The sequence below is a fragment of the Papaver somniferum genome, chromosome 2 (assembly GCF_003573695.1).
Source record: "Papaver somniferum cultivar HN1 chromosome 2, ASM357369v1, whole genome shotgun sequence".
Classification (NCBI taxonomy): domain Eukaryota; kingdom Viridiplantae; phylum Streptophyta; class Magnoliopsida; order Ranunculales; family Papaveraceae; genus Papaver; species Papaver somniferum.
In genome coordinates this window covers 129,393,573-129,465,661 of record NC_039359.1, presented here as the reverse complement: position 1 = coordinate 129,465,661, position 72,089 = coordinate 129,393,573, and the positions used below count along the sequence as shown (strand labels likewise).

At 39.6% G+C, this 72,089-nt stretch overlaps 4 protein-coding genes across 4 annotated transcripts in view; all 4 read right to left on the bottom strand.

The window, feature by feature from the left end:
- Window positions 1–17,269: 17,269 nt before the first annotated feature.
- Window positions 17,270–19,768, bottom strand: LOC113349105 (protein NRT1/ PTR FAMILY 1.1-like). Its single transcript, XM_026593025.1, has 4 exons — window positions 19,456–19,768; window positions 19,139–19,356; window positions 18,380–18,921; window positions 17,270–18,293 (listed from the first exon to the last, which is right to left on the bottom strand). Exons 1-4 carry the CDS (start codon window positions 19,547–19,549, stop codon window positions 17,396–17,398), a joined length of 1,752 nt encoding a protein of 583 aa, XP_026448810.1. The 5' UTR covers window positions 19,550–19,768; the 3' UTR covers window positions 17,270–17,395.
- Window positions 19,769–33,091: 13,323 nt separating this feature from the next.
- On the bottom strand, window positions 33,092–35,968 carry LOC113351941. The gene is made up of 3 exons (XM_026595845.1): window positions 35,107–35,968; window positions 34,399–34,901; window positions 33,092–33,724 (listed from the first exon to the last, which is right to left on the bottom strand). The coding sequence occupies exons 1-3, from the start codon at window positions 35,966–35,968 to the stop codon at window positions 33,092–33,094; spliced, it is 1,998 nt and encodes a 665-aa protein (XP_026451630.1).
- Window positions 35,969–66,777: 30,809 nt separating this feature from the next.
- On the bottom strand, window positions 66,778–68,196 carry LOC113351940. The gene is made up of 4 exons (XM_026595844.1): window positions 67,948–68,196; window positions 67,524–67,847; window positions 67,169–67,390; window positions 66,778–67,086 (listed from the first exon to the last, which is right to left on the bottom strand). The coding sequence occupies exons 1-4, from the start codon at window positions 68,056–68,058 to the stop codon at window positions 66,778–66,780; spliced, it is 966 nt and encodes a 321-aa protein (XP_026451629.1). The 5' UTR covers window positions 68,059–68,196.
- A 2,412-nt stretch (window positions 68,197–70,608) lies between these two features.
- Window positions 70,609–72,089, bottom strand: part of LOC113349104 (probable inactive nicotinamidase At3g16190) — a 2,642-nt gene continuing 1,161 nt past the window's right edge. Inside the window, exon 5 of the mRNA XM_026593024.1 lies at window positions 70,609–70,873. Within this exon, the coding sequence (XP_026448809.1) occupies window positions 70,800–70,873 (74 nt within the window). The 3' untranslated portion in view covers window positions 70,609–70,799. The remainder of the gene's footprint in view (window positions 70,874–72,089) is intronic.

Below are 72,089 nucleotides of genomic sequence, written 5' to 3'. Positions count from 1 at the left end.
TTCTTTCTTTGCCTCCAACACTCTTTTCTTTTGTTCTTTCTTTCTTTTTAACCTCTCTTCGTAATTATGAACATCCTTCTCGCTGCAATCTCTCGCGTCCTTTAAATTTCCTTTTATTTCGCATATTCCTCCTGGCATTGGGAATCGAATTTCCTGATGAAAGGTTGACGCTACTCCTTTTATCCCATGCACCCAGGGCCTGCCTATTAGGGCATTATAAGGTGAATCTATATTTACTACGCAAAAAATAACTTTTGTCTCCATTTCTCCCGCGAATATCTTTACAACCAATTCGCCTTTTGGTATCGATGCGACTCCATTGAACCCATATATGTTGTAAGTAGATGGCATGAGGTCAGAATCTTTGTACCCCATGGTCTTGAATGCATGATAAAAAAGAATATCCACCGAACTCCCCGTATCCACCAAAATCCTGTCCATCTCCCATGTCTTCCTATCTTTAGTAGGATCATCCTCCCATCGCGAGCATTTGCCAAAAGTTTGGGTTATAACCAATGGATCCGTATGCGAAGTTCCTCCTTCGGGTGCGTTTAAAGCTGAAAAGGAGATCGCCCTCTTTTTCCATTCCTCCAATGGTCCTTTCTTTGCAACACTGAAGATTTCATTCCCCTCGAAATTTCTATTGTATACTCTCCTTAGCACGTTGCCATGAAAATTTTCGATGCTCTTCACATAATGGATTATGGATTTGCAGTTCAACCTTTGTGCTCCCCTTTCAATTTCGATGCGGTTTACTGGTGCTGCCCGTTCATTGATTATTTTCACGATTTGGTGGCAGGGGTGGTAATACCTGATTGTCCAAAAAGTGAGTTAGCTTTCCCTGGTCTATCAAACGAAGTATTATCCTTCAGATATTTCTGAAATTATTTGTATGGTTCCCATGAAAACGATGATATCTTCAAAACTCGTGACTTCTACTTCCCGGAGGTAGTTCCATCCCTAAATTTGCTGGGATGGGAATTTCTTCAGTTAACACAATCGCCTCCCATATCTTTTCTACAGTTGTTTGAGCCTGATAAGTTTCACATCTTCGAATACTGGTACATTTGGCTTTCGTTCTCCGAATCTCTAACCTTGGTTGCCTCTTCGCTGATCTCCTGTATTATTGCCTCATGGTTCATAGTTTCTTCGTCTTGGTTCTTCGTATCCTCTGGGATTTTGGTCGATCCATTATTGATCTCCACTTGATACAACTACTAGATTCGCAGGAATTACATTTGAAGGCTCCCCTTTTTCATACTTTGAATCGCTTTCTACTGCATGTGCCATTCGTGGTAAGAGACGTGAAGCTCCTTCTTTTGATGGGAATTGTGGTACTTCGCTAACTTCTCTTTGCTTTTATGCTAGAGATATATACTCTTCTTGGTACTCCCTCAATTCGTTCATTATTAATGAATTTCGAATTATGAATATTTGGGTGTACAAGAGATCAGTTGGGATTAATGCATTCACTAAATCCAGGATAAAATTATTCTCATCTACTCTTCCAGCGAGCTCGCTATATACGGTCCTCCATCTCGTCACAAGACTTCACAAACTCTCTCCAAGTCTTCGTTTCAGGTTGAACAAGGTCTCAATTCCTGGTCTCAGCATGTTATTACTTATATAAGTCGTTAGGAATATCCTCTGCAAATCTCTGAACGAAGAAAAAGATCTTTCCGGTAACCCATCGAACCAAGCCAGTGCCTCTCCTGTCAGACTCGCAGGAAAATACTTACACATCATCGCATCATTTCATCCCCAGTGCATCAACGAGAGAGTGTACTGTTAGAGCATAGATCGGTCGACCTCGCATGCGTTGCTATCTCAAGCATGTTTGTCAATGTTAGTGATCAAAACTATGAGTCTTAATTTCTAGCCTACATAGCTAAGTCTCGGACTAGGATAGAAAAGTGTAGTTGAGCTCAAGGACTTCATGGCGATTCATCATACAACGACGAAGATCTATACAAGGAACCGTGGAACTTCATAAACAAAAAGGATGTATAGACTTGAACTTATCTATCACTCAAAAGTCTCTCTATTCTATCTCCTACTTCTTATGAGACAAAAGTCGTATGCTATATAGACTAGATCATACACATTTGAAATTTCGAGCTGAGCATTCATTGGTTATCTTTTATCTCGAAATCGTGTGTTGGTAAAGCGTTTCGCTTTGATCAAGTTTATCTTCACCTAGTGACGAAAGTCATGAAAAGTTTCAATCACTTTGAGAATTGCTCTGACGTGAATCGGTCTGTGAATAACGGCTATATAACGTCCTCTGAGAATGTATCAATGATTGAAATGAGAGTTTAGATTACATAACCATGTATTCCTTGAACCAAAGTTTTCGAACTTTCTTGATCAAGAGAAATCGGGAGGATTGTGGAATTGGCCTGCCAAGTCCGCGAACTGTCGGAAGTTCTCGACCGAGAATTTCTGCTGGATTTTCCAAAACTCGTTTGTGTGCTAATTCCGCGAACTCAGTCCACGAACCCAGTCCGCGAAATGGCGGAAGTTCTCTTTCCGAGAATTGCTGTTGAGTTTGGAAAACTCAACCGATTAACTTAAGTCCGCGAACTTGTTTGTGAATTTAAGAGGTTATGATCTAAAGATGTGCTCTGAACATGAAACATTAAATTACTAAGGAATGCTTTATGCAAACCGTGGCTATAATATTCATGATACGATTCAATCGAGTCGAATGATCTTTGTTTCAATTGTGTCTTGTGTAGTTACATAAGATCTCATAGCAATTGAATAACTCTTTAAGTAGTTCATTTGAGTCAATTGAACTAGTTATGGTGAAGAAGAACAAGGTTAATATAAAATTCTCATATGGTTAACCTTTTGGGTTACTATGTTGAACCAACATACACGTACACATTTGGGCATGGTTTTCACAAACCTAGTAAACGTCTACCCAAGTGTGTGTGACAAGCTAAGTTTTCGATCTAACGGTTGAGAAATATTAGCTTGAATCTAAATCAGGTTTTCATCTAACGGTGAATAAGGATTGCTTTGTACTTAAGGAAAAACCCTGATTTGAAGGCTATATAAAGGAGACATCTAGCATTGTGAAAAACTAATCCCCACACGTCTGTGTGATACTAGTGCGCTCGCTAGAGTCGATTATCCTTTAACCTTTGGTTTTCTTCTCTAAAACCAGGTTAACGACTTAAAGACTTCATTGGGATTGTGAAGCCATACTGATACTACTTTTATCGTAGTTTTGTGATCTGATCTTGCATCTTCTATCATACGAGTACAATCGATTGATTGGCTTGAGATCGTGAGAGTTCTCCGATAGGCAAGATAAAGAAGTCAGAAACATCTTCGTCTCACTGTTTGTGATTCCTCGACAAACCGCATGCGTAGTCAGGAAGGATTGTAGAGAGGTGATTGATTAATCTAGGCTGTTCTTCGGGAATATATGACCGTATTATCAATTGGTTCCTATTCACCTTGATTTTATATCTTAAGACGGAACAAAACCTAGGTTTTATCTGTGGGAGACAGATTTATCCTTTGATAGACTTTTTTGTGTGAGACAGATCTCTTTATTATCAAGTATGTGATTTTGGGTTGCAGCAAATCTTGGTTGTGGGTGAGATCAGCTAAGGGAATCAAGTGCGTAGTATCCTGCTGGGATCAGAGGCGCAGGAGTACAACTGTACCTTGGATCGGTGGGAGACTGATTGGGGTTCAACTATAGTCCAGTCCGAAGTTAGCTTGGAGTAGGCTAGTGTCTGTAGCGGCTTAATACAGTGTGTATTCAATCTGGACTAGGTCCCGGGGTTTTTCTGCATTTGTGGTTTCCTCGTTAACAAAATTTCTGGTGTCTGTATTATTTCATTTTCCGCATTATATTATTTATCTTTATAATTGAAATAATACAGGTTGTGCGTTAAAGATCATCAATTGGAAATCCAACCTTTGGTTGTTGATTTATATTGATTGATCCTTGGACATTGGTCTTTGGTACCGTCCAAGTTATCTCTCTTTGATAAGGATTCGCAGATTTCCATTTGCTTGAGTAAAGATCAAATCGAGAGATTGAGATATAAACTCTTTGATATATCTTTTTATTGATTGGGTCTAACTGTCTAGTTGATTCTCATAAAAAGTATATCGGAGTTTGTCCATACAGATTGCTAAGCGAAATATTGGGTGGTGTTGTTAGACCCCCGCTATTTCAATTGGTATCAGAGTAGGCAAACACGTTAAAGACCTTATAAGTTTGTGTTTGTAGCGATCTGATTATGGACGAGTCTATCTCTAATAACTTACCAGTTCAGAAATTACCAGATGATTCTAAAAGCTTGGATTCACCTGAGAGAACTGTCACATCTAAGTCAATATCTAAACATTCCCTTGATGTAAAAACTGTTGATTGGGAAACTCTCCTAGAAGAACAGTTGGATGAACTTTCTGATGAAGGTGATTCAGATATTGATAGAGATGTTGATGAGGAAGTCTCAGAGTATGTTAAATTTTTGGATTCATGGAAATTGAGAAGATGTTACGCAGGTGTTTATTTTTCGAGTCATTCTTACGAATCGATCCTCAAGGATTCTGAGGAAAACCTACGTATGAAGTCACTTGAATGTGATAATCTTTCTCAAAAGTACTTTTTGTTGGAAAAGAAATTTGCAGAGTCTGAAGCAAGGTTTAACTCCCAGCAAACAAGTTTTGACGACAGAGAAAGCGCTCGAGAAAAATGCCTTGAGGCTGATTTAGCTGCTGTTCAATACTAGTTCAAGCAAATTAACCACTATGCTAGGAGAAAGTAAAGATCATCGTGATACACGAGGATTGGGCTATAAGGGAATAGATGCTCCAAGTACTAGCAAAGAGGTAAAATTTGTCAAGGCTAGTGATTATTTTCAACAAAAGGTTTCCACTGATGGCAAAAGTGAAATACCTTCTCCGGCAGTTAAGGTTCAAAAGAGAAAAGTATATCAACCTCCAAAACCAACACACATGAATCCGGGTAAGAACGTTCCTTATATTTGTCATTATTGTGGAAACAAAAGTCACCTGGAAAGGAGATGTCGTTTTCGTATAAGGAATAAAAAATTTCATGATATTCTTTTTTGGGTGTCAAAAGAAGTTGTTAAACCGGGATCGTATGTTAAGGCTAACATTCTTGACATTACGGGTTGTAAACGTCCAACCTTTAGGCAAAGGAATCAGTGCTGTGATAATCCTAGATTTGCCTATAAACGTCATACGAAGCCTTTTCACAATCGTAATGGTTATCAAAAGGATAACTTCGTAAAGACGAAGACAAGATCTGATGCTCCCAATTGGAGAAAGACTAACTTGCAAAAGAATAGTCAATCCAACTCTCTTCCGGAAAATCTTGAAGAGAGTAATGGGAAGAAGGTTTTGGTTGTTCCTAAACACACTCAAAAGTGGATACCAAAGAATGTCAATGATGGTTTGAGTGTGAAAAGGAATGATCTCCCAGAAAGTTCCATGACTATAGAGAAAGCAGTATCCATGATACTGGAACTTAAAGAGTTCTTTGGGAAGATGGATTTGGATGTGAAAGGTTCTAAAAGTGATCTTTTTCATGATAATCCAAAGGTCACTTGTGGTGAGCAAGACTTTGTTCACCCCAACGCAACTTGATTGTGTTGGAAGTGCATCCTCACCAAGGAATGCCCTGCTTTGTATACGGTGAGGGAAGCACAAGAATTGGGGCACAAAGATTATGTTCGGTAAGGCGGTAGAATTCGATTGGATTCATCTAAAAAGGTATGTCTATAAACTTGAGCAAGATTTGTACTTTTATTTGCTTAGAATACTTATAATAATCTTGCTTATCGTTCATTTCTACCTAACTTGATCTGTGTTTAAGGTTCTTAAATGTTTAGGTTTGAAAATAATTTTTCGGGATGTTTGGACTACATGGTACTCATACCAAGTATGCATAACAACATTCAAAATCAAAATCCAGGGGTTTAGTTAGCAAACCCGTATGCATACTTGACGTCGATATTCGGTAAACTTGTTTTGGTCGTAACTTCTTCGTCTGAACTCGGATTTACCTCATTCTTTTTGCATTCTATTCCTTATTGAATTCCCTTCAAAATGGAGATGAGAATTGTTGAATTTGGATGAGTTAATATTGGTATTTGTCCTGTATCTTGTTTTTTAGTGTTTTCTCCGTTTCGTTGCACTTGTTCTATTCTCTTGGACTTGGGCACTGGGATTCTTGGAGAAATCCTATTCTAAGCTATTTTGAGGCTGTTACAAGAATGATGTTGGTGAATCACAAAGAACGAAGTTCGAGAATGGGTAGTAGTTCACATTGCTATATATTCTTGAGTGTTCACAATCATCTCATGTGAACTATGGTGCATAGTCGTCAATGACTTTATATGTTCTTCTTTGTTAAGGAAATCTTTTTATACGCTTTTGGTAACCACTTTTGGTATAAATCCGTGCGAAAAAGATTGATTCTACCTTCTAAGGGCAAAGATTGTTATTGCAGTATTAATCTTTATGATTTTGTGATATTGCAATATTTTTATGGTATATGTATTGTTTGCGTCCGCGAACTTGAAGGTACCATATTGTGTCAAAAGTAAAGTCGTTCATAAATTGATATTCGTATTGATGAAAGGACGAATGGACTTTTGACAATTACAAAAGCTTTGCCTATGCAGTCATTTATTTGATGGAAAATAGGATGAAATCTTTTGTTTAACAAGGATAAAGTCTACTATGTCGTTATGCAAATAATGATGGAAAATAGAATAGATCCTTGTATGTCATCCACGGTATTGATCTTCATTGATCCATCTTGTTATGTTTTACCGTGAAGGATCCATTGAGTGTCTTATGTTGAGCACGATACAACTAAGTCGATTATACTTAGTGGCTTGTTGGTTGTTCCATAAGATTCTTTATGTCGAGCATTAGGAACTAAATTTATCAACCAGTTTGGTTATTTAGTTTGTACTCCATAAGTTTTATTTCTTATGTCGAGTACATGTACGGTTAAGGTTGTCATATTCTACGATGAACTTAGTCGGGGTTCCATAAGTTCTCTTATGTTGAGCCCAAAATAATTAAATTGATTACTACGGTGATTAGTTTGGTTGTTTGTATTCCAATTAGATTAATTATAGGTTCTCTTGTAATTAATCTAGTTGAGTTTTCATATATTCCACAAATTCTTGTGTTGAGTATATGAACGGCTATACTAATCATGTTCTATTGGTTAATGTAGTCGTATCTTCCGTAAGGTTTTCCTTATGTTAAGTATGCGAACGATTAAGTTAGTCATCTCCGTATGATTACCTTAGTCGTAGCTCTGTAAGTTTACTTATGTTGAGCATTTCAATTAAATTGATCACTTTTGTGGTTTGATTTAGTTGCGTTTTCAATTGAATTAATCATGGATTTACTTGTGATTAATTTGGTTGAGCTTTGGATATAGCAAATCATTCCTATGGTTTTTGGTGTCCAATTAAAAAATCCTTCTTTTCTTTCGAAATTAAGGTCGCTCTTGTTGTTCTTTCGGGAATGACATCAAATGGGGGAGAGTTCTTTTGAACTTGTGCTTAATGGTAATATCATGCGGGGTGTGCGGCTGTGGAATTTTATAGGGGTTATCTTGTATCTTAAAACTCCTTGATGAATGCATTTAGCTTCGGCTTTATGATTGCATCTAAATTAAGTTGGTATGTATTTTTCTTTTAGTCTATGAAATGTCTCTTGTGGAAATTTCATTATGATCCCGTTCTTGTACCTTTGCCAATTTTATTGACAAAAAGGGGGAGAAATAATGTAGTTCACACTACAAATACATATGGTTTTCGGATCATTGTGTAAGGGGGAGTGGTTTCCATGATCGAGATGGAGTATTGACTAAGGGGGAGTGATACTTATCACCGTAGTATTATTGTTAAAGTCGTGATACAATTGGACTTTGATATTACATAATAATACTATGACATTGTATAATAATGATCGAGAATCTCGATTTCTCTCATTGTTATAGCTACGGATCTTCAACAACGGTGATGCTAAACTTACAACCTTTGGGATCATTGGAGTACTTGGAAGGACGAATATTTCAGGGAACGTTGAAGATTAGAATATGGAATAGGAGCCACTAAAGTTTATCTTTTTGTATTCCATATGTATTAATAGTTTTGTCAGTAAAATTGACAAAGGGGGAGATTGTTAGAGCATAGATCGGTCGACCTCGCATGCGTTGCTATCTCAAGCATGTTTGTCAATATTAGTGATCAAAACTATGAGTCTTGATTTCTAGCCTACATAGCTAAGTCTCGGACTATGATAGAAAACTGTAGTTGAGCTCAAGGACTTCATGGCGATTCATCATACAACGATGAAGATCTATACAAGGAACCGTGGAACTTCATCAACAAAAAGGTGTGTGGAGACTTGAACTTATCTATCACTTAAAAGTCTATCTATTCTATCTCCTACTTCTTATGAGACAAAAGTCGTATGCTATATAGACTAGATCATACACATTTGACATTTCGAGCTGAGCATTCATTGCTTATCTTTTATCTCGAAATCGTGTGTTGGTAAAGCGTTTCACTTTGATCAATTTTATCTTCACCTAGTGACGAAAGTCATGAAAAGTTTCAATGACTTTGAGAATTGCTCTGACGTGAAGCGGTCTGTGAATAACGGATACATAGCGTCCTATGAGAATGTCTCAATGATTGAAATGAGAGTTTAGATTACATAACCATGTATTCCTTGAACCAAAGTTTTCGAACTTTGTTGATCAAGAGAAATCGGGAGGATTGTGGAATTGGCTTGCCAAGTCCGCTAACCCAGTCCGCAGACTCAGTCCGCGAACTGTCGGAAGTTCTCGACCGAGAATTTCTGCTGGATTTTCCAAAACTCGTTTGTGTGCTAAGTCCGCGAACTGGCGGAAGTTCTCTTTCCGAGAATTTCTGCTAAGTTTGGAAAACTCAGCCGATTAACTTAAGTCCACGAACTTGTTTGTGAACTTAAGAGGTTATGATCTAAAGATGTGCTCTGAACATGAAACATTAAATTACTAAGGAATGCTTTATGCAAACCGTGGCTATAATGTTCATGAGCCGATTCAATCGAATCGAATCATCTTTGTTTCAATTGTGTCTTGTGTAGTTACATAAGATCTCATATCAATTGAACAACTCTTTAACTAGTTCATTTGAGTCAATTGAACTAGTTATGGTGAAGAAGAACAAGGTTAATATAAAATTCTCTTATGGTTAACCTTTTGGGTTACTATGTTGAACCAACATACAAGTACACGTTTGGGCATGGTTTTCACAAACCCAGTAAACGTCTACCCAAGTGTGTGTGACAAGCTAAGTTTTCGATCTAACGGTTGAGAAATATTAGCTTGAATCTAAATCAGGTTTTCATCTAACGGTGAATAAGGATTTCTTTGTACCTAAGACAAAACCCTGATTTGAAGGCTATATAAAGGAGACATCTAGCATTGTGCAAAACTAATCCCCACACGTCTGTGTGATACTAGTGCACTCGCTAGAGTCGATTCTCCTTTAACCTTTGGTTTTCTTCTCTAAAACCAGGTTAACGACTTAAAGACTTCATTGGGATTGTGAAGCCAGACCGATACTACTTTTATCGTAGTTGTGTGATATGATCTTGCATCTTCTATCGTACGAGTACAATCGATTGATTGGCTTGAGATCGTGAGAGTTCTCCGATATGCAAGATAAATAAGTCACAAACATCTTCGTCTCACTGTTTGTGATTCCTCGACAAACCGCCTGTATAGTCAGGAAGGATTGTAGAGAGGTGATTGATTAATCTAGGTTGTTCTTATGGAATATAAGACCGGATTATCAATTGGTTCCTGTTCACCTTGATTTTATATCTTAAGACGGAACAAAACCTAGGGTTTATCTGTGGGAGATAAATTTATCCTTTGATAGACTTTTTTGTGTGAGACAGATCTGTTTATTATCAAGTCTGTGATTTTGGGTTGCAAACAACTCTTGGTTATGGGTGAGATCAGTTAAGAGAATCAAGTGCGTAGTATTCTGCTGGGATCAGAGACGTAGGAGTACAATTGTACCTTGGATCGGTGGGAGACTGATTGGGGTTCAACTATAGTCCAGTCCGAAGTTATCTTGGAGTAGGCTAGTGTCTATAGCGGCTTAATACAATGTGTATTCAATCTGGACTAGGTCCCGGGGTTTTTTTGCATTTGCGGTTTCCTCGTTAACAAAAATTTTGGTGTCTGTGTTATTTCATTTTCCGCATTATATTGTTTCTTTATAATTGAAATAATACAGGTTGTGCGTTTTGGAAATCCAACCTTTGGTTGTTGATTGATATTGATTGATACTTGGACATTGGTCTTTGGTAACGTCCAAGTTATCTCTCTTTGATAAAGACTCACAGATTTCCATTTGCTTGAGTAAAGATCAAATCGAGAGATTGAGATATAAACTCTTTGATATATCTTTTTATTGATTGAGTCTAACTGTCTAGTTGATTCTCATAAAAAGTATATTGGAGTTTGTCCATACAGATTGCTAAGCGAAATATTGGGTGGTGTTGTTAGACCCCCGCTTTTTCTTGTATTGCTTTAAGTGTTGTACTGCACTTTCTGATCCGCTTAATATGCTTCCAAAGTTTGGTAACGTACACCTCGCAGGGATCGTTGCTTGCAACACTTCGTAAGTAAATGGAGATTTATTGGCCTCTTATATTGCTTCCGCTAGTTGCACTCGTCCTCCTCTTCGCGAATTGTTTATCAGCGACCTCATGTCTCGCAATTCATTCAGAACTGCTTGATTTATATTTCCTCAGCCCTCTTCGCGTACATTTATTCTTTCTTCTTCGTGTCTCCTTTCATCTTCGCGTTTCCTCTTCTCCTCTCTTCTTCGTACAATCTTTCTTCTTCGCGTCTCCTTTCTTCTTCATATAATCTTTCCTATTCGCATCTACTTTCTTCTTCAAATCTTCATCTTTGATCTTCCCACCTAGTTTCTTCTAATGCTCTTCTCAACTCTCTTTCTTCAATGTTTTCTCTTCGGCGCCTCCTCCTTCGCTCTCTTCTTTCCTCATTTCTTCTTCCTTCATCTTCGTTATTTTCGAGTACATCGTCTCTCTGACGTAAATGCATCCTCGTTGATGAGCTTTTTCTCATCTTTGAGTCTGAATCTCCTGCTCGTGAGTCATTGAATGTTCTTTTTCATTAATGACGATTTTCCTGCATCAAAGTGGCGTTTTGTCTTACGAGTCTAGTTTGTTGCTCCACTAGATCTCTTTCTCTTTCCGTTTCTTGACGAAGTGTCTCCCTCAACTGCTCTAATGTCATGTTTTCATCATTGACATTTTCCTCCCTTTCCTCGCCAATTGGTTCCTCTCCTACAACAGTTTCGGTATCAGTAGTATGAACCGATCCTTCTCTAAAGTTGTTCCCGTTAGGCCGCCGTTCTGCCGTTGATCACACCACGTCTTCCTCCTGCAACTGATGTTTCTCCTCTCTCCATTCTTCCTCCTCTTCTTGCTTCTAGACGCTTGCTTCTCCTTGATGCTATTACGTGCTTTGCTCAATACATTACTCTTTCCATTAACCAATTTCAACTGATATTTATGAATCAACTCTTAACTCACCAAATCGTTTAAGATCTTTAGCTAATGAAATAAGGTTAACTCTGCTATGAACTTTAGGATAAATTTCCTTTTGAATCTTGATGAGATTTTCAAGATAGAACTTGAAGATTACTATATCTTTCAGATCTCAAACATGAACAAAACCTCTAAAATTTGTTGAATTATACTTTCATGAAGAACAACTCGTTAAAAATTTCAATAATAAAATTCAACAACAACCTCAACTATTTCTCAAGATCTCAGGTGAGAGTAAACTCTCAACCTAAGTTCCCTGTTTCTGGACGCCAAAATGTAACTACTAGAAATCCAGTAGTACACCCAGATGATCAAACTTACAATTCTAATACATAATTAAGCATACGAAATGGAAGTTCTTCTTTATAAGACAGATTAAGATGATGATGATGAAATTACAAGTATCAAAGCTCACAAGAACCCTAACTTACTTTCTCTCAGCATGACCTCTCCCAATCTAAATTATCCAACCCCCTCTACAATGATCTAAGGTCTCTATTTATAGGAAAAACTGAATAGTGGATTACAGCTCATTTTACTTCGCAGGTAATCACACAATTCACGTGATTCTGCTTTATACTTCGCCCAAGCCATTTTCAATTAAGTTGTCGATAACTTGGGTAGATTGTCGAGACAACTTTTCTATTTTCTTGTTCAACAATTCATCTTCATCTAGAACTATTACTCACTTCGCTTCATAGCTCTTTCTTCGTTAACTACTTCCTCGCCCAGTCATCTTTATCTCGCTCGTTGGCTATCCATCCTTATTATACATTTCGCAGATCTTTCTATTCATACTTCGCAGATCCAATATTCGTAAAAGTAACTCTGACATTTGATTTGACTTGTCACTGATATTCATCCCCGGGGTTAACAAGAGATCTTCCATTTAAGATTTCCTTGTCCATTTCTTGCAACCTCGTTTAAGCACGTGGCGAGTAGGTTTTCTGTACCTACATGGCCTCAAAGATATGCTTTGTTCAGGAATGATAAACTCGGCGAACCACATGATTTGCGAATCCAGTTTTGTGGATCTCTCTTTGTAGTTTTTGCTATGATTCTATTGTATCCATAGTGAATTACAATTTTGCAACCTATGACAGATAAAAGTTTCTCTTTCGGGCATAGAATGTAAATGAGTCCTAGATTTTTTTTCTCATTATTTTATGCTTCAGTAAAATACTATGAATTCGTATTAAGGGATTCACATGTATATTTTGTATATACGGTAGTTATAATATATCTCGTATGTTAGGAAAGATATTAGTTTAGTATAATTTTATCTCCATATTTGTAAAGCCGCATGAGGCCTATTTAGACACAGGTTTATCCTGCATTGTACTCAAGCTTTTCAGTAATACACAAAACCTTCAAATTCTTATCTTGTCGTTTCATGGCATCTGAGCCAGAATCGAAATATCCTAAATAATTGAAAATCAGAAGTTAATCACTCTTTTAGCGTCATGGATTGGGAAGAATCAACTTCTTATGGTAAACCTAAAATTGATTCAATTTTACAGGCGAAATCATCATACGCGTATAATTTCAAGGATGTACGTAATACAGTGAAACGAAATGGCGATGATTATGAACAAGATGAACAAGTTGTTGTTAATACCGCACTTATGAATATTGATGTGAATTCTAATGGAAGCTGTCTTTCATCACAAGATCGACTACAACTTTTTAATACTCTCACAGATGCACAGTGGGAAGCCGTTGTGAATATGCTTAATTCGTCGAATAAGGATGTGAATTCGTCGAATAAGTGGATACTTGATACAGTGGCTTCAAGGCATATGACAGGAAGGAAAGAGTTTTTGTGTAAAACATATCAAATAGGTTTTTCTTCCGTAAAACTTCCGAACGGGACATACACAATTGCTTCATGTGAATGCACTGTGGTGTTTGGAGATAATATGAGATTATATCGTGTTTTATATGTTCCTGATCTTCACTGTAACTTGATTTCGTTAGCATATTTAATTAAAGATCTGAAATGCATTGTCACTTTGACTGATAAGTTGTGTGTGATACATGACCGCACTACGAGGACGCTGATTGGTGTGGGAGAGGAATGAGACGGGGTTTATATCTTCCACAGTGGAGCGCAGATTATGGTAATCGAGTTACTACTGGTGAAGATTATAACTTATGGCATAGGCGTCTTGGTCATCCTTCTAATAAGATTATTTCTTTGCTTCCTGGTATGAACAAAGTTGATTGTCAGAAGTTTCTCAATGAACCGTGTGATACCTGTTTTAAGGCTAAACAAACTCGTGCTAGTTTCCCTATTAGTGAGAATAAAGCTAATGATATCTTCAGTTTAGTTCATTGTGATGTATGGGGTCCGTATCGTAATTCATCTTCTTGTGGTGCACATTATTTTCTTACGATCGTTGATGATTATTCTCGTTGTGTTTGGGTTTATTTGATGGCACACAAAACTGAGGTGGTGAAGAATTTTCAGAATTTTTGTGCTATGGCTAAGACACAATTTGATAGACAAGTTAAGCAGTTTCGTAGTGATAATGGTACGGAATTTCGTCCATTGATTCCATTCTTTTCTGAGCAAGGAATAGAATTTCAAACCTCATGTGTGGATACACCACAACAAAATGGGAGAGCGGAACGCAAACATCATCATATATTAAATGTGGGTCGTGCTTTGCGTTTTCAAGCAAATTTACCTCTTCGGTTTTGCGGTGAGTGCATTCTAACCGCTGCTTATATTATTAATCGCACGCCGACTCCCTTGCTTAATGGGAGAACTCCGTATGAAATGTTACATAGGAAGCCTCCTATATCTTATTCGAGTATTTGGATGTTTGTGCTATGCAAGTATTGTGCCTCGTGATTCGTGATAAGTTTAATCTATAAAATCGGAGATGTATTTTTGTTGGTTATCCTTATGAAAAAAAGGGTTGGAGGTTATTCGATTTGGAAACGAAACAATTTTTTATGTCTCGTGACGTAGTTTTCTTTGAAAACAAATTTCATTACGGTGAGGTTTGTTTAGATGATAATAATCAAGGGTGCCAAAATGAGTTGGATACAAGGTTGGACACCTCTGTAGAACAGACAGATTTTTTGTCTGACAGTACTGTTAATCCAGATGATATTTCAACTGAGAGGGAACTGAATGTGTCTGACAGTACAATTGATCCGGGTGTATCGGACACAGGTGGACATATATTGTCCGGCGGTGACACAACACTAGCATACACAAAAGAGAGAGTTCCGGGTGGTGACAAAACATCAACTGACACAGCAGCCAAAGAACAAAACAGCAACAGACTGCTGACAAAGAGACAGAATGTCAGTTCTCTTGGCAGACAATATTTGTCCACTAGTGACAGTAATCCACGAAGTCATGTTCAGAACCATTTGAGTGACGGAAGGCCAATAGTCACAAGAAAGTCTACTGCTCCAGGCAGTCATGTCTCGAGAAATGATAGAAGTCCAACAGTCACAGGGAGTGACATAACTCGACAAGGATTGTCAACAGATTTGAGAGATGTTTTTGTCTCATCTGAGGTCCTGCAAAATTCGGTTTCTACAGAATATGATGCAGATTTATCTCCGGCTACAAAAAGTGATGTCACTGATGATATTTCTGATAAGGCAGTTCGATGAAGTGCTCGGTCTCGGGTACCTAATACGCGGTTAAAGGATTATATATGCAATACTGTCAAAACAATAGACCCCGGCTCCTCCACTCCTCGCTCGTCCTCCTCAGGTACGCCTTATCCCATAACTAATTATGTCTCGTGTGATAATTTCTCTGCTAGCCACACTCAGTTTTTGTCGGCTATTACTGCTCTTAAGGAACCAACCAGCTATGCTGAAGCTGTGAAACTTCCATGTTGGCGCGTCGCTATGACTGAGGAAATTGGCGCTCTTGATAAAAATGGCACATTATCCATTACTGATCTTCCGCCAGGAAAAAAGGCTATTGGCTGTAAGTGGGTTTACAAAATTAAATATAATTCTGATGGAAGTGTCGAAAGGTATAAAGCTCTATTGGTTGTTCTTGGTAATAGACAGGTTTAAGGGGTTGATTACCATGAGACCTTTGCTCCCATAGCCAAGATGATTTCGGTTAGAACTTTTTTGGCAGTCGCAGTGGCTCAAGATTGGGAGTTGCACCAAATGGATATTCACAATGCATTTCTACATGGGGATCTTGATGAGGAAGTATATATGCAACTTCATCCTTGCTATTCGACTACTTCTTCGGGAAAAGTATGTCGTCTTCGTAAATCTTTGTATGGTCTTCGTCAAGCTCCACGTAATTGGTTTGCTAAGCTTGCAAGTGCTCTTAAGACTTTTGTATTTATACAATCTTATGCTGATTACTCTCTATTTACTCTACGACGAGGTGAGAATTCCATTAATGTACTTGTTTATGTTGATGATTTGATCATTGCTGGGAACAATTCCGCTGCTATTGCTACTTTTAAAGCATACTTAAGTCGGTGCTTTCATATGAAAGATTTAGGTCCTCTCAAGTATTTTCTGGGTATTGAAATGTCTCGAGGTACTGCTGGTCTATTTTTATCACAACGAAAATATACCTTGGATATACTTTCTGAGACTGGACTTCTTGGAGCCAAACCAGCTGCTTCACCTATTGATCAATATCATTGTTTGGCTCTAGATGATGGACCTTTGTATTCAGATTCATCTCAGTATCGTCGACTTATTGGACGTTTGATTTATTTGACCATTACACGTCCTGAATTGTGTTATTCGGTGCACGTATTGGCTCAGTTCATGCAATCTCCTCGAGTTGCACATTGGGAAGCTGCTCTTCGAGTTTTTCGTTATCTTAAGAGTCATCCGGGTCAAGGGATTTTTCTACGTAAGGACAGTGCTCTTCAACTTACTGCTTATTGTGACTCTGATTGGGCCTCCTGCCCTCTTAGTCGTCGTTCTCTTACCGGCTATTTTATATTTTTGGGAGGTTCACCTATATCTTGGAAGACAAAGAAGCAGCACACGGTGTCGCGTTCTTCCGCCGAGGCTGAGTACCGTTCTATGGCTCATACTTGTAGTGAGCTCACTTGGCTCAAGGCGTTATTGAAATCTCTTGGTGTGTCCCACTCCCAGCCTATGCGTCTTTATTGTGACAGTCAATCCGCGCTTCATATTGCTGCTAATCATGTTTTTCATGAGCGCACCAAACACATTGAGATTGATTGTCACTATGTACGTGATCACATTCAATCGGGTGCTATTGCCACTTCTCATATTCGCACAACCGCTCAACTTACAGATATCTTCACCAAAGCGCTTGGACGTCCTCAATTTGATCTTCTTCTTCGCAAGTTGGGCATTCGTGATCTCCATGCTCCAACTTGAGGGGGAGTATTAAGGGATTCACATGTATATTTTGTATATACGGTAGTTATAATATATCTCGTATGTTAGGAAAGATATTAGTTTAGTATAATTTTATCTCCATATTTGTAAAGCCGCATGAGGCTTATTTAGACACAGGTTTATCCTGCATTATACTCAAGCTTTTGAGTAATACACAAAACCTTCAAATTCTTATCTTGTCGTTTCAATTCGCATAAAGAATTAGTTTGCACATACTCCAGAAAACGAATAGTCTTCAGATCTTCTATATTTGGATATGAACGTGAATCTACTGCAACAACTCTAAGAAGAGAGGATCTGAGGGTCTTTCATACAAACTAAACAAATTCCAAAAGAAGAAAAATAGCTAGACATGAATGTTTTTCTCTTTCACCTCTTCCCCCTGATCACCTAAAACTCTAATTCCTTCTTCATTGTTGTCACTACCATAAGCCCAATTACAAACAAGAAAGTACAAGAAATTAACAAAACTCAAAACAGCAAGAACCCAATAATAATAATCATAATGGCCCTGATTTAAGTTACTTGAAAGCCAACTTTGATTTCCGCTTCCTTTACTTGCTTTATCCACCACCTTTACAATAAAACTCCCAATCAAGTTCCCAACAGCCATTCCAACTGAGAAAAGAGCCACAGCAATACTAGCCATACTTTTAGGAAATTGAGTATAGTAAAACTTGATTTGTGCTATAAAATTAAAAGCCTCAGCTACTCCGACCAAGCAATGTTGTGGCACTAACCAAAAAGCTGACATATCGACCGCGGCATGAGCAATTTTCAACAACCCATGTTCGATTGCTCTTTTGCGTCGAATACTTTCCACCACGGCCGAAACTATCATTGCTGCACATACAAGTAGTATTCCTATACCCATCCGTTGTTTATCGGTAAGTGAACCTTTTTGTTTTGTAACTTTTGATACTAGCAGAATAATGATTTTATCGCACACCACTAACCATATTGTGTAAGTTAGGATTGTGAAGACCATAAATGAGCCTGCTGGGAATTGGAAGCTTGAGGTTATATGCTTGTTCATGTTTTTTGCTTGAAGTACGAAAAACGAATTCTGGCCGACTACTACACTAACCATGATCCCGGTTGACCATATAGGAATTACTCTCATTAAGGATTTGAGGTCTTCAACCTGATCCACTGTGCATAAACTCCACGGTTTTCTAGCTGACCCATCTGGTTTCAAGTTTTCTTCGCCAGGATTTCTGATTATACAAGCTTTGTTCAGAAACCTACACACATGTTACCAGCCAACAAATTACACAAGCTTGGTATAAAATGATTATAAAGCAGGAATTCAGACTTTTTTTTTATGTACCTTAGATTGTTAGTTGGTGCGACCAATTTTGAACCTGTATGGTGATGGTACACGTAGCTGCATGCATGAATAGAATTCACTGGAGGAAAAACAAGATCCTTGTTCTTCCAAGATGCCACAAGGACTTGTGCGAACCCTATAAACAAACTCTTATTTGGCTTCACCTTGACATAATATGGATTACCCAAGACAAACAAGACAGTGGATAATAACATTAGCAGGACAACAATGCCGAAACCAAATTTCCATCCTTTATGATCTTGAATATAGACGATAAGGGTAACAGCAACCATGATTGAGACTCCAACAGATGCATAATACCAATTGAAGAAAGTTTGCAAAACTCCTTCATTTCCAGGGTTTTCTGGTTTGTGAAATTGATCAGCTCCAAATGCTATTGAACATGGTCTAATACCACCTGCCCCAATTGCCATGAACGCAAATGATGAAAATAGTAAAGCAAGTTGCGCTGGTGTGGCTTTTTCAGCTTCCCTAGGTGATGCTGATGGAACCATTGCTGTTAACCAGAGTAAAACCATCCCCTGTAAGTGGGAAGAATGTATGAGATTATGCTATAGTACCATAATACATAAATACGGTTTGAGAGCCAATTGGCAAGTGAGGGCATTTTCCCCAGTTGTCAATACCTGGCTATGCCTCTAATTTATGGATAATCGATTTGTAAAACTTTTCATGTTTGGTTTATAATTGGACTTGGAGAATTTAATTTGTGAAACAGGTGATAAATTTTTAACTTACAGTGAGGCTAGATAGTGATGCGAGAACAATGACCCTAAATTTACCCAAGTAAGAATCAGAAACCAAAGCTCCAACAATCGGCAAAAAATATGATGTGGCAGTCCATAAGAACAAAGCTTGAGCACCCATCACAACTTCCATATTAAAAGCTCCGGTCAAGTATAAAATCATATTCGCCGTCAGTCCATAAGTTGCAACCTTTTCAAATGCTTCATTTGCTATTGAAACAAAAAAAACCATTACACGTTCAAGAATTAGCCCCAAGCAAACACTTGCAAAATACACCATCATAATCAAAAACATCAAATAACGCATACCAATTATGAAGGGCATGGTTTTAAGACCGCCATGCTGCGATGATCTTGCCATGGGTTCATCCAGTCCTTCCTGGCTTGAATAAATTTTCTCCATTTGTAATGGGTTTTCTTCTTCCTCTTCCTTCTTTCGTCTCCTTGATTACATCAACAAGACATACTCAATGTAGTGGATGAAAGCATATTTTCACCTCCATATATTCACCATTGAATTGCCAATTAATGCTGACATGCTGTATATATGTGGTAATATGTCATAAATGTACCTGTTCACTATTGGTCGATTCCAAATACTTTTCATAACTTCCCTTTCTTGGAAAAAACTAAAAACGTGTCCAAAAAGAAAAAAAAATTACTCCATGTACCAATAAAAGATGTCCTAAATTATAATGGGGGTGACCTAAGATAATCAAGTAATGTGAGTGGTGGATATCACAATCAGAGAATAATATTTTTCTTCAAGTGTATATCCTTCTGTTTCCTTCAAGTGGGACAGAAATGTGACAGTTGCGTGTACAATTATTTTTGAGCACCAATGGTAGTTGTTTGTACCACGGCAGGTCCGCAGTGCATAATCTTTGGACACTAATGGGCGGTGTATAATCTTTGGGCACTGACGTTGTCTGTTTGAACAATTACTTGTCCATGGTTCGTAATCTTTGAGCACTAATGCTGCCTCTTTGTACCATAAGTGGATTGCCGTGCATAATATCTGAGCACTAATGCTGGTTGTTTGTACCATCTCTGGTCCAGCCTGTAGACAAAAGTGCTGACATGAATATTTGGCCAGATTTTAAAAGATACTATTCATTTTGGTTGTTTCACATCTTTGATTATCTTTTACTGATTTTACGATGAAAAGAACCACAGGAGTATATCAACCCTTAATTGGGGCCTTAGAAAATAATTAGTGGCCTCAGCCATTTTATTCCCACTCTAAAAAATTTATTTCCACCCCAAAATATAGTGAATATATTGTTTTACCCTTCACTAAACCTAAAATTCAAAATTCTATCAACCCTTAACTCTAAACCCCAACTCATTTTAATTTTTAAACCCAAAATTTTGTTAATCTCACTTAGTTTGATTTTAACTTTTTTCTTTCAAATTTCTTGTTTGCAATTTTTTTTCCTGAGACTAGCATGAAAAGTCGTTAGGTAGTGACGTTTTCAATAACGACTTTTTACGGTCGTTAAACTTTCAAAAACGACCCCACGAGTCGTTACTGTTTAAAAGTTGTTTCTTGACGACTCTAAACAGTCGTTAATGATTATAAAAGAGTCGTTATCTTCTTCTATGAGTCATTAATGGCGGAAATACATTAAAGAAGTTAACGACTCTTTTATAAGTATTAACGACAGTTTAGAGTCGTCAAGAAACAACTATTAAACAGTAACAACTCTTGGGGTCGTTTTTGAAAATTTAATGACTGTTAAGAGTAGTTATTGTAAAATGTCACTACCTAACGAGTTTTCATGGCTCAGAAAGAAAAAATAAATTATAAACAAGAAATTTGAAAAAAGAAAAAATTAAAATCAAATTAAGTGAGATTAACACTAATTAAGTAAAATTACCACTAATTAAATAAGGATAGATTAGCCATTACCTAAAATATTTGGATAAAAGGTATTGGAATTAGGTTTGGGTGACCTTTTTTTCTCTTCTAGTGTGAGGTCCCTAGTTAGTTTTCGCCTTTTCGGGAGCCCCAATTAAGCATTCGACTATATTTTCTTCATTAAAGGGGGAAATCTTCATGAGAATGTGGGGCCAACTATTTTATGGTATCAACAGTCTAGATGAAACCATATTCTTGAAAAAATTCCACAGGATATCCCCAGTTTTCCCTCGGTTGGTTTAGAATGACAGCCATTTTGCTCGAAAACATGACAATGTAAGAATACATGTCGCGCACTTTCCTTCTCCATTAAACAGAGGCCACAAGAGTCACTCGCCTGTATCTCCGCTTCACTAGTCATCTTCGGGAGCAATTCTATTTAGAACTGCTTGCCACATTAGGGAGTTTAACTTGATGGCAAGTTCGTAATTCCATTTAAAAAATTTAGTGGGAAGGTTTTTTTTTTTTTAAAAAAAAAAAATTTGACACATTGAGCAGGGGAGAAGGGCCCCTAACCCAACAAAAGAAAAAGGAAAACAAAAATTACACCACCCACAGACTAGACAAACCTAGCCTGCAACCCAAACCAAAATTACAGACGATAATAAGCCTTCTGACTGCTATCATCCAGAAAAATGCCAGCAAACTCAGTTCCCAATCTTTCCCAGTCAAGAATCTCAAAGGCAGAGGGAGGATACAACCCTGCTAACCAGTCTGCAGCTCTATTTGTTTTTCTATAAATATATTCAATCTTCAACCAATCAACTACCAATTTAGTGGGAAGTTGGTAATTACAGATAAATTTTCTAGGTAACAACCCACTAAGTTCTGCCATGCCAACTTGCATTGTCGAAGTTTTATTACTCAATAACAACTTGCACGGCCATTCACCAACACCTTTTGAGTAATTGTAAAATAGTTCTAAAGTAAAAAAATAATACTAGTAATTGTAAGACCCTCTTCAAGCTTGTGTAAAAAAACTAAAAAGAAGAGGTAAACCCAGTAAACGAACTCCAGTCCGAAAATCTTTTTGTTTACTATCTCTTTGCTTTCAAGAAAAATACTCCTGAAAAGGAGGCAATGGTATTTTCGGGCTTCAAAAGAAAGTAATTATGGGCTTTCACTGTATGAACTTTGTCTCGATTTTAAAGAACGATTTTTTGGGCACTAGCCCATTTTGGTGGGGGACTACTCAATTTATTTGGGGATAGATATTTGAAGTAAAATCCAGCCACCCCTTATCTTTATCTTTTGTTAATACAAAAAAAACTCTTTGTAATTAAATCATTGTTAGTGTAGTGTTATTGTAATGATTAATTAGAGATTAGTGAGTTATTAATATGATACTTATGTTAGAATCAGAATTATTGGGTGAGAAGAAGAAGAAGAAAAGATGAAGAAAAATAGGGTTGAACTCAAAAAATCTTATTTTGAGTTTTCTAAATATGATATGAGTGATTCATGTGATGATAACTCCTCCTCAGATTCAGAACCTCCCTCATCTCCTAGAGTATTTGTCAATACTTCTAACGATCCGGGTATGAGTTATTTGTTAGATGATGGATGTTTTTTTCCCCAAACTCAAGCTAACGACCCAAATGATGAATTTTATCAGCCACAACCAGAAGATGAAGATATGGGTACTCAGGTATGGCTCAAATTTGGTTAATGTAGCTTGAATTGTGCAAAAAATTGGTTAAAATGAAAATTTCAGTAAAAAATTTCGGCTAGGTCAAGGTGGTTCGGTTACCAAATATGCATTGCGATGTAACCGAACTCTTCTGTATGTGCAGTTTGGTTACTTGATGTAGCATACGCAGGTAGCCGGACTCCATTTTAATGGAGTTTTTTCCGAGTTCAGTTATCTTTTTCCAGAACTAATAGCTTAGAGTAGACAAATAATAGTTCGGTTTAGTCTAGTATACTATCGGGGTTGCCGAACTTAGAGTTCGGCTTAGTCATGTGAACTAACTATGTTGTCGAACTTCTAAGGACAAAACTTGTCATCAAATTTCGGCAAGCTCGCAAAATATTTCTAGTGACTAGATAACCGAACTCTGAGTTCGGTAAGGCCGATAATCTTTTTACATTGCCGAAATTTTAAGTGTTTCTTGTTTGTGGTTGTCATTGACATTGTGTTATTTCTCGTAGGTTGAATGTGATCCAATACCAATGGAAAATCAACCTTCCCCAGTTTATATTTTGTACGAGGACACATCTCATCACTACATGAATGACTTGGTATTCAAAGATCTGGCGGAGGCAAAGAGTTGGGCTAGATAACATGCACAAAAATACATGTGTGTATTAGTTTTGAATGGGAATGAAACAAAAACTCACTTTGAAATGGTTTGTGAGAGAAGCGGTGATCCCGACAAAAGCCAAAAGAGGAAGGGTTATGTTTATTAGGGAAAGACAAATATGAAGAACAAAACTTTCTCAAAGAATATTAATTGCACATTCAATCTATCATTTAACCATAACAAAGATTTGGATGTGTTGATGGGTAGAATGTGGGGAGAAGTAACTAGCCCTAATCACAGAAAGTACTCCCAAGGAGTGGATAGGTTTAGGAAAGTAGTGGGGAATTAATGATACCTTGAAAAATGTACCTTCTTTCCCTTTTATAATATCCCTCTTATAGATTAGTGCCCATAAGATTATCATATTACTAAACTACCATTTCCCTTTCCTTAAGTTAATACCAAACCCTAAAGGGCTTCCCCCTTTAGGCCAAAGCCCAACTGTCCATGTGTACTCTTGGGTAGACTAGGACTTCCCTATCTTAATGGGTTTGGACTAGTCCCCAAGCCTCTTTATCCTAAAAGGGAACCCTTAATGGGTTAAGGGGCCGCTAATTCTAAGATTGGTTATTTTCATTATCAACATTAGTCCCCTGACTGTTTGACCGGTGAGGGACCGTGTCAACAGTCACCAGGTGATGCTACGGTTGCAATAGGCGGTTATAGGCAGTCTTGATTCACGACTCTTGGTATGCTGCGGTTATCATTGGGGAGTTATAGGCGGTTGACGCTCACGACCTTTAGGATACGACGGTTACTAATCTGCTCAGTAACTGCTCCTTCTTTCACCCTCCTATAAATAGAAGAGATCTCGCCCCAGAATCCCATATTTTTCACTATCTTCTTTCCCCTCTCCTTGTCTCTCTGCTGCTTACCATGTCTAACGAATCACCTATCCGCGACTCGCCTCCCCGGCTCAAATCTTATACACTCGACGAGTTCAGGAACAATACCCGTCTCAAGGATGACATTCGACCGCCCACTGCGGATGATGGTATTTTTCTTTTCCCAGCCGATGATATTTGGGGTTACTCGCATGCTTAACCCTCATCCATTTCCTCCGCCCGGGTCAGAAGAATGGCTTATCCTCCCTCAGGCAGAATTTCCCCCTGCGCCTTCCTTTGAGGACTCGCCCCGCTTGGCGGTACATAGAGGAGATTATGTCTTTCCTACGATCCATTTACGTTCTTCCGCTGAATCTCATGCCGCTTGGGATACCTGGACCGACTACATTCGCTCCAATCTTGAGAACGCAAGGGTTATCCGCTCTCTAGGTATAGGAGCAGCTCTATAGGCCTTCAAGTTTAGATACGTCCGGCGGGACCACGATAGCATAAATCGCTTATGTGCACGCTGGGGATCGACCCTCATACGTTCATATTTTCCTGGGGAGAAGCGACCCCTATCCTCGAGGACGTGGTGGCGCTCACGGGTCTACCTGTCCATGGTGACGTAGTTTACGACAGTTGCTGCATCCACAAATCTTTAAACAATGATAACAGAGATCTCCGTGACTGTTTGCTTAAAGCCAAGGCGAATTCTATAACCTATCAGCTGCCTGAGGAGCTTAAGGATGAAGCTACGGACGATGATGGAGTCCCAATGGATAAATGTAAGGGTAAAGACGCCACGTCAGCTTCTAAAGGTTCTCCCGCAAATGTCTCATCTTCTTCGAAATTCATGGCGTCCGCAATAAAAGCTGATCGACCAGAGCCTTCTGCTACTAAAGAAGCTGATGATGTGAAAGAAGTGAAGAGCGACCAGAAGCCTAAATCCGGGCAACGTCGATCTTCCTGCTCGTGCTGGATCAAATAATGGGCTCCTCTGCAGTCTGGTCCCGGCAAAGGTGTTCCTCCTCTAGAAGGGGAAACAGATAGAGCGGAGCTAGCTGCCTTCCTCATCTTCTGGCTGTGCCACGACGTTTTCGAATACATTCCCCGGGACACCATCAAGAATGAACTGATCCCTATGGCCGTTGATTAAAGATTTTTTGCGGGTTGTTGTAATAATGAGGTTCAAACTCTCGGACTTGTGAAGGATAATTTTTTAAACTTAATAAAAAAGATAAATATATACAATAAAAATATTAACACTGGTGCGAGAAACTGGGACTAAAGATTCGGCCATTTTTCATTCTCAAATGGTTCAAAATTTAATTCTAGGCGATTATAGTTCAAAACAAAACAAATATTAACTCTAGTTTATTGCAAAGATAGATTTTATAAAATATTACTTGTATTTCTTAAGCATGGCATATCAAAAATCCCTAGGACTAAGCATACTCCATCAAATGAAATCACAAGTAATTAATTTAAAATCTTAATTCAATTAAAATTAGTGCAAAAAGTAAATAAAAGAATTAATGAAATTACCACGTGGATGAAATTCGACCTCCTCCGTCGTCCCAGTGTTGGGTTTAGCTCATCATGATAAAAACACGCTCAAAATATTTATTTATTGCTCAAAGGGTGTTTACAAGGATGAAAATGGAGATGAAATAATAAAACAGTGAATGTGCGACCCACAGAAAGCGTCCAAAGTAAACGACAAAGAAGAAGTGCTATTGTTACTGTAGCTCTAAGACCCACACCTACGACCCACGTCTGTGAGTCTATTTCAATGTTGAAAAATAACTGTTGTTGCAGGTCAGTTCTTCATGTTCTTCATCTTCATCACGAACAGCAGCAGCAGCAGAGAGAATTCGTGATTCTACCTCTGCAGCTTCCTCTCTTCTCCTCCCAACTCTCGACAACCCTCGCTAGGATACCTCAGCAACTATTTATAACCCAACAGCACCGAAATATCTCGCCATAACTTCATATAATCCTCCATTACTCGGCATTGATGAAGAAAATATTCTCGGATATATTTCTTCCAAATTTCCTTCTTCACGCGTCTGTTGGTTGTAAAACTTCCTAAGATATAGCAACAATCAAAGACAAGATATTCTCTAACTAATTGGCCACGTAAATTCCAAGTTAGAATCAAACAGAATCGATATTATCTTCTCTTCCATGTTTAGCTTTATCTTCATCCCACGGCTTTGCTGGCCCATTTTGCTCGATCAAATTGACCATACTAATCCTGTCTAGTGTATTCAGGCCCAGCGCAATCGTTTCTAGCGATTGAATCTCGCTGAAATCCCTCCAACAATCCGACCCAAAATCAACAGCGTGCATGTAAGTATTCCGGCCAAAACCAAATTCAAACAAAGAAGATGACCTCCCCCTATCCAGTTCAGGGGTGCGAATAGCAAGTGGTCACCCCTTATCAAGTGAGTGCCCCTTATCCAAAGCAGAGAGTCCGCATAACATGTGTCCTCCGGGTGCCAAAATCAACTTTTCGAGCCGAATTTTCCGAAAAACATTTTTATTCCCAAAAATGCCTACAAATACATAAAACACCAAAATTAGTACAAAATCGAGAGACAACAATATATAATATTGAGATCAAATTAGACACAAAAATGTGTCTATCAGCCGTGATGATGTCCCGCGACGTGTCGTTCCCGCTTGCTCCCATGTTCCTGGGTGGTTTGTACCACCATTTAGATTTGTTGGTAAGTGACATCCGTCACGTGGACGGATCCCATGAGGTTGAAACTTTCCTTCCTGCTAACTTCATTCAGGCATGGTCTTGGGAACGTTTCCCCAAGTATAGGCCCTCTCATCTGAATCCCCTCGCGCTTTCTCGGCAAGAAGAAGTTGTTCAAGAGGATGACTCCAAGCGCCTAGTGACAAAAGCCGAGTCTCATCCTCGGATGGCTCTTTACCACAAGAAGGGTTATTTTCCAAAGGAGAATCTCAAGGATTACATGGACAAGGGTGTGTACTTCAACCCTATCACTTATCAGACGGTCGCACTGGCTCTCTTCATTATACTTTTGCCATCCAGTCCCGGAGGAGGATATCTTCAGCGGAGATACCTTCGGATGAGGAGTTTGACATGATTGTTTCTATTTTACTTATATGTCTTCCCAGATTTTATGGTGGGAAGTTTTCTTCTGAGGCTTACAATACCATCTGTGTGGCAGGGCAGCTAGGGTTTGACCAAGGGGTTCCTTATGACCCTCCTCCTTCTTCAATAGAGGAGGATAAGGAGGTCCGGAAAAGCTTTGATTGCTTTGTCTTCAAAAGCGGTCTTCGGATGAGCGACCGTGCATGCTTTTTTTATTTCTACCAACCTCAGCTTCGCCGGCATGTAGGTGTTACCAACGAGTGCCTTGGCTATCGTAATAATGTTAATTGGAGTGTACTGAATCTACTCATCAAAGAGCCATTTCCCACTCCGGCTTTAACTAAGAAAGACCTCAAATAAATGCATGCATCAGGTCGCGTGAAGCTAAACGCTGAGGTTGCCAAGAAGTATAGGCTATTTTCCAGTAACAAGGGTCGTCCTCTTCGTCTGATAGTTACCAGATGGGACCCTCCTTCGGGCGCCCCGTCTTCTCAAGAAGATGGGAAGGGTACCGCTCTACCTCCATCCGACTCCAAGAAAAGAATGCGCATTCCATCATTGAAGCCTTTGCATATCCCTTCAGTTGCATCTCCTCCTGCTAAGGTATCTTCCTTCTCCTTTGGTTGTCACTTTAATATGGTTCCGCGTTTAGTTTCTTTTACTAGTTTGCCATATTCTTTTAGAACTCTCCGCCTATCGGCTGCAAACCTAGAGGTCTCTTTTTTGAAGAGTACATCAACCTGCCTTTTAACGAATGGAGGGACGATCGACTGGATAAGAAGATGAAGCGGGACGCCGGCGTGCTGCCTATTCCGTGGTTGCATTTCATACGCACTTCTAATGTCTCTCCTCCGTTTTCCACGCAGGCTCCCAAAGTGGGGTCGTCATCCGCGAGTACGTTCATCGAGCGTGTGGATTGGCATCTTGGTCGATCAGTTAGTCAAAGTGGTCCCGAGATACTCTTTCCTTGTATGATTCTTCACTCTACTCGTCCCCTAATCGTACAGACAATTAAAGATCCCAATCATCCTCTTCACACTCCCTCCGATATGTTAGATGCAAGGGATGAGTCTGAGTCGGATCGTTTTGTGCGTGACTATTCCCAGGAGGGTAGTGGTCTTCAAGGTGGCGCCCGAAATCAGAGCTCTTCCCCTTTTAAATCCTGTGAGTGTACTATATTCATAATTGTTAAGTTTCATATACCGATACGTACCGGTAATCATATTTATGTTATGATTATTAAATGCATTTGGTGATCTATATAAACATCTTCACTTCTTATACTTCTTGTCAAGATTATTTTATTTTCTTCCTTTCTCTTTCTTTTTATCAGGTCACTCGGAGCCGGCTGCGTCGAGTTCTTCTTCTTCTTCTCGCCAATCTATTCATTCTCCAGCTAATCATATTCTTTTCCCCACTCTGGTATATATATTCTACTTGAATTTCATTTCCTTACCATATCAGGATGTTTTTCTTATGATTTCTCCCTTTGTTTCTCCCCCTTTCCCCTTTTTTTAGAACATGGGAAAACGAGATGACGCTCATGGTAAAGGAAGCGGCTCGAACCAGCAGGTCAAAGGCAGCGAGTCCGGCAGTGCCAATGACAAGCGGCATAAATCTTCCAAGTCGACCCCTAAGGTTTCTCAAAGTGTGGATGCAGATGCTGAGTTTATGGCTGTTCCTGAGGATCCTCGGTTCAAATATCCCGGTACCATTTCCGCGGCGGAGGCTGGTGTGGACAACCGCTATGCGTTGGTACACGGATTTTGGGTCCCTTCGTCCAAAGCAGCTACCTATCGACGCATAGTGGAGAAGTTCGGCCACATGTGTGTTCATGAGGATATGCCCATCAATTCTTTGATCGTAGCTAAGGAGGATCTGCTCATCATAGCGGAGGGTCTTTCCCTGGAGGATGAAACTCCAATTGGTCCGGATATCTTGAGGAAGTGGGACGCTACCATCCAGACTTATCTAGTTCTTCGATTCCCCATTCAATGACTCAAGAATCTACTGGAACAGGCGAAGGCTAGTCACAACGCGCGGACCACGTTGCCTCGTGAGATCCAGGAATTGGAGCGGGAGCACAAGAAACTACTCGATGTTGCAAATGCTAAGAAGGAAGCTTATGATCAACTTATAGCGGACGTGGGTCGGGCTACCAAGGATCTGAAGATCGCTCGGGATGCTGCCGAGGAGGTTAATGGGCGCCTAACTAGGAAGAGGGACGACCTGGTTGCTCTGGATATTTTCTGATGATGATTTTTTGGACAATTTATTTGTTTTGTTTTGCTGGGACTGAGGATTTTATGGTTCGCTTTTATTTTGCAAGACATATTTTACTGTTTGGTTTAACTGTATTTATTATTATGGTTGGATGGTATTTAACATGGTATCACTATGCATTTCTATAAGTAGGGATGAGTGGAGTTGCTTTGACATCTTTCAAGTTTCTTTCTGTATTTCATTCACCCTATGGTTGCTAGTTATATATATTTTTCTTTTTGTAGCTGATGGATCATCGTCTTCACGGGTATACTTTGGCCTTATCCCCAGTGCCAATACTGGTTATCCCTTATGAAAAGGATCATGAGATGACTCGCTTGTTATTGGTAAAAGCTGAAGTGGAGGTACTTAGAGAGGTTAGGATGGTTAACAGAGTGGCTACGCGCGCGCGATTTAACGAGCAGTATGAGACTTATTCGATGGATCGGGGGTCACAGGCGTCCGGACACATAACTCTATCTGTACAACGTGCACTGGATGATGTTATAGTTGCGCGGAACAAAGCTGAGCGCTTATTTCAGGAAGCACTAATTATGACGACTGATATTGAGAAAAGAAAGCAATAGCTGATTGTCGCGCTTTCATCACTCAACAGGCGGGTCCGAATCTGCGTGGGTGTGTTTTGACTTTATGTGCCGTGTCTGCTCTTATTCGTCCTGCTGACATGAAAGCGGAGTTGGCACGTCTGTTGATTTTGAAGGATGAAGTCGGGATGCTACAAACTCATCGTCTGATCGCTATGGATAAGGCCCGCAAAGCTTATGACGAGCATAAAGAGACACTAAATATGGCTCAAAAAGCGTGTGCTTCTAGTGAAGTTATGTATAAGGTTCATCAAGTGTTGGAGGAGGTGCGTAGTGCTTATACCGATTCCACTACCCAGTATGGGGAAGCACAATTAATGATGCAAGACTTGGACGAAGACATTTCCTACTGCCGCTCGCTTATAGCTGGATCATCCTCATCTTCAAAAGTTCTCCTCCCGTTTTTTTTTTTAATATTCATTGCCTCGGATATTGTGTTGTCTTGATTATATATATGAGAGTTTGTTTTGATTAATCGCCGTAAATATTCCTTGAGTTTCTTTCTCCTTTTCTTTTATTTGTTTTGGGTTTATGGCTAATCGTGTGAGATTAGTTCTTGAAATGGAATGTCTAAACCGTCTTTTCCGGGTGATGTTCCTTGCTCGAGATACTTTCGAAATCGAAAACTCAAGTTGGCATGAACAACTATCTGTTGCGGATCATCTGGTGAGGAGGATTCAGAGTGAAGATGGTCTTCCTGATTTAACCCTTCTGGAGTATCATGGTTATTGCCGTAAGCAACGTATGATTACCCATTTCCGATGTGTTGAGGCGGATCGCAGTGTTAGATCCATTGAGATGGCCCTTACTGCAGTTCGCTTGGAGCTTGATATGTTACCATGATTATTTTTTTTAGTGGGAGTTATGACGGTAGCTGTAGTTCCTATAAATAAACTATTTGTGTTAGTATGGAATCTTCATTTTACACTCTGCTCATTGTCTATGCTATTATTTTCTGCATGGCTGAACATTTGCATGGTTATGTGCTATCTTTGGCTTCTGTGCCATCATTAGTATCCCCGTATAGGAGAGGATCCGAGCTAGATCGCTTGCGGCTCGTGAGAGCCGAAATAGAATTGATTAGGGAGAGAATTCCGGCGAGTCGTACAAAAGCGCGCGCTCAGTTTGACAAACAGTACAAGATATTTTTAGCAGCTCGGAAGACTCAAATGTCCGGGCCAGTTTCTTTCAGGATTCAGAGTGCATTGGATGATGCTGTCTCCGCTCGTCTTGAGGTTGATCAACTACTGCGAGAGATAAATCTTATGATCATAGATATTGATCAGGTAATCACGGATTATGATGTGTCCGCTTCTCATCTGCCAAGTCGACGTATGCATGGTTATTCCTTGTCTTTGTGCATGATACGCGCCTTGGTGCATCCTTCAGATAAATAGGTGGAATTGGCACGGTTGCTAGTCTTGAAGAGTGAATTGAGAGTTTTGCGGACTCATAGGTTGGTTGTGCAAGAAAATGCACGTAAAGCATTCGAGAAGCAGGATGAGACCTCCAACATGGCTCGCCAGAATAATGCGTCTGAGAGGATTTTGTATGAGGTAGATCAGGTGCTAGGATATTTGCAGGCAGCTTTAATTGTGACTACTATTCAATGTGAAGAAGCGCTTGTGATGATGTAAGATGTAAACAAGAAATCACACGTTGTCGCATGCTCATAACTGAATCAACTTAAAAGTTCTCCTCCCGTTTTTTTTTCTTTTGGTATATAGCCTAAGTATTCCAAGCAAAAGTTTTCCTCCCGTTTTTGTTTTAGCTATTATGGAAGAATCCGTTAGTACTTTATGTTTGTCTCTTAGGAAACAAAAAATGGAACTGTTGTAAGCTACCATTGCTGGTAATGCCCGACTCGTTCATGAATGTGAGGAATTATTTGGGGGTTAGCCAAATGTAGTATTTCCTTGTTATGGATCTTTATGTGGATCGACTGAGTGCTAGTCGGATCGATCCTTCAATAGAAAATGTGATGGCTGCGGATGAGGCTTCTGAGGCGTTTGCTAACGCTCGTGACCGGATGGAATGAAAAGAGGGCGACTTGGTTGTCGCTCGTGTCCAACTGAGGTGCGCGACTTCAGTTCTATCTTCAATTCTTTGACTTAGTGGATTCTGCCACAGAGTATATTGTTTTATCTGTTTTGTATGTCGTGTCGGATGCTTATAAACATTGCATTTGTGCTATTTTATGTGTATCGTATGCGCACGTAATTTCCTTTAAGAATATTATTTTTATAAAATATCTTATTACTTGGATTAGTCGCGATCTACACTTATGGCGTTCTTTATTGATCATGCACGGAAACTATCATTCTCCGGAGCTACTGACGTGCTTCGTCAGGCTAAGTATAGAATCTTAGTCCTTTCTTGGACTATTGGTGCACTTCATCTAATCCGTGCATAGAGCCTAGTCCTTTCTTGGACTATTGGTGCACTTCATTTAAGCCATGCACGGAGCCTAGCCCTTTCTTGGGCTATTGGTGCACTTCATTTAAGCCATGCACGGATCCTAGTCCTTTCTTGGACTATTGGTGCACTTCATCTAAGCCATGCACGGAGCCTAACCCTTTCTTGGACTATTGGTGCACTTCATCTAAGCCATGCACGGAGCCTAGCCCTTTCTTGGACTATTGGTGCACTTCATCTAAGCCATGAACGGAGCTTAGTACTTTCTCGGACTATTGGTTCACTTCATTTAAGCCATGCACGGAGCCTAGCCCTTTCTTGGACTATTGGTGCACTTCATCTAAGCCATGCACAAAGCTTAGTCCTTTCTTGGACTATTGGCGCGTCCTATCGGGTCGTACGCGAGAATTTAACGTGACTCAAAGTATAATATAAGATAATTGTTTTATTATTTCTCACCCATCCGGCGTACATTAATTTACTTAAGCGTAATAAGTTTTAAGCCATTTACTATTGATAGGAGTATCGATGCGTGATCCATTCATCCGCCTCAGATAATAATATCTGCTTTCTGCTGCTTCGCTAATCATAAATGGACCTTGCCAATTTGCAACAATTTTTCCAGCATTTTCATTACGCTGGACATGTGGTGCGATTTTCATCACTACGTCATTTACGCTGAAGACTCGTTCTTTTACTTTCTGGTTATAATATGTTGTCGTCCGTTGCCTATACTTATCCGAGAAACGTTCAGCCTTGTCTCGTCGTTCTTCTAAGGTATCCAGATGAGTAAAACGACTGACCTCATTCGGGGTAGTGAGGCTGGCCATAGCCATGCGTGCGGACGGTATTGCAATTTCTGCTGGCAGTATTGCATCTTCTCTGTACACCAGGGAATAAGGGGAGGCACCAGTTGAACTTCTCTTGGAAATGTGGTATGCCCAAAGTGCAAGGGGTAGCTTCTCATGCCAGCTCCTGTGATGATCATGCACTGTCCGACTTAGTATCCTTAACAGTGTTGTTTTGGTTGCTTCGGCCTTACTTTTCCCCTGAGGGTAATAGACAATCGAGGTGTGGAACTTGATCCCATATTGGTTCAACAAATACATGACAGTCTGATTAATAAAAGAGGTACCATTATCCGAGCGTATAATCATAGGTGCACCAAATCGACATATGATGTGTTCTTTGATAAATGCAGCGATCGTGGCGCCTGAGTTGTCTCAGAGCGGAATAGCTTCAACCCATTTGGTAGAGTATTCAGTCGCGGTGATGATATACTTGTGACGCACGGATGAAGTTGGGCGTATCGGCCCAATAAAATCAAGTCCCCATCTATGAAAAGGGCATGGGGTGACGACACTATGCAACAAGGTATGCAGGGCGTGGATTAACGATCCGTGGCTTTGACATTTCTGGCGCTTCTTCACATGCTCGGTTGTATCAAACTCCATTGTGGGCCAGTAATACCCCCATCGTGCAACTGTAGGAAGAGTTTTATCATACCTTGGTGCTCGGCATCGTGAGTCGTAGCCATAACTATCTCCGCCTCTTCTTGTGACAGACAACGTAGTATCTTATCCCCGAAACTCTTCCTATAGAGGATGCCTTCACTCATGAAAAATCGTCCGGATTTCCTTTGAATTTTTAATGCTTCTTGTCTATTTGGCGGTAGGCGCTCGTGCTGGATGAAGTCTATGTAAGGTTGTCTTCAGTCCTCTATCTCCGCATTACATATTTCCGTCTTCTGTGGGGGTTCTTGACAATCATTACATTTATCTTGTATTACCGCTGCTTGGAATGCCATATTTGGCCAGTATACACCCATCCTCTGTAGCCGTCGGTACAGCGGGATCCCTCTTGTATTTCCGCATGATTTTTCATGGACGCAATTCAGTATTTCCTGTGCTTCTGGCTTTCCCACACATCGTGATAAAGCGCCTCCGGATGTTCGAAAGTATGATGCTCCTCGGATTACAACAAATTGTTTCAATACTTTAACGGGCAGTAACTGATCGTCCGCTTCTCTAGTCAGATCTTCGATGTATGTTGTTCTCCAATCATCCTTTAATTCAAATGTTGCATCCTCTTTCCATGTGCTGTGTAGTGCCCTTCTTTTTACCACTATGCTGCCTTCGTCGGCTTCGTTTAACTGTAGCTTGGTCGCTAAGGTAGCCAACGCGTCCGCATGCTTATTGGTAGATATTCTATTATGCTCGATGACGGTGCTTCCTCTCCTCGCTATTAATTCCTGAGCTTCCGTTCGTATGGTGCCAAATGCGTCTCTTTTACCTGGAAATCATTCGATATTTGGTTTGTGACTAGCTTCGAGTCTCCCTTGATGTCGATTTCTTCTAGATTGAGTTCCTTGGCCATTCGTAACCCAAGAATCAATGCTTCATACTCTGCCACATTATTGCTACATTCAAAGTCTAGGTTAAAAGTGAATGATAACAATTCTTTATTGGGCGTGACGATCCGTCAAAAACCATTGTACATCGTTCTTCCTCCTGTACTTCCGCAACTTCTCCGGGTATTTCATCACTTATTTCCGTCATATCCATACTTGGGAACGCGTCCAATAAATCTTTGAATGTTTGCCCGCGTACTCCTTTCGACCGCTGGTATTTTAGCTCAAAATCGGACAGCTGTTGTAGCCAGTAGGCAGTTCTGCCGGATAACACTGGTTTTGTCGCCAGGTAAGCGATCGGGTTAGCTGTCTCCACCACTATGGTTTCATGAGCAAGAAGATACGATCGTAATTTTTGTGTGGCATAGATGAACACTAAACATGCTTGCTCCGCCTTTGAATATCGAAACTCTGCGTCTCTAAACCCTCTACTGATAAAGTGAATTGGGCACAGTTGGTCGTTGCCGAGGTTTTGAGCCAATAGTGAATTGTAGTAGAGGGGCTCGCCTTTGACGGGAGGTCGCAGGACCCACGCGCTGATTAAGAATTCTTTAAGCTTCTGAAAGGCCTGCTCTTGATCATCTCCCCACTGCAACTGCTTGTTCTTCTTCAATAGCGGTGTGAATGCACAAAACAGTTGCGCCAACCCTAGGATGAACCTTCGGACATAAGATACTCTACCAATAAAAGTCTGCAACTCTTTTACATTTGCGGGCGACCTCATAGTAGTTACCACTTCTACCTTATCCGGATCGATTTGTATCCCTTTGTCGGTAACAACAAACCCCTGAAATTTTCCGGAGGTGACTCCAAAGGCGCATAAGATACATCTGTTGAAGACATTCCTTAAGTGGTTGAGGTGATCTTTTCGTGCTCGAGATCTTACCACCACATCATCTATGTAAACTTCCATAATTTGATGCATCATGTCGTGGAAGATAGCCACCATTTCCCGTTGGTAGGTCGCACCCGCGTTTTTCAACCCGAACGACATTGCAATATAGTAGAAATTCCCGTATGGGGTCTGGAAAGCTGTTTTTTGTTCTGGGGTGTAGATGGTGGATTTTCGACAAAGGCTAAATTCGTAAACTCATAATTATACGAAGCTCTGATTGAGCAATCATACGTGAGTATCGAGACACGGGTCTCTCATCGAATTCTCAACAAAGAGTACTTTCTCTCAGAGTACAATGTAGATATGTAGTCTCACGACTGGACAACGACATATCTCATGAATACTGAATACTTTCAGTGATTATTTCTATATAGCATCACGAGATGGACGGTTCCTAGGCAGCTTGATCTGCTAGTATAGAGCGATAACGTCTTCAGGAACAAACAACGAGTTTACCCTGACTATATAAAGGATATGACTTACCGACAAGCTCATATCGGGATAATTAATGCTCCTAGACAGCTTGCTCTGCTAGTATAGAGGCACAAAGTTAATTATTCCTAATTGCTCTTATTCCATGGTCGAATCCACGACTGGTCCCCTGGAATGGCAATAACAATTGTTCTGATTCTATGATCGAATCCACGACTTGATCTCATAGAATAACAATAACTATATTATCTCATTACTCCGATTTCATGTCGTAATAGATAAATCTTAATTACTCTGATTCTATGGTCGAATCTACGATCCCACAGAATGGTAATGCTCACTTTATTATTCTGAATTCGTAGTCGAATCCTCAGCTGATCCTATGAATTAATAATAAACATTTTATTACTCAGTTTTGTGAATTATTCTCCACTGGATTCCACAATTAGTAATAAATAATCAACAACCGGGCGTCTGATCTACCTCTAAGTAAGCCCCGATTCAAATGGTGAAGGTGTATCCAATGATGATACACTAACAGTCATCGCACGAACGAGTATTTCAAAAATACAACGAAACAATGAACCTATGCAAAATAGAGAAGAAAATAATAAATAATTAAAAATATTGACCAGGGTGCTGGGAGCACGGACACACGACCAACCGACCGTGTCGTGGTCAATCCCACGCCAGTTTTATATTTTAATGCATTTTTATTATTTTTCATGATTTGATGAAAATTCTCTCATTTTATCAAATTTCCTTCGTCTCGAGGAAACTCCTCGGTTTCATGGTACTTCCATAAATCCATAAAAAATGACATAAAATTAAGGAAAGGAATGTGGGGCGTGACCATTGGACAACCGGTCATGCCTTGGTCCCGATCGGCCCCACACCCCACGGTTCCTTATTATTTTATTATTATTATTATAATTTCTCTAATTTCATGAAAAAACTCCTTGATTTCATGGTATTTTTGCACAAATCATCAAATAATAATAAAATAAAATAAATTATGAAAACTTGTGGGACCGGGCCTTGGCCGGACGGCCATGCCCTAGTCGGTCCCACACGCCCCTTTGTTTTATTATTTTATTGTTATTAGTTTTCCTTGAATTCATCAAATTCCTTGATTTCATGGTATTTCACACAAATTAGGAAAAATTCCCTCAAATCATCAAAATACCTAAAAATATTAAAAAATTAGGAAAACTCGTGGGACCGGGCCCTAGCAGGCCGGCCATGCCTTCCACTGTCCCACACGCCTTTGTTTTTTATTATTTTAATATTTTTGCTTCCTTTAACTCATGAAAACTCCTTCAATTCATGTAAACTCCCAAAATTCATCAAATTTCTCAAAATTCATGATTTTTTCATAAAATCATTACAAAATTAGGGAAACTCGTGGGACCAGGCCCTAGCCGGCCGGCCATGCCTTCCACGGTCCCACACGCCCTTGTTTTATTATTTTAGTATTTTTTACTTCTTTGTACTCATGAAAACTCATTCAATTCATGGAAACTCCCAAAATTCATCAAATAATAATAAAATAAAATAAATTATGAAAACTTGTGGGACCGGGCCTTGGCCGGACGGCCATGCCCTAGTCGGTCCCACACGCCCCTTTGTTTTATTATTTTATTGTTATTAGTTTTCCTTGAATTCATCAAATTCCTTGATTTCATGGTATTTCTCACAAATTAGGAAAAATTCCCTCAAATCATCAAAATACCTAAAAATATTAAAAAATTAGGAAAACTCGTGGGACCGGGCCCTAGCAGGCCGGCCATGCCTTCCACTGTCCCACACGCCTTTGTTTTTTATTATTTTAATATTTTTGCTTCCTTTAACTCATGAAAACTCCTTCAATTCATGTAAACTCCCAAAATTCATCAAATTTCTCAAAATTCATGATTTTTTCATAAAATCATTACAAAATTAGGGAAACTCGTGGGACCGGGCCCTAGCCGGCCGGCCATGCCTTCCACGGTCCCACACGCCCTTGTTTTATTATTTTAGTATTTTTTACTTCTTTGAACTCATGAAAACTCATTCAATTCATGGAAACTCCCAAAATTCATCAAATTTCTCAAAATTCATGAATTTTTCATAAAATCATCAAAATATTATAAAATTAAGAAAAAGGCACCACGAGACCGTAGTCACGACCGGCCGACCATGCCTTGACCACGGAGGTCCCACGCCTCCTCATTCCTTATTTTATAATTATTTTTCATCATCTCATTGGTGTTTTCCTCAGTTTCGTCGAAACCCTAATTTTGACATATTTTCTCGAATGGATGCTCAATTGCACGCCAGAAAATATCAAAATTCTCAAGACTGAGACACGGACGCCTTGGGGACACGAGAACTCTATCTTGACCGACCAAGATTGGCTCTTTGGATCACGGAAGCCGGTCCCATCAATTTTCACAAGTTTTGACCTAATTTGCACAATTGCTTGTATTAGGTCCAAAACTCTCCCAAACACTTTGGATTTTCATGAAGTGATCGTCAGACGGTCACGGGACAACCCAGGGCCGGTTTCATGACTCCATGGTCGGTCCCTCGCCTCGTCATAATTAATTAGGTTTTCTCACCTAAATCTCAGACGAGAATTTTTTAATAAATGATTAAGCCAGCATTTAATCATTCTTCCACCAACAAATCGTCAACTCTTCAGGAGTTCTTAGTATTTGCTCACGTGAGCATATGGACACTACATGGTTGATCCACGGTCCCATGTAGTCGCTCCCTCCTTCGTCTCATGGTTGGAATTCTGACGAACCATGAATTGATCATCAATTGATCAAATTAGGGTTTCTGAGTCCAAGGATCATCATTCCAGATTCTAACCTTAATAATTTTATAAAGACCTCATGGTCATTAATTTTATTAATTATGCTCGGTTCGAAGACCAGTATTCTAATTAATAGTTTTGGTACGCTGCCAATAATCCATCAGACGAGAAACACATGCTCAGACGACCAAATATTCAACAATTCATCACATGAGAAACACTTGCTCAGATGATAAATATTTTTTCAAACCAAGGAATATTGGTTCAACAATCAATATTCAACGATCCATCGAATGAGCAATACTTGCTCACTTCATCATAAGAACTATACCTCTGTCTCATGACATGTTCAATTCACGAGTTTCAGAACATCATGTTCAACTCAACGACTACATGGACTCATCGTCCCATCAAACCACGAAGTCATCAATTGACTAACAAACCACGAGACGTCAATCGTGTCACTTGGGGGGATATCACTTAGGGTTTTGGTCTGGCGGTCTACGACACGTGTGTTCAAACACATGATGGACTGTGAGAAAGTCGTGCAATCAGTTGAAGGAATTCACGAGGTAGTGGGTGGAAAATCGACCAAGTCTCCACACGTTGAGCAACTGGTTTCAAACACGATCTCCACTTCCCCACTCCTTGATTCCATCAACTGTCACACTTCATGGAATCATGGTGTCTACAATTCCAGTAATATAAATAAGTCTATGAATCATGATTGAAGCATCAGCATCATCAGTATCATCAATCTCACGTCTCATCGAAAACACGAGATCATCAACTCATCAATTGAGCAACTACTCTCAATTGAGCAATTTCAATCACTCAGAGCTTATCGTATTCGGAATTCACACACCCACAATCTTTGATTACTATTGATTCCACACATTTCTCAGCTTCCCTCCTACAGATCAACCCATCCTCTCTTATGACCGAATTTACTCTGGAACGATCATTGTCTTGATTTAGGACGGAGTACTACAGATTGATCTCTCGAATCTAAAGCACCTCCTTTGCAGCGGTGCATCTGTGTGAGGTTTAACATTTCGCTCGGTTCGAGGAGTCTCCTCCGTACGGTCGTCTCCTCAATTCCTTAAAAACCAGCAAATCGTTTTTCCCCATCTACAGATTGGCGACCACAGTGGGAGATCATTCTCTCGGTTGCAATCTCACAATTTCACAAGATGGTTGATCTCAGGTCAAGTTCAATTACGAATCCAAACACAAACCGTGCTAGCACTAGCAACAACAACAATCAGAATATCCCGGAGACAATTCCGACCTCCAACACTAATGGTGGTGACACTATTCATCCTCACGCCGAAGGTCATCCACTGTCCGGACGACACCCTGAAGAAGTCAGAGGAGATCCACCGCCTACCATTGATGATCTTATCAAAGCGCAGGAGACTCTTGCAAAGAACCAGACTGACATGGCTGCTACACATAAGGAGATGTGTAATTATCTCAAAACTCTTACTGACAAGATGTCATAGAAGACTCAAGAGAAGGGAAAGGAGAAGTATAAATCCTCGGACGACGGCCCTGAAGTAATTCCAATCTATACAGCAGAATACGACGAAGTCCACAAAACTGCTGCAGACAACTCATCAGCGAAGGGATCATCGAATTTCATCACTCGCGAGGATCTGGAGCACCTTTTGGAGAACCATGGAAAAGGCAAGACATCGCATGACCATCGTCATCAACCTCCTTATCCTTCCGCTACGCAGAGAATTCCACTCCCCAAAGGTTACGTTTCTCCAACTTTCACCTTTTATGATGGAACAATGCTCGGGAACATGTCTCTCGTTTTCTCGAAGCCTTGGGAGAACATGAACATAATCATGTCGTCTGTCTCAAGGAATTCTCAAAATCTCTGAAAGGCAGGGCATACACCTGGCATAACAGCATCACACCAGGGACCATCAACAATTGGGGAGAAATGGTTAACGTATTTTACAGGAAATACTTCTTCGTGTCAGAACAAGTCACCCTCTCCGACCTTCGATGAATGTTTCAGAGGGTCAGTGAAAATCCCAATGATTATGTGAAAAGGTTCAGAGTCCAAGCCCTGGATTGTCATGACCCAAACGTCACGGAGCAACAACTGGTGTACTTGTGCATCGATGGCATGATCCCGGGATACAAGTCCTTGCTAGAAAACCTTCGATTCCAGACTTTCTCAGAACTTCACGAAGCTGCGAAGAGGTCGGAAACCACTGCACCCGCTCTTTTGGAAAGAGCAAAGTCTACAAAGACTGAAGATTCAAAAGACACTCGAGGAAGCAGGCGTCTGACCAACAAGCAGTATAACCTACAACCTTCAACAAATGATGTCGCGGAAGGGAGTAAGCGAAAAGCAGAACCACAACACAAGCAGATGTCCTCCACCCCTTGAAAGACACACAAGAAGGAGAATTCGAAAATCCCTCCTCAGCATACGGAAGATCCAGAAGCACCTGATTTTCCCTATTCAATGGAAGAAGTTAATGAACTACTCGATGCATGGATTCAATAGGGTGCAATCAAATTACCTTATGTCAAGAAGGAACCAACTGAAGAGGCCATGGAAAATCCTCGGTATTGTCACTTCCATAAATACGTCAGCCATCCCACGAGTGATTGCAAAATTTTGAAGCGCATATTCAAAGAAAAGGTCGAATCAGGAGAGCTCAACCTGGGGACTGAAGGGGTGCAAAAAAAAACCCTCCCAGTCAGAACTATTACCATCTCCGAACCTCCTATCAAGGAAACGGTCCAATCTCTGATCGAACATGTTTGCGAGATGTTGTATCTTTCGAAAGCTCAAAGGAAAGACATGTTTGCTGCACTGAACCACATCGTGTCCGGAAGACGTCTGCTGATCCAAGAGACTACCACCGGACCTTCAGCCACCGACACAGAAATGTATGACTGGGGACTGCTCACCACAGTGCACATTAAAGGAAATGAGTTCAAGAGGGCGTTCATTGATGTTGGTACCTCCGTCAACATCATCCCTTTGAAAACTCTCAGAGCTGTTGGTATTACTCGACGGGAAGCCACCCACGCTCCCATAGCAATCAGGGACCATGAAGGAATCTCCAGAAACGCATACGGCTTCATCACTCTCAAAGTTACGGAAAGATTGATCTGTACTGAGGCCAAGTTCATAATCCGGGAAGACCCTGGATACGACATGGTCCTTGGGAGAACTTGGATTCATGCTGAAAGGACAACGATGCCTTCAACACATCCTGTCATCGACAAGGATTCCGAGTAAGAAGACGAAGCAAAGGACGCACCACCGTTTGAGCATCTGGAAGAAGTAAAAACTCTGATGGGACTTACGCAGGAACTTGGAGATAATCCGCACACCTTTGTCAGAAGGTTTCGAGCTCAGGCAAGTCTTATTCCTCCTCTTGCTCCAATATTACCAATGTTCAAATACGCTACTATGGTCCAGGGACTTCTCCCCATGAATAGTTTAGCAGTTATCAAAAGCTATGAGTGGGTGACTTCACCTCAACAATATTACACTCAATGGTTGGGTTCATAACTTCTTCAAATCGGTCACTCCATCGAGAGGTTTATTGCTGAAGACTTGGCTAAGCATGATCAACACTATGCTGGATACTCTCTTCCGCGCGAGTGTCCATACGGGCCACAATCGAGGAATTCCATCAAACAGGGAATTCCGAATCAGCGGAAGATATTCAAGGCACGATCGACCAAGCCTAACAAGTTTCATGAAGGGGACCTGGTTCTCAAAGCAGTTCAGCGCGGTCTTCATTCTACAAGGAACTCAAATTGGGAAGGACCATTCATGGTCACTGAATCCGTGGACGGAGGATGTTACAAATTGACCAACACAGATGGCAGAACCCTACCAGTAATTCACGAAAATCGGCTCAAGGCGTTTATCTGAAATTATTGGACATTTAAGGTATTGGGCGTTTGAAGCACTCATGGTGTTGGGATTTAAAATTTAGGATTTCTTTCATTTTTATTTCAATTCCTCCAAAACATTTGCAATACTTGCAATCAGTATTTGAATTCAGCAATTTATCAAAATTCAGTTCATATTTCGTAAAAGAAAATCTCTATCAAATCTACAAGAAAATCCTCAACCATCAGTCAATTCAAAACCATCTAAATATCAAAAACCCAAGTATAAACCTCACATCTCTCAGAAATTCAGAAGTTCAAGAGATCAGCAAGAAAAGTCTTTCGCTCATCAGCATCCTTCAAGATTTGCAAAGCCGCCCTCTCCTTGTTCAACTCCTCGGTCATCTTGGCAATCTTGTACTCTTTCTCCTTCACAACATCGTTCGGAAAGGGTATGTTCTGCTCACATGAATCCTTGATAACGTTTATTTTCTTACGAAGCCATTTCACGTTGAGGCCAAGTCTTTCTGAATTCTCCAAGTTAATCTCCCAATCAAAGAGTATATCTGGAGTCACGTTATTCCTGGGTCTCGTATGCATATCACTCACGACACGCAAGATAACTCCTACTTGCATGATTAAAGCGTAAGCACGCCCAGGGTTCCTGTCAACGATCATATGGCCGAACTTCTTCCATATCGTCTCATACAAGCGTGCATGTCCAGTGGGAACACTGAATCCACCGACCAGTTCATGATACGGGAGTGAAGTTTTGAAGGGAGGATCTAAAGAGACCCTGCATTTGGATATTCATACACTATTATACGGTTCTCGGTCACTGGAGTGGCTCCCACGACTAAAGCAACAGTTCCTTCGGTATTCTCCGCTGCTGTCTCGGTTTCTTCTATCACTGATGCAACAACCATCTGGGTTTCCATAACAGAAGTAGCGACCTTCTCATGGCCTTTAAATACAGTGATGGTTGTCTCTTCATCAATAACTCCGGAATGGTTAGGGTTATGATCGTTGGCTCCAGTATCCTCAACTTCGGTATTTAGCACCTAATACGAAGATTACATGAGGTTAGAGTCACGAATCCAAAGGATATTATGAAACACAGTATACCAGCAAGGAAACATCATCAATTTTCATCATACTACATTCAAGGCACGAGCAAATAACATGAAAGTCATGAAAACACATTTTACGATGAGTCCGTCTGAAGAAACTGAACTCTGCCCGGTACTAGGAGATGAACTGGGAGCAATCTAAAAGGAATCCGAGGATGGGTCATATTCCATTCTCTTCATATGGATGTCCTCTATGACATGTCAAAATTTCATCGCAATCCGATGAACGAGCAAGTAGACGTGGCCAAAATATTAAGTAATGCACAATCTGAAAAAGTTCTGGAAGTCTCCTGGAAGTTTACTATTTCTCCTTTTTCAGGATCTGAACGTGCTCAAAACTTAAAAATCTTCTTTTCTAAAGCTTGGAAATTTTCCGGGCTTGAATTTGCACATGCAGATCACCAAAATCCGATTCTGGACGAAGATTCTACAGCGTTTCTATTAAAAAGCTGGGTTCTGAATTTTCTGACGACGAAATTCGACTAAGTTTTCATATATTCACATGGGTTTTCAGCACTTTTATACTTCTATGAAGAATATACAGGATATATACTTACTTGAGGAGTCTCCAAAGTGTCCAAGGGGTTGGAGTTTTCCACATCAACGACAAGAGGAACATCACTTCCATCCGGCTCCGAACCTTGGGAATTACCTCCATTCCCAGAGGATGATTGAATTCCAGAATTCTCCATCTCCATGACGACATCCTCATGTACACGTCCTCTACAATCAATATTTTCATCTATGAAGCACCACATTTGAACATATGAAGAAATACTTACAGTTTCTTCGTCATTCAAATCAGCGATTGCTTGTTCAGTAGCAGAAAATTGAAGACCTTCAAGACTCGATGGAGTAAAATTCTGCAACAAAATTAACAACATTGGATTCATGATTCTAATGTTAATAGTAATGAAATTCACGGTGAGAAATATTGGGAACTCATTAAAGCACCAACTGGGGACTTTACAGTATTGGGTAACAGCTTATAACCTTTATGTATGCCTTCTCCCCCATGAATAACCGCCTCAGTCTCTGAGAAATCTACACCGATTCGAGGTCGTATATTACGACCGTCCTGTGGTGAAATCCAGTAATATAATCAGAATACAGTTCTTATAATTTCGTGAAGATTATATGAAAAAAAAAAACATACCTGAGAGCATCCTGGAGACGACTTTCGTTTATCACCAGAAAGATACTTCAATCTTGGTCGACTGGAAATCATCTCAGCCGAAGGAAGATCCTTGAATGGAGGTCTGAGAAATCTTACAAAGCCACGCAAATGCCCAAGTTGCTGATCCCGGAATTCTACATTAACTGGGGTTACATAGGCGAATCTACCAGAACCAAGAAACCAGTAGCTACTCTCATCCACGTGAGTATGATCCAAATGAGTCCTGAGTTGCTCAACTGATGGCTTCCTCCTCCATATGGTTGGAACACACTGATCCATACCCATTTGTCGAGCTGCTCTATCAATGTTATACTCCTCCACTGAAAGCTCTCCAAACGTGACTGATAGCAAATGACCAGGAGTGCAACTCAACATGAAAGATCTTTCGCCATCACTCAGATGCGCACCAGACGTCAAACTCGTGCCTTCTCCAGTATTGAAAGTCATCGGCTGAGAAATATAATCAGGGACTGATACCCACGGGCTAAAATTGAACTCAGATTCTTTATCTAACACATCAATAAAGCGTATCTTAGAACGAGGCTGTTTTGTGGACCAACGCATGATCCTAGAATTATCTTTCTCAGGGAAAGTATGGCGCGCATCAGTATTCGGTCCTTGCAGAACAGTAAGTGGAATAGGTGCATAATTCTTAAAATGCTCCCACATCAAAGCTTGAAGAAACATCATGTTGGCATAACACTCAATCTTCATAGAGCCGTTCGACATACTGGAATCTATAATCAAGAAGTCCAGGTTGTAATACAAGGAGCCTAAGAATAAACTACCTATCGGAAGTTGCTCACCTTGAGCCATCTTAATAGAAAAGGGAATCGCAAAAGGCTTCAACAAGTTTCCACTGTCTTCAAAAACGTCTCTGGACAACCATAAACATAAGAAAGCAGCAATGGGTAACATACCGTCGATGGGTTTATCAGAAACCTCGTCTTTGGCCACCAGTGTGTCAACCAGGAAGCATAGCATCCTTTACTACCAGCCTTATTCGCTTTCTCCATTGCAGTTGCCAAGACATGAGAAACGACGGTCTCCTCATCTGAAAGATCCCCAGAAAGATTGCCTGTGATCGGGAGATGCATCAGAGCCGCCACGTCTTCCAAGGTAATTGTAAACTCTCCCCATCTACATATGAAAGTGTGAGTGGGAATGTGATAGACGCATTTATGTGTCTATTTTGTTCTCAATATTCTGTATTGTTAGACTCTATTAAGTACTTATTGTGTTATTTTGTGTTTTTGTAGATGTTTTTAGAGAAATAAGCCTTTGCGGCGAAATGAGCTCGAAAAGTAGTGTTTTACACCCCAGGATAATGTACCGGTGGCACCTCAGAAATGCACCGGAAGCGTCCCAGAAATGTACCGGAGGAACCCAGAAAAATTACTATTTCCACCCCAAAATTACTATTTCCACCCCAATAACTAAAGGGACACCCGTACAGGATTAGGGGGAGGATACTTTTCTTCTCATAATTCAAATTTCATTTTTGGCGGGAAAATATATTCTCTCCCTGGCAGATTTTCAAATTGATTTTCGATGGATTTGTGGAGAAACTAAATGGCTGGAATTAATTGGGTCATATCTATTGAGTATAAAAAGATTATTCTGAGCGTTGGAATGAGTTAAATTTGGCTAGAATCCGCTAACTTTCAATCGAGAGTTAAACAGGGAAGATACGCTCGAGTTCTCTGTGAGAGGAATTTTTGGGAAGTTTTGTGGACTAAATGGGGAAGATATCTGATCTTCTTAAGTGTTTATGAAACTATGGAAGTATTGCAGCTCATATGCGCAGGCATAGGGGATGGAGAAGATCATATCTCGGCTGACAGTGAAGAAAATGGAAAAAAATATTTTCCGAGTAATGGAGAATTATATGGAGTGAATGAGCGAGATTCGATGGGTATGTTGGCTATAAATAGGTTGCCGGGGTTGAGAAGAGAGGGTGTCGAGAGTCTGGGGGCTGAGGAGAGCCAGAGAAGAAAAAAATCGAGTTTTCCCAAACTCGGTTTCTGCTGCTGCTGATGATGATGAACATGAAGAACACGAAGAACGGACCTGCAACAGCAGTCGTTTTCTACAGTAGTAACGACTAACACCTGTGGGTCGTAATCAGGCAGTCTTATTTTACACAGCGTTTGCGACAGAGGTTCAGCAGTCTTATTTTATCACTGAGGGTCGTAGTTCTCTGGTTTTATTGTATTTCTCATATTCTCATCATTTGTAAACCATTTTTTATCCATAATAAATTATTTTGAGGGCATTTTTACTATGATGAGTTAAACCCCAACACTGGGACGACGGAGGAGGCCGAGCTTCATACATGGGTAATTTTATTAATTCTTTTTAAGACTTTTGCATTAAAAATTAATTGAAATATGATTTGATTAAATTGGGTGTTATTTGATTAGATGGGTCATGCTTAGCTTAGGTGATTTGATGTTCCATGCTTAACATTTACAATCAATATTTTGAGAATCTACTTTGGCAAAATAAGAGTCCATATATGTTTTGAGCGATTATTGTTGAGAATAAATCATTGAGCCCTATGTTATGAAGATTGGCCGAATCATTAGTCCCAGTACCTCTCTACCAATTTGTCAATATTTTTGTATATAATTTTTATAAATCTAAAACTCCTTCACCTTCACAAGTCTTAGAGTTCGAACCTTCATTACTACAACCCACGAAAAATCAATAATCATTTTGGCGCCGCCGACGCGGATTTGTGTTTAGGTAGAATTTTTAGGTTTTTATTATTTTTTATTATTTCATTTGTTCTTTTTATGTCTCTTTGGTTGTGTCTTTGTATTACAGGTTTGAAGTTGGATACTAAAGACCTTGGAATCAAAGCTTAAAGCTAAAAGAGAAGAAAAAAAAGACAAAGCAAAAAAAAAGAAGAAAAGAGAGAGAAAAAAAAAAAAAAAAAGAGAATTATTTTTTTTTTAAGAGACTTTCCATTTTTTTTTTGTAATTATTATTATTATTTTTATTTTTTTCCTTTTCTTTGGATTGGACAATCGGGACATTATTTTATTTATTTTTTTAAACCCTACGGAAGGGTACCCTTAAATACAAACTGTTTGCAGGGAAGGACGACGATTACTATATCGTCTCGGCCCCTCGGGTTCGTACATGACATAGGAGTCGTGGCCCGAGTCGACTTCAACGGTTCATCCCCCGTCTGGTACGGGAGGTAAGTCCATCGAAACACTCGCGAATCTCCTGTAAGCGAGTTACTGTATTCCTTAAGGTGATTCATTGATTGAGGACGAATTTGGACTGTTTTTTAAATTCCTAGTAAAGGGCAAGGCCTTGCCAATACAAGATAAGGGTTCGGATTTCATCACCGCTCCCTTCTTGCCCGCCTTAGGAAAACGAAACCTAACGCGAACCCAAGCTTAAAACTTGACTAGAACGAGACCGATAGGGTAACGCGCTTATTAGGAAAAAATTTCGAAGGATATTGGTTACTTTCTTAAGCAGACCTCGAAGTTCATGATGGTTTCCGTGAGTTGAATGCGTGACTGCGCCGCCTAATGCGGTGAGGCCTTGGGTATCAAAGCTCCACTAAGCTTCCCTCGCCTCTATTCAACTTACTTTGACTCGAATTGATTCCAGAGGGGTTTGCTCAAATTGCAACGAATTCCCTTTCGAAAGATAGAAGCTGGTCTAGAAACAATTTAAGTGGAGCCATCATGCTTTTTGTTTGCTAGAATTTATAGGTTTGATTTGGTCGAGTCAGCCTTGTTTGTGATTGTGTATAATTCCTCTGTAGTTTGTGTTTCCTCGGTGATGAATCCTTTTCAGGAGACGCCACCTGAGATGACGTTACGAGAATATATGAGTAGAAATTCTCATTATCAAGAGACGTCTTCGAAAATGACTCTTGGTGATTATATGCAAGGGAAATGACATTGGGATGTTCCAACGGTTAGCGATGAATCACCTCTAACGATCTACGAGAGTATTAAAATAGACCGCTTAGTTTGGAACAAAATTGAGAATTATTAAATGTCAAAAATTATATTATGATGATGAAGAAGTGCTGATGAAGAATCGGAAATGTGGGGAATAGTGATCAGGAATTTGTTACCCAGTTGAGCCTTATAATGATTATATTATTTCTGGTTCAGATCCTAATAATTTTAAAAATTATTCACCTATTCAAAAGGACGAGGATTTGACTAGAGATACCCTCGTTTCAGACGATGTAGTATGTCTTGTTTACGAAACCAAGAAAGGTTTAGAGGAACCGGTTTATCCTGAGAATACTGTTTTAGAGTCATACGATTTATAAAAATAGTCTTAGATGAACTCGTAGAGGTGAGTGCGGATGCACGGCAAGATTACAACTTCGAAGAATCAATTGCCCATTTTCAAGAATCTGATGACCTACAAATTAGGGAAGTTGTGACTAGTCTATCTAAAGACACTGAAAACTCTAAGTTTGGGGGTGGTTATCATCCTCCATGTGCTTTAACTCTTAAGGTCCCTCACTTGGGACTTGACATCAATGCCTCAACCATCTTACAAGATTATCTTCATACTCGTTTTCCAGAACCTAATGATATCCAACAAGAGTCTCAATTGTTATAAACCCATCCTCTGGTTGATGTGGTTAACCCAGGCAATAATACCAAGATTGATTTTGTTTTCCCACCAAATAGTTTTCTTCCAAATGTGGGAACATATAGATTTCAAATGTGTCGAATATTAAGTTGTGAGACTAAACCTAAATGCCTTAGGAAATTAGAATCGACACATTTTCTTAAGAATGACCACTACTCTCACTGTGGTCAATTATGTAAGTCAAACCTGATTGACTTAGAGGATCCTCAGTTATTTAGGTTATTATTATTTTGTGATTCTAAGTTCTTATTTGAGTTTTTCCAGACTCTAGGACCTAATAATTTGGATCCAACCTATGAGGAAATGCATCCGAGGAAAATATTTTATTTAGACCCTTTCATAGAACCTGAACCTGAACCACAATTAGATATAAATATCTTAATCAGGAAACTAGAAAAGGGCATGTTATTCTTGTTCACTTTCTTGGGTTATTGTAGTTTCCTTTGGTCAGCTCTATTTCGTTTTGAAGACCCACAGTTATTTCGACTATTACTTTATGGTTCGAGTTGACTAATCCTTTTCTAAGTCTGGCTGAAGAATTTAAACTTAGCACTTCTTGGGAGGTATCCCATGCTCATGCAACACGGTAATATCTTTCCTTAACTCTTCCGCTTCAAATGGTAACAGTTTCTCCTTGTTCATGCTTTTAGTTTCATCTTTAGAACATTGAGGACAATGTTAGATTTAAGTTTGGGGGTATGGGAGAAACTTTTTAGTTGCAATAAATAAACTCCAGAGCATAGAAATTTATGCGTATTTAGGATGGCACTAACCAATCTAAGTAGATGGAAGCATTTTGGTTGTAGGAGTTGAGGAACCAATCTGAATAGATGGAAACATCTAAAGAGTCTATTCATAAAAGCACAGAGCTCAGGTGTTATAAATAACATGATAGTTGCACCATATCTCGTTGAGACCTTTTCACTTCTATTTTTATTTTGTTTTTAAACTATGTTTCTCTAAGTGATAGGTGGGGCCCACGATTCAAGTTGTTACCAATGCTAGGGTGAATTAGAATGATTGAGATACCATAAAAAAAATAATATTGAGACCAGACCATTTGACCAAAAGGAATAAATTCAATAAAGTCGACCACTGGTACCCTTGTATATGCCGGTTGTGTTGACCTAGAGTTAGGTTATCGACCACTGGTACCCTTGTATATGCCAGTGTGTTGATATTAGTCAGACTAGTATCTCAATCCATTAGGATAGGTTCATTTTGGCGGAGGCCTTCAGACAGATATGGGAAACGTCGTTCACTTAGTAAACATCAAAACCATCTATGTTTTTCTATATCCATCTCTTAATTTTTCCATGTGATTAGTTTGACTCCGAATATGATGTCCATAGTGCAACTATCTGAGTAGAGCTCTGTCACTTATATATGAATTTTAGTATGCTTGAGTGCAAACTCGTGTACATCAATTGGAATTTCGCATCAGGGTACTTCCTCTTGTAGTCAATAAGTATGCCAACCAAGGAGATTCTTTAGTGCCTTCCAAGGTTCGTTGTAGATAGCTAGGGTCTGGAGTATTAAGGTTTTGTGGGTATATCTCTTGTAAGCCCTCCCGAGATTAACTCGGTTTTATTTTTTTATTTTTGCTCGAGGACTAGCAAATAATAAGTTTGGGGGTATTTGATAGACGCATTTATGCGTCTATTTTGTTCTCAATATTCTGTATTGTTAGACTCGATTAAGTACTTATTGTGTTATTTTGTGTTTTTGTAGATGTTTTTAGAGAAATAAGCCTTTGCGGCGAAATGAGCTCGAAAAGTAGTGTTTTACACCCCAGGATAATGTACCGGTGGCACCTCAGAAATGCACCGGAAGCGTCCCAGAATGTACCGGAGGAACCCAGAAAAATTACTATTTCCACCCCAAAATTACTATTTCCACCCCAATTGCTAAAGGGACACCCGTACAGGATTAGGGGGAGGACACTTTTCTTCTCATAATTCAAATTTCATTTTTGGCGGGAAAATATATTCTCTTCCTGGTAGATTTTCAAATTGATTTTCGATGGATTTGTGGAGAAACTAAATGGCTGGAATTAATTGGGTCATATCTATTGAGTATAAAAAGATTATTCTGAGCGTTGGAATGAGTTAAATTTGGCTAGAATCCGCTAACTTTCAATTGAGAGTTAAACAGGGAAGATACGCTCGAGTTCTCTGTGAGATGAATTTTTGGGAAGTTTTGTGGACTAAATGGGGAAGATATCTGATCTTCTTAAGTGTTTATGCAACTATGGAAGTATTACAGCTCATATGCGCAGGCATAGGGGATGGAGAAGATCATATCTCGGCTGACAGTGAAGAAAATGGAAAAAAATATTTTCCGAGTAATGGAGAATTATATGGAGTGAATGAGCGAGATTCGATGGGTATGTTGGCTATAAATAGGTTGCTGGGGTTGAACAGAGAGGGTGTCGAGAGTCTGGGGGGCTGAGGAGAGCCAGAGAAGAAGAAATTCGAGTTTTCCCAAACTCGGTTTCTGCTGCTGCTGATGAACATGAAGAACACGAGGAACGGACCTGCAACAGCATTCGTTTTTCTAGAGTAGTAACGACTAACACCTGTGGGTCGTAATCAGACAGTCTTATTTTACACAGCGTTTGCGACAGAGGTTCAGCAGTCTTATTTTATCACTGAGGGTCGTAGTTCTCTGGTTTTATTGTATTTCTCATATTCTCATCATTTGTAAACCATTTTTGATCCATAATAAATTATTTTGAGAGCATTTTTACTATGATGAGTTAAACCCTAACACTGGGACGACGGAGGAGGCCGAGCTTCATACATGGGTAATTTTATTAATTCTTTTTAAGACTTTTGCATTAAAAATTAATTGAAATATGATTTGATTAAATTGGGTGTTATTTGATTAGATGGGTCATGCTTAGCTTAGGTGATTTGATGTTCCATGCTTAACATTTACAATCAATGTTTTGAGAATCTACTTTGGCAAAATAAGAGTCCATATATGTTTTGAGCGATTATTGTTGAGAATAAATCATTGAGCCCTATGTTATGAAGATTGGCTGAATCATTAGTCCCAGTACCTATCTACCAATTTGTCAATATTTTTGTATATAATTTTTATAAATCTAAAAATCCTTCACCTTCACAAGTCTTAGAGTTCGAACCTTCATTACTACAACCCACGAAAAATCAATAATCAGAATGCACCACCAAGAAAACAAAGCCACAATACCACTTGCGTCATGATAAATGAACAACTCTCCAGAAGCTTGAATATCTCTCGTCACATGCGCCTGGTCGAGCATAGTTCTCACATGAAGAAAACCCAACATATGCCTCGCCCAGCCGGCAAATTTCTCCAAAGGTCGCCGAGAAAGCTTAAAATCTATGATTGATGAGGCGAAGACCACTCGTTCAAGAAAAAATCGAATCACTGTCTTAGGAGTCACCAATTTCTTCTAAGTAACAGTTCTGGGATTTATCACAAGACGATATACTGGGGATTTCAAACGTTGCTCAGCTCCTGGAATATCTTTCCCAAAGAATGCATCATCTATGTTCCGGACATTCTTAATCCCAAGGATTTCGTCTTCGTCTCCCCCAACGGAAGTTTCATCCATGCATGTATCATATCTGGAGATACCATCATCAACACACATCTCTTCCCTCGAGGCGTCGTCAGCTTGGGAATTGGACATCTTTGCTAAGTAGCTGAAAAGGTTCACACTACATTCTACTTCAGTATGCCGTCCAGATATAAATCAAGGAAATACAAGCAAAAATGGTAACTCTTAAATCCTACCTTTTATACTTCCACTAACAATAGTGATAGTAATGCTAGAGTTAACACCTCAAAATCGTTCGTCTCTTGAAAACTGCAAAAACGAACGAAACTTTATTTAATTTCTGAAACTGATTTTTCATGAAATCACGGACACAATTTTCATAATGTGAACATTCACACAACTGACCTATGAAGTTCATAACAATAAAATATTTCATCATAAATATATTGTCTATCTTCGAGGGTTCCTCAAAACCCACGTTTCTGATTTTTCGAAAAAAACAACAATTAATGCAACATTGCTTACATAAATTCTCAAGGATTTTATCTAACGAAAACAAACTCATGCAAATAAAATATATCATCATATTTTGCACAATATATGTCACGGATGCATATATATATATATAAAAAAAATCTATTTTTCCTTCGTATCGTCGTTATTTGTCTTTAAAATGAAGGTTTATTTCAAATATATTGTGAAAGCTCAAATCTCATACATATAATAAAGTTTTTTATTTACATGAAAGCTCATAAGAAAAATTTTATCACTGGACACAAGTTCATCATACATATTTTCCTTCGTGTCATCGTTATTTGTCTTTAAACGAAGGATTATTCTGATTTCATGAAAATTCACTTCTTTTATGATAAAACCTTGGTACACATGAAAGCTCATAAACTAAGTTTTATCACTGAACCTATGTTCATACTCTAAAAAAAAAAAAATCTCTCCTAAATCAGGGATTATAGTTAGTTTAAAAAACTAACGATCGAACGAACATACGTTTACAAAAACTAGGGTTTTTCATAAAACTCACACCAATTGTATACACATGTATATGATCTCAACATGATCACTTCATGAAATTCATGTAAACAACAGGAAAAAAAATCGGGCTTATCTGGTCGGCGCCGGCCGGAATCTGTCCGGTCGGTGATCGGACGGTGGAGCGCCAGCGAATTTTTCCTCCTGCTGCTAGCGTAAAGGTGGTGGAGAGGTGATGAAGCACTGATCGGTTGTGGGAAAATAGAAAAAAAGAAAAGAAAAGGATTAATTCCTTTTATATCAATTTTATTTCCAAAACCTAATTTTCTAAGGATTTCCTTATTGGGCCCGACCCGCGAATCCTAACCGACTACGGACAAGTCGTCCAAACCAGCGGTTCAACACCAATTTATGTTCATCAAAAGACGATCCAATCATGACATTGAAGCCTTCATCAAGTCGTGGTTTGCTCGTGCTCTTTAAATCCGATAACGTCTCAACTTACGACTAAGTTCAATTACTGGTATTATTATCTATGGCCGGAAAATCACCATTTAATGTTGACTGAGGAACACAGCTTTCCTCAGTAAGTATGGGACTTAATGTAGATGGTGGATTTTCGACAAAGTATAAATTCGTAAACTCATAATTATACGAAGCTCTGATTCAGCAATCAGACGTGAATATCGAGACACGGGTCTCTCATCGAATTCTCAACAGAGAGTACTTTCTCTCAGAGTACAATGTAGATATGTAGTCTCACGACTGGACAACGGCATATCTTATGAATACTGAATACTTTCAGTGATTATTTCTATATAGCATCACGAGATGGACGGCTCCTAGACAGCTTGCTCTGCTAGTATAGAGCGATAACGTCTTCAGGAACAAACAACGAGTTTACCCTGACTATATAAAGGATATGACTTACCGACAAGCTCATATCGGGATAATTAATGTCCTAGACAGCTTGTTCTGCTAGTATAGAGCCACAAAGTTAATTATTCCTAATTGCTCATATTCCATGGTCGAATCCACGACTGGTCCCCTGGAATGGCAATAACAATTTTTCTGATTCTATGATCGAATCCACGACTTGATCTCATAGAATAACAATAACTATATTATCTCATTACTCCGATTTCATGATCGAATCCACAACTGGTCTCATAAATGGTAATAGATAAATCTTAATTACTCCGATTCTATGGTCGAATCTACGATCCCACAGAATGGTAATGCTCACTTTATTATTCTGAATTCGTATTCGAATCCTCAGCTGATCCTATGAATTAATAATAAACATTTTATTACTCAGTTTTGTGAATTATTCTCCACTGGATTCCACAATTAGTAATAAATAATCAATAACCGGGCGTCTGTGCTACCTCTAAGTAAGCCCTGATCCAAATGGTGAAGGTGTATCCAACGATGATACACTAACAGTCACCGTACGAACGAGTATTTCAAAAATACAACGAAACGATGAACCTATGCAAAATAGAGAAGAAAATAATAAATAATTAAAAATATTGACCAGGGTGCTGGGAGCATGGACACACGACCAACCGACCCTGTCGTGGTCAATCTCACGCCAGTTTTATATTCTAAAGCATTTTTATTATTTTTCATGATTTGATGAAAATTCTCTCATTTTATCAAATTTCCTTCGTCTCGAGGAAACTCCTCGGTTTCATGGTACTTCCATAAATCCATAAAAAATAACATAAAATTAAGGAAAGGAGTGTGGGGCGTGACCGTTGGACAACCGAACATGCCTTGGTCCCGACCGGCCCCACACCCCACGGTTCCTTATTATTTTATTATTATTATTTATCTAATTTCATGAAAAAACTCCTTGATTTCATGGTATTTTTGCACAAATCATCAAATAATAATAAAATAAAATAAATTATGAAAACTTGTGGGACCGGGCCTTGGCCGGCCGGCCATGCCCTAGCCGGTCCCACACGCCCCTTTGTTTTATTATTTTATTATTATTAGTTTTCCTTGAATTCATCAAATTCCTTGATTTCATGGTATTTCTCTCAAATTAGGAAAAATTTCCTCAAATCATCAAAATACCTAAAAATATTATAAAATTAGGAAAACTCGTGGGACCGGGCCCTAGCTGGCCGGCCATGCCTTCCACGGTCCCACACGCCTTTTTTTTTATTATTTTAATATTTTTGCTTCTTTGAACTCATGAAAACTCCTTCAATTCATGGAAACTCCCAAAATTCATCAAATTTCTCAAAATTCATGAATTTTTCATAAAATCATTATAAAATTAGGGAAACTCGTGGGACCAGGCCCTAGCCGACCGGCCATGCCTTCCACGGTCCCACACGCCCTTGTTTTATTATTTTAATATTTTTTGCTTCCTTGAACTCATGAAAACTCCTTCAATTCATGGAAACTCCCAAAATTCATCAAATTTCTCAAAATTCATGAATTTTTCATAAAATCATCAAAATATTATAAAATTAAGGAAAAGGCACCACGGGACCGTGGTCACGACCGGCCGACCATGCCTTGACCACGGAGGTCCCACGCCTCCTTATTTCTTATTTTATAATTATTTTTCATCATCTCATGGTGTTTTCCTCAGTTTCGTCGAAACCCTAATTTTGACATATTTTCTCGAATGGATGCTCAATTACACGCCAGAAAATATCAAAATTCTCAGGACTGAGATGCGGACGCCTTGGGGACACGAGCACGCTATCTTGACCGACCAAGATTGGCTCTTTGGCTCACGGAAGCCGGTCCCATCAATTTTCACAAGTTTTGACCTAATTTGCACAATTGCTTGTAATAGGTCCAAAACTCTCCCAAACACTTTGGATTTTCATGAAGTGATCGTCAGACGGTCACGGGACAACCCAGGTCCGGTTTCATGACTCCATGGTCGGTCCCTCGCCTCGTCATAATTAATTAGGTTTTTTCACCTAAAGCTCAGATGAGCATTTTTGAATAAATGATTAAGCCAGCATTTAATCATTCTTCCACCAACAAATCGTCAACTCTTCAGGAGTTCTTCGTATTTGCTCACGTGAGCATATGGACACTACATGGTTGATCCACGGTTCTATGTAGTCGCTCCCTCCTTCGTCCCATGGTTGAAATTCTGACGAACCATGAATTGATCATCAATTGATCAAATTAGGGTTTCTGAATCCAAGGATCATCATTCCAGATTCTAATCTTAATAATTTTATAACGACCTCATGGTCATTAATTTTATTAATTACTCTCGATTTGACGACCAGTATTCTAATTAATATTTTTGGTACGCTGCCAATAATCCATCAGACGAGACGACCAAATATTCAACAATTTATCACATGAGAAACACTTGCTCAGATGATAAATATTTGTTCAAACCAAGGAATATTGGTTCAACAATCAATATTCAACGATCCATCAAATGAGCAATACTTGCTCACTTCATCGTAAGAACTATACCTCTGTCTCATGAAATGTTTAATTCACGAGTTTCAAAACATCATGTTCAACTCAACGACTACATGGACTCATCGTCCCATCAAACCACGAAGTCATCAATTGACTAACAAACCACGAGACGTCAATCGTGTCACTTGGGGGGATATCACTTAGGGTTTTGGTCTGGCGGTCTACGGCACGTGTGTTCAAACACACGATGGAATGTGAGCAAGTCGTGCAATCAGTTGAAGGAATTCACGAGGTAGTGGGTGGAAAATCGACCAAGTCTCCACACGTTGAGCAACTGGTTTCAAACACGATCTCCACTTCCCCACTCCTTGATTCCATCAACTGGCACACTTCATGGAATCATAGTGTCTACAATTACAGCAATATAAATAAGTCTCTGAATCATGATTGAAGCATCATCATCATCAGTATCATCAATCTCACGTCTCATCGACAACACGAGATCATCAACTCTTCAATTGAGCAACTACTCTCAATTGAGCAATTTCAATCACTCAGAGCTTATCGTATTCAGAATTCACACACCCACAATCTTTGATTACCATTGATTCCACACATATCTCAGCTTCCCTCCTACAGATCAACCCATCCTCTCTTGTGACCGAATTTACTCTGGAACGGTCATTGTCTTGATTTAGGCCGGAGTACTACAGATTGATCTCTCGAATCTAAAGCACCCCCTTTGCAGCGGTACATCTGTGTGAGGTTTAACATTTCACTCGGTTCGAGGAGTCTCCTCCGTACGGTCGTCTCCTCAATTCCTTAAAAACCATCAAATCGTTTTTCCCCATCTACATGCGGACATCTTAATTTGGTTGTATCCGTTAAATCCGTCCATGAAAGAAAACATATCATATTCTGATATGTTATTTACCATTATATCGATGTTTGGTGCTGGGAAATCATCTTTAGGGCATGCACGGTTCAGATCTCGGTAATCGAAAACAGCACCGGACCTTGCCATTCTTTTTGTCTGCTGGTACGATGTTAGCTAGCCACATAGGGTGTTGGATCGGTTTAATGAAATTGGATTTCAGCAGCTTCTCCACCTCTTCCTTGATCGCCAACTCTATCTTCTCCGGAAAGTTGCGCCTCCGTTGCTTAACAGGCTGATACTCGGGCGAGACATTGAGGTTGTGCGCAATCAAGCTGTTATCAAGACCCGACATTTCTTCATGTGTAATTGCAAACACATCCAGATACTCACGGAGCAGGTTAACCAGTCGTGACCTTTCTTCTCCTTCCAGGTGCTGCTAATGCGTACACAACGAGGTTCATCTTCCGTGCCAAGGTTTACTTCTTATAACCCGTCGAGGGTTGGATCAAGTCTTGTCTTTTCTTCAGGTAAGCCTTTTATTATTTCTTCTCCCAAGATCAAAGGCTCTACCTCTTCCTGCAAATTTTCAATCACTGGGGTTGCTTCCATAATTTCCTCGTCCGCTGATGACATAAAGCAGTCATGTTGTCGATTGGAAGCTTCCCCGGCTAATTGCTATAAGCGGTAAACATGTACGCCCTCTGGTCGTGAGAAGCGTTTAAATTGACTATTCTTTGTTTCGACTACATCCCTCTTATTCCCTGCGGCAGGTCCCATCCGAGATGGACTAAAGACTGTTTTAGCTTTTCCTTTCGTTTGTGCCTCAGGTTGGAACTCTTCTCACTTAGGGAGGGTGGTGAAACACTCCGACTGCTCTCCTTGATCCGTGACCGGTTGTGTGCAGAAAACTGCGTTTGCCATGTAAGCCTCCTCTGGACCGAACGAATTACTTGTAGTTGGGCTCCCGAATTGTTTTCCTCCAATATTAGTCTTGACACACTGGTAATATGTCGATGCTACTACCTTATATTTCAGAATCCATTCTCTCCCTAGTAGGACATGAAATGTGGTATCATCCTCAAGCACGCAGACGGGAGTAAGCGCTCTGATAGGTCTGATCTTCATCATCAGATGTACTATTCCCATTGTCGTCTGAGTCTGTCCTCCAAATTCTCTCACAGTCATTGCACACATTTTGATTGACGTTCTTGATACTTCTAAGGATTCCAACGTGTGTAGGGAGATCATATTGAGGGATGCTCCGCCGTCTATGAAAGCTCGCTTGAGGGGCTGCTTGTTAATATGGGCCGTGAGGTATAAGGGTCGGAGGTGTTCCCCTGGATAGCATATATCTTCCTCAGTGAAGGTAATAGCTTTCCTAGGCATCGGATTGTACACATTCCCGGATGCGATTGTTGTGATAGCTTTGGATGCCCCGCGGACTTGGTCCTCGCTGAAACCAAGAGAGTCGAAGAATTGCTGGGCCAAAACAGTTTGGGAGAATTTGTTAGCGACTCCATTTGTGTCTGAAAAGATGGTTTTTTCGGACGCTTCACACGCTTCCTCCTCTTCCGCGTCTTCCCATGGTCTCCAGGTTTCTCCTTCTGTGGGTTCATGGGAAATCATCATGACTTGGTGCTGAGGGAGCGGATCCTTTTGGATGCTTTGTTCTCCTATCTCTAGATCGCCTCTGGCTCGTTTTCCCTGCACTATGTAGCACAAATAGAAACATTCCACAGTCGAATGATGGACCCTCCTGTGATAATGGCAGTATCGTTCGTGCATCTTATCTGTCGCAGTAGGTTATGTAGCCACGGGAGGCAGAGTTTCTTCTTTGTTGGCCACCCATTGTTCTAGAAGTCCTATTATCTGCTCCTGCTGCACGTCAGTAGTGGCGGCGGGTTTTATCTTCCTCCATTCGCTCTCCCCCCCCTCTCCTGTCGGACTGTCCTCCTCGGTAAGGGCTAAAAGCAGAAACTCCTCCCTTTCCTCTGTCGCCTCCTTGGTTATTGGTGCAGCGTTAACAGAATGTAATTGCCAATTGTGTTCGCTCGTCCCCGAGTTCATGGCATCCGCGCAGTCTGATATCCGGGTGCATCCTCTTCGACCTCCACAAACGTTTGAAATTTGAAATTCGTCAAGTTTAGCCGGAAGATTGCCTCCATTCCTCGAATACAAATCTCCACCAAGTTCTCCTCCAGGATGTCCTCATGACATTCCAGTGTGAAATATCAGAAGCGGGCAATATACTTCCCGATCTCTTCTCCAACCCGCTGGGTGCACCTTCCCAAATCTATTGTTGTGACTCTTCTTTGTGCAGAGCAAAACTTCTTCAGGAAAAGTTGTACCATGGCGGACCACGAGCTGATACTTCCAGGTTTCAAGTTATCATACCAGGTAAAGGCAGTGTCCGTAAGTGACTTAGGGAACTCTCTCATGCAGAGACTCTCATACCGAGTGTACACATTCATCGCTGATATGAAGCGGCTCACGTGTTCCCGCGCATTCCATTTATCTCTATATGTCTTGAATTTTGGTGATGTGTAATCCTCGGGATATGGGTAATCAGCGACCTCTGCAGAGTACGGGGGTTCCAATGAATCGTAAACGTTGTGCTTCGTTACTCGGTAATTGGCCTCCAGATACTTGGCGATCGCGTCTTCCGTCATACCCGGAGTTGTGTTTTTTGTGCCGACCGTTTTAGTGGCCACCGCGCTCTGTTCCCTTGATCGCTTCAGACGTCTGCGCAGCTCCTGTTGCCTTTTAATGGACGCATCTAATTCCTCTTGTATTTCGGACATCTCCTGCTCGCTGGTCTCAGCTACAGCTTTCTCTTTAAGCATTTATCATTTTTTCTGGAGCGCTCCTGCACCCTGGGATGCTCCTGCCCCTTGTACGATAGGTGTTGTAACTACCGCTCGGAAATGTATCTCGTCATCACTTTTCGCATGTACGTTTTATACGAAAACGCCATCCGGGTTAGGTACTTCTCCGCCTGCTGGTACTTCCTGACTCGCACCTGGGAGTATCATGCTGGAAAAGAGGCTAAGAACCTCCCACTGTGGTCGCAATGTTGATTGGTAGAATGTGGGGAGGAAGAACTAGCCCTAATCACAGAAAGTACTCCCAAGGAGTGGATAAGTTTAGGAAAGTAGTGGGGAATTAATGATACCTTAAGAAATGCACCTTCTTTCCCTTTTATAATATCCCTCTTATGGATTAGTGCCCATAAGATTATCGTATTACTAAACTACCATTTCCCTTTCCTTAAGGTAATACCAAATCCTAAAGGGCTTCCCCCTTTAGGCCAAAGCCCAACTGTCCATGTGTACTCTTGGGTAGACTAGTACTTCCCTATCTTAATGGGTTTGGCCTAGTCCCCAAGACTCTTTATCCTAAAAGGGAACCCTTAATGGGTTAAGGGGTCGCTCATTCTAGGATTGGTTATTTTCATGTATCAACAGGATGGATGGGTTCTGTACCGGGTTATGGAAGGTTGTCATAACCACCCTCGTCCGGAGCATCTTGAAGGACATTTCATGGCGGCAAAGCTAACTCCTAAAGAGATGGACAAGGTATTTAAACTGAGGAAAATGAATATTTAAACACTTCAAATGCTCCAAATACTAAAGGAAGATAACAAGGATAACCACTCATCTTTGTCCACCATTTACAACGCAATTGAGACGATTAAAAGGAAGGAATGGAGAGATAGACAAGTGATGCAACAATTATTTTTCTTGGACAAATAGAAAGACTACGCGGTTCAAAAGGATGTGGATTCGGACGGAGAGATAACACAACTCTTCATTGCGCATCCGACGAGTGTTCAATTGGCTCAATACTTTCATGAAGTTCTAATAATGGATTCCACTTATAAGACAAACAAGTACGAGATGCCATTGTTGAATATTGTTGGGCGTACTTCGACGAAGTCACCGTTTACCGTTGCGTTTTGTTTCTTAAGGGACGAGCAAGAACCTAGTTACATTTGGGCACTACAACAAGTTAAGACAATCTTCCGAGGCGATGATATTCACGGGGTTATAGTGACCGACAATTAAGTCGCATTGATGAATGCAATAGAGTTAGTGTTCCCACTAGCCCATACTATGCTTTGTACCTTCCATATATGGTGTAATTTGGTCAATAGGTGCAAGTCAATAATATGTCCACCCAAGAAAAAAGGATATGAGGAGGTTAAGAAGCTACCGGAAGATAAACAAGAGGATGCAAAAGAGAAGGTTGAAAGACAATACGAACTAAATCGCGTTAAATGGGTTGCTTTCAACGGTAAATGGGAGTCATTGTGTTGGTCTCTTACCGAGCAAGAGTATTATCTAAATCTTGCGGTGTTTATCGCCCATTGGGATACTCCCGATTACCCCGATGTTGTATCGTATGTTCTTTGCCAATGGTTGAAACCGCACAAAGAGAGGTTTGTTTATGCATATACTAACAAATATAAACACTTGGGAAATCAAGCGACGAGTTTGGTAGAGTCGGCTCACCACCGGTTGAAGAAGAATCTCTTTGGATGTGTTGATAATTTTGTGACCGTGTGAAATGCTATAGAAAATTACTTCAAGCGCGACTTTGATAGAATTAAAGAGAAGTTCAAAAAAAGACGTATATTCAAAATGACGGGAAAGTATGCTAATCACCAATTGTTCAAGGGAATCCATTACAACGTATCTCAGCAATGTATGAAGTTGTTGATTATAGAAGTCGAGTTGATTGAAAAGTGGCAAACCAAGCGGGAAGAGGTGTGTGTTTGTAACATGAAGAAGTCTATGGGACTCCCTTGTCGCCATATGATAATCAACTACGAGCATGGCGTAATCCCTTTAAGCGACATTGATCCATTTTGGAAGCATCTAAGTTCTATCCCCCTCCAAAGGGAGAAGAAGCCGGAGAAGAGTTTGGTGACAACGAAATGGGAAAAACCATAATAGAGATGTACCGAGGAATGAACAAGCTCCAAAAACAAATGTTTTGGGATGACATGAGGACAATCATATATCCACAAACTTCAGAGAATGTTCATGAACCGAAAAAAGGCAAAGGGAAAGGTAGGCCACGCTCCAAAGAAACAAAAAAGAAACTTATAGAATATGCGAAGGTGTTGGCTAAGAAGAAGAGTGAGCAAAATGCAAATACTAGAGATCCTTGTGCACATGAGTGGACCAAAACAAAGTACTTGGAGGACTCTAAGAAACGGGGTAGGAGTGTTGCGGAGAAAGGCGAAACAAGTGAGCGAGATTTGAAGAAAAAAGGTCTGATGTGTCCATCGCCACCAAGCCAACCAACTCAATTGCCACCTATTAATAAAGACTACTTGGAATAGATACCTTTATACATTAGAAAGTTTGTTATATCCACCGAAGACGTTCCTCCGGATGGTAATTGTGGTTTTCATGTTGTCGTACAACAACTAGGGCCTTTCATTGAAGGTGTCAAGCGATATAATGGGTGCACAATCACTCATGTAAGGCAAAGGTTGTTGTGGAAACTAAAGGAGAATCCGACCTTTTACAAGACAATTTTATGCGGGGAAGGTAGTATCAATGAGAAATTTGTTAGGTATCAAATTCGTCTTCATGGGGGCCATCCGATCATAAGGGATTATTGAATGAGCATGCCGATATGTGGACACTTAATCGCCGAGGCATTCAATTGTGTGATTCATTATTTTTCAAAATATGCTAGTTTCACATTCACCCCAAAAACAACGGTATGTGTCGAGAAACTCAAACGAATGAGATATGTGATTGCATTGATTGACAACAACCACTTTATAGGCCTCCGGTTAGAACCCGTTTGTCCATTGCTCCGATCTCCGGAAACTCTTATTGGACTGCATTTAACCCCGATATAATGTTGGGTTGGTGTATTATGTATGAGCATAACATGGAGATGTGGAAAGCTTTGAAGAATTCGGACGAAATCGTACATGAAGGTCAAATTTCACTTGAGGATGATTAAATGACACATGTAATGGAACTAAGTATGCTTATCAATCAAATACTATGTTTTTTGAAGTGTGGTATCAATTATTGAGTTAATGTTAGTATTTTAGTGAGTTGACAGATAATAGTTCGGTTAGAAAGTATGATTACGGAGAATTCTGAACACCTAGTTCGGCTACCTGCGCAAATATTTCAGTTTGCCGAACTACATATTTTTTGGCCAATTCTGCTTTGGCAGTACAGTTCGGCAACCTAAAAAAATTCATAAACTAACCGAAAACTCTGTTTCTTTTGGATTTAATGAAATGAAATTCTTGGATAGAAGTTCGGTTAGGAAGTGAAATTACAGGACATTGTCGAACTATTACACGACTTTCCGAAATAAAATTATATAACATTTAATACCTGAAACGCGTTATGAAAAAGTCTTTAAGGATGCAGAAATGATCTTCATATTTCAAATTCTTTCTCTTCCATCTTCGCCATTCATTTTTTGATGTTAAAATGATTTCGTCGCCGGTTTCACCCCTATGTCGATACCGCCTTACAATACGAAATAAAGTCATAAATTCCAAAACTCTTTCTCTAATCTTCCCAAATTGAATGAACAAAGCTATATGATCACGGTTATGAGGGTTTGTTGTGTCGGAGCAGAATTTTTCATGAATTTTCCCCCAATAACTTAGACTCATAATACCATTCATTCTTCGTTCTTCACCCCTCTTTGGATAGTATAGTATGTAGTTTCTGCAAAGACAAAGATCTTCATCTAGAGTAAATTTAAGACTAGTAGCTGCCATTTTTTGGAGATTTTGAAACAAAATGTTAACTATGAGACATATATATATACCACTGAGGTGTATAATGGATATAAAAATAGTTGTTACTTGATATTTGTGTCAGATAAGTATATTCTAATTTCAAAATTAACAGTTCGGTTAGCATCTAAGAAGTTGCGACATAACCGAACTGCAAAGTTTGGTTACAGGGAAAACAATGAGGTAACCGAACTTTTATTTGAAGGCTCAGACACAAACTGAACATATATTTGATACACAAACCACTCTAAAACAAACCTAAGAATGGAGTTGTGTGATTTCTGCATCAAGAGAATGACTTTTCCAACTTGTGCAAAAGCAAAATTTTGAGTCTCCAGAGAAGAATTCGGCAACCTAACATATTATACCTTGCTAACCGAACTCTAAAGTTCGGTTACCAGGTAAAATAAAGATGAAACCGAACTTTTATTTGAAGGCTCAAACACAATCTGAACATATAAATGGTACAAATTCCACTCTAAAACAAACTTCAGTGTGTAAATTTGTGATTTCTGCATCAAGAAAATGAGGTTTGCAACTTGTGGACAACTCAAAATTTGAGTCTACAGATAATAGTTCGGCAATGACTAAAAAGTTGCGAGCAAACTGAACTTTAGAGTTCGGTTGTCTTGTTAATTTATGTGGGAACCGAACTTTTATTTGAAGGCTCAAACACAATCTGACCATATAAAAGGTACACAAATCACTCTAAAACAAACTTCAGTGTGCAAATTTGTGATTTCTGCATCAAGAAAATGAGGTTTGCAACTTGTGGACAACTCAAAATTTGAGTCTACAGATAATAGTTCAGAAATGACTAAAAAGTTGCGAGCAAACCGAACTTTGGAGTTCGGTTGTCTTGTTAATTTATGTAGGAACCGAACTTTATGATCGGCTACCTGCTAAACTTTTACAGGTTGCCGAACTAGATGTTCGGTTTTCTGCATAGAATTTCTGACTAATCAAACTTCTCCCTGTAGCCAAAACATTGGAGAGTTGTTGCACTCTACTTGTAAAATAAACATAAAATAAAAAGACAAACCCAATTAAAACAAATATAAAAGTGTTACACATACCAAACTACGAAATTCCTCAACTAATTGTTTAAAACACACAAACATACGAAATTAAACCATACGAAATCCATAACTAAGATGTTTTTTGAAACTACTACCATACGAAATCACTTACGACCAGTACGACGAGGCCTTTTATTTACTTTTTCACCACGAGTCTTAAATGGAACTTCCTCATTAGTTGGGGTTTCATCTCCTCCACCGGTTTCTTCCACCGTGGTAATAGCTTCGCGACTTGAACCTTCTCCTTGTTGTCGACCCCTCTTCATTTGCTTAGACCGACTTGCCTCCACCATTCTTTGAGATATAAGCTGCTCCCACTGGCTGTGGTACAAGGTTTGTTCCTTTGGCGACATCGACTCTCCACTACGGATTCTAGTCATCCATTTCTTCAACAATTTCGTACCCTTCTTCACCTGATTCCAATTTTTACCACAAGTAAATATATTTTCAACAATTTGTAACAACTTTAAAGATAAAGAGAAGACATGTACTTACCAAATTATCCCATAACTTAATGGCTTCTTCACCACAAATTGGCATCTCCTTTTGAGCTCTCTTAGCCTCCCTCTCCTTTGCCTTCGCCTTATCAGCAATAGCTTGTTGTTGTCTATGTATCACAATAGGATGACTAATTTCTTGATAAAACTCCATATAATCTTCTTCATATGCATTTACATCTTCTCCACAAGAAACTAAATCACCTAAAGGTAAGTTGTACTTGTTTTTTCATTCCAATGTCTTACCGTAAGAGTTGGTTCATGTTTTGGCATAAAGTAATTCTCGTTGTTCTTTGTTCCTTGAACCATCAAAGTGAAATTTTCATTCTCCACGTCGGGATCCATTTGGATACAAGAAAGTTGTCTAGTATTCTCCTTGGATTATAAATTGTGTAGCCGTGAGGATGCCAAATTGGTCCATAGTAAGCCGAGACGGAAGAGTAACCATTCAAATCATCTTCATCTACAGGGACATCATCGGGTACGGTGTATGGGTGAAATACCATATCGTTCACCGTTAGATCATCCAATTGCTCCCTCAACGAAGCCAACTGCTCTTCTTTAGACTTCTTTTGTGCGTCCAAAAACACCCATTTTCCTGCTGTAGGTTCGTTATAGGGATAATTTGGAGTTTTCCTAGCCAATCCCAATTTAGGGAAGTGGTCGTAGATCCAAACCTATGCGAAAAAACAAAAATATTTACCACATATATGGAAATTGAATTGGAAGCAGAAAAGTTTAGCGAATAATTTGCTAATTAACAATGTAGAAGCTCACCTGAATAAGAGTTAGGTAACCTCCAATTTGAGTTGTTTTAATTCTCGACCCTTTGCTCATCTCTCCTAAAACAAATGCAAGCACCCCAGCGGCCCAAGAGTAGTTGTTCATCTCATCGAGATTCTCCAAAAGCTGTAGATAATGTGCGTTTACCTTATTTCCAGAAGTGTCGGGGAAAATACAGTTCCTAGATGATATGACCAATAAGCGATGACATGGTGCCTAAGCGTCTCCTTGTCCATCACCAGCTTTCCCTTCTTCACCTTCTGAGTTGTCCCTTCAAATGCTTTCTTCAACTTTACCAACTTAAATTTCTTGACCATCTTTTTCAAGGATCCATTTGGTTCTTTGGGATTATACTCATCGTCACGTTTAGGAGACTCCACAGCATGTCTAAACTCACACTGGGCCTTTTTTGCGTCCCATCCTAGACACTTTAGAGACAGTGCTTCAAGAGCTTCATAACGCATCGAGGGGTCGTAGCCTTCTCGAAGACATTTACCTTCCACGGGTAGGCCGGTGATGTTCATGCAACCATCGGGAGTAAGATGCATTGTATATGTCTCGGGATAATGTCTATCGAGAAATGCGGATGCGGAAACAACGTCAAAATCCACATGTTGGAGCTCAATAGCTCTCCAAAACACACATTCTTTAACCTTCGCCTGAAGCTCGGCACACTCCTTGGAAAGATCCCATTTGGCCGCCTTTTGACGAAGAATAAGATGAATTGCATCATTATGATCCTACGAAAAGAACGTCACACTATTAATACTTGATGAAACATATCCAAAAAAAAATAAAAGAACTCGTTTTGTTAGTTAAGAATACCTTTGTCGCATAGATCTTCGCAGCCCATGAGTGTTTGTAGCCAAATAATGTTGTCCCTCCATCATTTGGAGTAACATAAGTTGGGCTCCTCGGTGACAAACACAAGTTAGCAGGTGGAATTTGTGAGTATCTAGCACAAGGTGGCTTCGGCTTCAATTTCTCTTTAACAGGAACAATTTCTTGCACTTCTTCCTCTTCTTCCTCATCCTCCTCTTATTCCTCTTCCTCCTCTTCCTCTTGTCCTTCTCCTTCTTTGCCCTGTACTTGGTCTTCTTCCTCTACATCTTCAACATGTTCTATTTCTTCTTCAAACTCTTCATTTCCTTGGTCTTCATTTCCTTCCTCTTCTTCATCATCATTCTCTTCTTAATAATCATTCGCTTCTTCAATAACATTATCAATTATATTCTCCTCCATCACCTCTTGATTGACATCTTGGATTACATTACGAACATTCTCTTGGTTCACTTCCTGTAACGATCCCCCTCCATGTTTAACATTTTTAGTACCACGGTTTCGGAAATCCAAATGTATTCTACCATGAGGGGTGGGGGTTCTCAAATCTTCATCTAGGTGGATATTAGATCTTTTTCCTTTTTTCCTAATGAATCAAAACCACATTATTAGCTAAACAATATATTTTCTTATCGAATAAAATTGAACATATACATCAAACACAAAGGTGTTAACAGACTAAAGTTCGGTTATCTAGTATATGAGATTCGAAGTAATCGAACTATGAGATCAGTTAACTGGTGTAAGTTGCGAGGTAACCGAACTACATATTTGGTGTTGATAGCATGAGTTCGGTTCCCCCTAGAAATTGCGAAGTAACTGAACTATATAATACCAAAGTTCGGTTACCTATATAAATTTATCGAATACACCGAACTCTAATTTCCCATACAAAGAATGAGTTCGGTTACGCAAATTTTTCATGCGAGTTTACCGAACTACGGAGTTCGGTTACCTAAAAATTCATAAAACTTACGACATTGCCGAAGTGTTCTTCGTATTGAAAGTTTGGTTACAAAAAAACTAGGGTTTTTCAAAATTCTCCTAGCCGAAATGTTTATTGTAACTACCATTTTCAATGGGTTTTTGATGATTTCTAATCGATTTCTTCAACAAAAAACGAATTAAAAGGAATGGGTATGAAGGAAATTACCCGCGGATTTGCATTTCACTCGAATCAGTCTTCTTTTTTGCCAAAAAACGAATTAAAAGGAATGGGTATGAAGGAAATTACCCGCGGATTTGCATTTCACTCGAATCGGACTTCTTTTTTTTGTTGGATGATTGATTTGGCCTCTCAACTTTGCTTCAAGTTGTTTATCAATTTGCAATTCTTTTGGGAGATTCGCTATATTTACGAGTCCCTGACTCAATCCTGAAAATCTGGGTGTTTGCTTGGTACGCATTGCTTATAAAGATGGATTAATCGACGATGAAATTTTTTCGAATCGACGATTAATGTCGATGTCTACGAAGAAGAGGAAAAGAAAAGAAGAAGAAGAAATGGGAGAGTTTTGAAACGGATTAAAATCAACTTTTTTTTTTAGGTTTTAATTTAATGGGTTAGATTAGTGGGTAGTGGTTAGATTAGTGGGTTATTAGGATTAGTTATAACCTTAATTAGGATAAGGGCAGATTAGTCTTCACTAATCATTTAGGACGCCCCTTAAAATGTAGGGTGGACAATTGAATCACAAAGAAGTCCCCCACCAAAATGGGCTAGTGCCCAAAAAATCGTTCATTTTAAATGCGAGTTCTCACTTACTAGTAAGCTAAGCCTTTGCCTGGTAGGACCGTTTTTGCTTAGAACAAAACTTGGATAAAGAAACCTTAGATTACAACTTATTACGTAGTAAATTTCAGTAGTTCTTCTGGTACACACAGCTAAATACTAAGTTATGGCCAAGGAAAAGAAACAAGTCACAACTACACATTATTTCAAATGGTACATGTAAAGTCGTCAAGGAAACAGACCTTGCTTGGATTAAGAACTTCCGAGCCATATATCATGCACCAGACTTGCACCATTCCTGCAATGTTGGTGTCGCTACTCCAACATTCTTCATGTCCACAATATTGGCTAGTGTTTTATGAAAGAAATCAAGCATAAAAATGGTTAATCAGTAAATGTTTAGCAAATTAGAGATGCATATTATGCTTTAAATTTAAGTTCATCTGATTATGAAAAATCATGTATAATTTAATTCAACCAAAACATACCACCACAAGTATCTAGCTATGTTTACATTCAGAAAGTATGAAACAAAACCTAACCTTTCTCCTGGCTATGACAAAACCATCTCTGTTCAACATACTTAAGAAGCTAACAACTGACACGGTTTGAGGCCAAGCTAACAACTGATACGATTAGAGTCCACCCAGCATATCAAAGAGATCGGGTATTAACAGAAATCATAAGGATGTGAAACAACTTTTTTCGCAGAGAACTAGTAAAAAAATGGAACTTCTGTTCATAAGACTGATGTATTATGGTAAAGGTTTCCAGAGCAATAAATTTTCATCACTTGATTTGATGTTAGCTTCTGGATATAGGACTGCAAGATTATTATACCCTTGTGCTGATCTTATGTGCCTCTCAAATGTTCAAAGATTATCCCTAAATATGTACCATGTGTAGAACGAAGCGATTTAGTGTTTCCTTCCTTGAATATAAACTAAAAGAACCTTGAAACTTCATTGACGTCTATACATTGTTTCTTCTGAAATTCTACTCCAAGACAGGTTTAAAATGTTGGGAACAATTTCTGTACATTGGAAAAACTCTTTGATTACATCCGGTAGAACTATCATGTGTATTGCGCATATGCAATTCCATGTACAGCTGACGGATAGAGAAAAGTGGAGAAGCCATTAATCTAATTCACCAAGTATCAGTACTTTCTGGCTAGTGCGATTATCTATGAGGAACATTGTGATACCCTATGCTTGCATAGAACAGTCAAAAACTAGATCTGTGGCAGTAGAACATCCATACTAATTTATACAAGCAGAAATGGGTTCTTTGACTCATTTAGATGTTGGTAACTTCACAGAAGAGAGAGTTGCCTATACTAAGATCTGTAAAAGAGATTGCAGCTAACTCCATGACAATCAACGCGAAAGGATAATAATGGATGGAATACCAACAAATACAACCACTAACTCCACGCACACAACAACATTCCTCCCTTCAAATTCTCAAATAGCAAAAGATTTGAAACATGTTCCATCGTTTACGAGAACAAATTGGGTCTAATAAAAGTATGACTTAGCCCTTCACAGCTAACTCAACGAAT

What these genes read in the sequence shown, in the direction of transcription:
- LOC113349105 (XM_026593025.1), bottom strand. Translation starts at nt 19,549, where the DNA reads ATGGAGAAAATTTATTCAAGCCAGGAAGGACTGGATGAACCCATGGCA. An exon ending in AACCATGCCCTTCATAATTG is followed by an intron (nt 19,357 to 19,455) that starts GTATGCGTTATT and finishes TTGTTTCAATAG; the next exon opens with CAAATGAAGCATTTGAAAAG. An exon ending in GCACCAACTAACAATCTAAG is followed by an intron (nt 18,294 to 18,379) that starts GTACATAAAAAA and finishes ACATGTGTGTAG; the next exon opens with GTTTCTGAACAAAGCTTGTA.
- LOC113351941 (XM_026595845.1), bottom strand. Translation starts at nt 35,968, where the DNA reads ATGGTGGCTATCTTCCACGACATGATGCATCAAATTATGGAAGTTTAC. An exon ending in AGTACAGGAGGAAGAACGAT is followed by an intron (nt 34,902 to 35,106) that starts GTACAATGGTTT and finishes AATGATTTCCAG; the next exon opens with GTAAAAGAGACGCATTTGGC. An exon ending in ATATGGCATTCCAAGCAGCG is followed by an intron (nt 33,725 to 34,398) that starts GTAATACAAGAT and finishes TTTATTAATCAG; the next exon opens with ACTGTCATGTATTTGTTGAA.
- LOC113351940 (XM_026595844.1), bottom strand. Translation starts at nt 68,058, where the DNA reads ATGAACAACTACTCTTGGGCCGCTGGGGTGCTTGCATTTGTTTTAGGA. An exon ending in GTTACCTAACTCTTATTCAG is followed by an intron (nt 67,848 to 67,947) that starts GTGAGCTTCTAC and finishes TTTTTCGCATAG; the next exon opens with GTTTGGATCTACGACCACTT. An exon ending in GAATACTAGACAACTTTCTT is followed by an intron (nt 67,391 to 67,523) that starts GTATCCAAATGG and finishes TGAAAAAACAAG; the next exon opens with TACAACTTACCTTTAGGTGA.